Source organism: Plectrocnemia conspersa, unplaced genomic scaffold (assembly GCF_051122295.1).
Source record: "Plectrocnemia conspersa isolate PC_06_02 unplaced genomic scaffold, ASM5112229v1 ptg000011l, whole genome shotgun sequence".
Lineage (NCBI taxonomy): Eukaryota > Metazoa > Arthropoda > Insecta > Trichoptera > Polycentropodidae > Plectrocnemia > Plectrocnemia conspersa.
This window is the reverse complement of record NW_028277175.1, coordinates 9,436,792-9,508,880: the sequence shown is the minus strand read 5'-3', so window position 1 is coordinate 9,508,880 and position 72,089 is coordinate 9,436,792. Positions and strand designations below refer to the sequence as shown.

Genomic DNA, 72,089 nt, shown 5'->3' with positions numbered 1-72,089 from the left:
ATGTGTTTTTATATTTATATATAACTACCCTATCTAATTTTAAATAGATAACTGTAAAATATGCGATTTTTGTGAAATCCCAAAGTTTATTCTCACATTAATTTTCAAGGCTCAAAACATAAAAAAAATCGCGGAAAGGGCAATATCCACGATAAACATTTGTCAGCGCTAGTTCTAGCTTATTATATTTATATATAACCACTCTATCCAGTTTAAAATAGATAACGGTAAAATATGCGATTTTTGGAAATTCCAAAAGATTGTTCTCACAGTAATTTATTAGTCTCAAAACATAAAAAAATCTCGTAAAGGGTAAAATCCACGATAAACACTTATCAGCGCTAGTTCTGTGTTATTATATTTTTTATATACCTATCCTATCTAATTTAAAATAGATAACTGTAAAATATACGATTTTTGGAAATTCCAAAAGCTTGTTCTCACAGTAGTTTCCAAGGCTCAAAACATAAAAAAAATTCGCGTAAGGGCCCACTAAGAACATTTATCAGGTAGGTATTTATAATAAAATTACCGACTTAAGCCGTGTGCTTTAAGTGTTTTATGATATCGGGTAACTGTCTTAAATTCTTGAATGAAAAAAATCAAACTGTTTAAGTGATATTTTATGATTAAATAAGCACAAATGATAAGTAAATATATACATACTATATCTTATGTAGGTATATTATATTTTGTTTAGACCGAATAATGTTTTCATCTTTTAATTCTATTATAAAAAATATTACTTATATTTTCGTATGTACGTATATGTATATATATATTTTAATATGTATTAAATTATGTAAATTATTTAATTAATTATAGGATCATGATTTGCTACACATTTATTTGTAATGCATTATTATTGTATCGCCCAAAAGACCGTCGCCCAAAAGACCATCGCCCATTTGTCCGTCGCCCATTTTGAATCGCCCATTTGACCGTCGCCCAATCGCCGTCGCCCAATTGACCGTGTCCCCTCGTGCTTTATTTCCTGTTAAATTACACGGCAATAATACACATTGCTAAATCATGTAAAACAACACGTCGACACGTAGTAAGGCTACGGTTCGCGTGACGCTACGCAACGAACGTAATTGCGGCCGTTACACGGCTACGCGGAATCGTTAGCGCCGTTAGGGGCTATAGTCGCGATTTCGAACGACAAATCGCTAACGATTAATCACTTGATTAACCGATCTCTAAAACAGTTTGGAGTAGATTTTGATCATTGGTTAAGTATGGTCAACTTCATTTGTCATGGTATTAAATAGTAAATAGTCTAAATATTGAACAGATTTAACGTTTAAAATACTACGGCGTATATAATATATAAATAAGTGGCTTAAAAAAAACAGTGTACTACATCAATAGTTTTTGAAATCGAATAAGCACAAAAAAACTAAATAATATTGGTCCAGCACTAGTCTTATGTATTACAGTTTCCTAAAACCTATTTCTGCTAATTTTTATTTGAAAAAAGTACAGGATGTTTGCTGCTAGACATAAATATAGCATTTAAAACCGTATGGCACAATAGTTTAAAATATGTATAGTCCTTGATCATCATATACACATAATATGTTCACAAACAAAACGTAAAAGCTATGTTGTTTGTGGTAGAACTAACTTTTGTAAACTTTACATTTAAGGCGTATTTGGGAGTCACGCTCTGACGTTTGAGCTACTCGGTTTGGCTACGGATGATCCGTGTTGTTTCGGCTTCTTAGGTGGCTATTTAGCTCTTAGCGAGCTGATATCTGCTTTTGTTGACATCACCAGCAAGCACATATCTAAAAGCTAAGTCAAAATATCGCGTTTTGCATCTTTTGCACTTGCTCCGTGAAGCAGCGCGTTTCGCGGCCCTGCGGCTGCGCTTTTTTGCGTCTCCCTTGCGTGAATTTTTCTGCCAGGCTATTCGAACAGATATAATTCGAAGCAAGAGACTATCGCAAATTGATAGAGAACGGAATCTCCGCGATCCGTCTCTTTTAGGCCCGTAGTGACGTTTGTAAAAAACGTAAACAAGACTTTCGTTCAGCGCGGCGGCTCACAAAAACATCACCCACACTTTGCGTCCCTCTAGTGCCAATTTTGTTCCTCGGTTATCTGGGTGCACCTTAATCGAAGCATGAGACTCTCCTGAACATTTCGATACCCAGAATATCGCGATCCGCTGTTATTTGGTCTAGAAATCGCAATATTATAAAGTGCATTCCTTTATAAATTCGCCCGGCAACCCCCGCCCGCACCTGCGCACCGCACTTTGCCGCGCTTGCAATCAGCGCGTTTGCGAACACGCGAGTTCGAACCTTTCCGGCCAACAAATTTTAATAAATATAATTAAAAAATAACTAAATTATAGGAGGAAAAGAGGGGAAAATAATAATAAATGAATAAAGTACAAATTTAAAAAATAAAAGTAATCATTAATACGTCATCGGAGTGCTCATCGATATATCGGGGGCTTTCGACAACTAAGTAGCTGAAAAAAAGTGCCTTCTGACCTCTTTAAAGTCATAAGGTCTTACTTGAGCGACCGCCGAAATTGTAAATCCGCTTGTTTAAAATGCAACATTATTTTTTGAAAAACAGATTTATATGATTAATGATTGTTATATTTATATTAATAAGGTGTAATTTATTAAAAATATTTTATTTTAATTTTGGCCCGTTTAATATTTTTTTTTTATTTATATCAATTATAAATAGATTTATCTCTAGTACACATTTTTATTTCTACTTATGTTAAAAGTAACACAAATTAAATTTGAGTAAAAATTTTTTATGTAAATATTAGAGAATAAAAAATAAATAAATACTTCATAACCCTAACATATGCAATTTTTTTGTTTGAAAAAAACATTAATTTATATTTTTTTAAATAAATTATATTAGGTGTTTTAAAAATTTAAAACTATTTTTGTGTACTCTTAATAGTGTAAGGTAACAAATATTTAGTTTTTGCAACAATAAAAAAATAAAAAATATTTTTCATATTTATTATCCTGAAAAAATGGAAGATAAATCAAATTTGATGTAAAGAAACTCCCGTCAATATATTTGAATTAAAACCAATTTTAATTATATCGTCTTGTACAACTTTTATTAAGTTGATAACAGAAAAAAATAGTTTTGCACTTTTACTAATAAAAAATATTTAAAAAAAAAATACATATCGCAAAAACTTTTCAAATTCGTTTTTTATTTATATAATATTATTAAAATTTACTAGCATATTTCGTTGGGTATTGGGGTAATAATATTTCTAAATAAAGATCAAAATTAATAAAATAAAAATAGAAGGAATTTTGTGTATACGGTACCTGCTTTTGTTATACATTTCTCCAGCCATCCCTTTTATTTAAAAGCAGTCAATGGCGACGCGGTTTTTTCTATGTTACATTTCCAAATTACTGCAAACTGATAGGTATTGTTAGACTTTCTTATGATAAAGCAAATGTACTTTTTTATATTGACACGTCACCTTTAGCTCTTAACCCTTTAGTCGCTAAATTAATTTTTTATCTCTTTAAGCAAAAATCATAAAAAAATGCTTTTCAAGAAAAAACTGTGTTTTGTGAATAAAAATAAAATATCATGTTAAATAAATAAAAATTTAAAAATCAGATCATTTAAACACAGTATTAAGGTAAAATTTGCATTTAAAAAAAAAATTAAATATTATTTTAGATTAAGGCGTTCAAATGGTTAAGGGATCAAAAGAGATATTAATATTCTTATATTACATTTTACCCCGATAAAACAAAATTCACGAGGAACTTCAGTAATTTAACCAGCCCAGGTAAAATAGCTTGGAACTACTAAATATTTTTAGTGTAGTATATTGATAGAAGTATCACTGAGTAACTAATGAAATAAAATACTAGAAATTTTACCATCAAGTCATTTTAAATGGCTTATAAAAATAGAAAATATATTAGGCATGACATAGATGCCGTTGGACTGTAATGTTTAAACCCATTTTAGGCATGACATACATGACTTTGGGCTTGTAAAGGTTAATGTGTTACTTTTCTGCTTAGTATATTGAATAAAAAAATACAATTACCCACTCAGTTTTCATTCGATTTTACTGCATTTTTTGCTTGTGCAAATAACACAGCAAATGCTATTTTTAATTAAGGTTATTCTTGCCTAGAGTATTATTTGGCTTCTCCATAAAGCACGTCATCGTTTTGTGACAGGGCTTTGTACCCACCGGTGACCGCGGCCAGGTCAGCGCTGCCTGCGGTCGAAACCCCGCCCTCGAACACGCCACCGCGAGCGTTTTTCGTTCCCCCATCAAAATCATATTCGCTGTTTAACAACCGACATCGTTAACGTAATACGCACACGTGCGCTTCGTTTTGCTCCTTCGAAAATTGTTTCCAATTTGTTCGGAAGGTATGACTTTCATTTCCATTAAAATGCGAAGAGGGGACCGCGCGCGCTCGTCTCAGAAGTATTCTGGAAGAGAAGCCTCTTTCATTCGAGGAATTCATGGCTATTGTGCCATTAGACTTGAAAAGCCTTCGGAGAGGTTTTCACGTGACGTCGCATTACACGGAACGATTCAATTTTCTTTACAATTATTGACTAGCATGTGTATGTGAATGGGTATAAATGAAATATATAGATATACAGGTATTTTGAGCATAAAACTTATATTGAAGGCTGCAATTTATTTTAATCTCTTCCCTTGTGATAAACAATTTTTGATTAAAAATATTTTCTGAATAAATGTCAATAATCATATGATGCAAAATGCAAAATTGTCTATTTAGAAATTTAATAGTTATTATTTGCATTTTAAAATGAATGCATATGTATTTATTATCTATAAATTTAATTTCACAGTCAAGCAATAACATTATATTAAGGTAAATTTATTTTATTTTTGATGAACATTGATTATTATTGCAAAACGGTGCCAATTTTTTTTTGTTCATATATATACTATTTTATTTTATGTATTTTTCCTATATATTTTAATATTATTTTTTATGTTATTGTATAACATAACCAATTTTAAACAATGGAAATGATTATGAACTAGTATTGTGCATTTAATGTGTCTGTATGCCATTTTAATTATCTAAATTTTTTGAATTATCTCCGATTGATTGATAAATTTAAAAAAATATGATAATGATATTATTTTTTATATTTTTTTTCAAAATATAAACAGAAGTAATGATAAGCATATCGAACGTATATCCGCATCGTGTACTATAGAACTAATAGTAGGGGCTCTTTCTCTATTTCGTTCTCAATTATTAATAATGATGAAAAGGATAGCTCTTAAACTGACTGTGTTAACACGAATAGTGCTAGTCATTTATGACAAATAATCGTCGAATAAAATTAAGTATGATTTTATTTTTTCTCAAATATTTAATTAAATAAAAGAATTAGAAAATTAATGTTATTTTGATAATTATCTGTATTTATTTATTTTTATTCATTTTATTAAATTTCCGTTGTAACCTGACGGGCGTAAGCCTGATGCGTTACAATATGCTAAATCTGTACCAACTGAGTAAGTCAATAGAATACAATGAATACGTAGGTATTAACCACCAGACTGGTCTGGGAATCAGTGACATATATATTAATAATTATAAATTATTATATGTTATATATTTTTTATAACCAATATATGTTACTGCAGCTGAGGCGTTTTTTTTAATAATAGCGCATTTTTTTAAATACAAATATAAGTGCCGCTTCTGGGGTTTGAACCCGTAACCACAGAATTATTAGTCTGAGGCGTTACGGACTACGCTATTCCGTCCAATGTATATGTCTTTTATATAATTTAATGTTTTATTTATCATTTAATATTGATGACTTTCTAGAGAGCTTATTATTAACATATTTTGAGGACAGATCAATTAATCTAAAGAAATATAACTAAATGTTTTATATTTAGAAATGTTAATTGACAAAGAGGGATAAAAAAGTAAATTTTAAATATTTTACATTGAAACAACTCGAATAATATACAACTTAAGCTTTTGTTTAATATATAAATAAATAAAGATACTTAAAATATTATTTTTGCACTTTATAACTTTTGTTAATAAAGTTGATCAGATAACGATTTTTCATCAAACTGACTTTTTTACGATTTTTTGCTCGTCCATGGTCTTTTACGTTTTTTTTTTAATAATTTACGTCACTTCATTTTTAAAAAAGATTATGCCACTGTTCTATTTGTCAAAAAGTTATATTTATAAACAGAAGCAAATTTGCGCTGAAATTCGGTGGTAGTTGAAATTATCTTTCGCGCAAAAAGCAAAACATCAATATTATTTATCCAGCTTTGTATTAATATTATTTCTACATTTAAAATATGGTTCGTGTATTGTGGCTACGAATATTATAAACTCAAACAAATTATATAATGTACACCGTTAAAGTAATCAGATAAAAAGCTTATATATTGTATATACATTTAAAGAAAAGCAAGTGCATTACAAAGTGAACAGTTAACTGTTCATTATTCGAATAACTTTTAATATTCATTACGAGCTTTTAGTATATTTATTTAATATAATAAACTTGCTTTTTCGTGGCTAATTAAATGACATTGTTGACTGTGCTAGTTTTGCATCTTGAAAGCTACGGTTTGCGGTACAGAATATATTTAAATTATTTATAAATAAAAAGATTTAGGGTTTGGAGAATTAAATTTACAAGCTACAGTTTTTCTGCGAAGCTAAATCATTCACGACATCAATTTTCTGTTGACAAATATTTTTTTAAAATCTATTTGAGATTTTTAGAAATCATATGTATTGTGTTATTAACTAATTATTAAATATATCATTTATATTATTTTCTTATTTTTTTTATTAAAATTGTTTTTTTAATATCTTGCTATGCGGTCAACTAGTCGTTAAAATAACAAAAACTATATAATTTTATAAAATGAAAAATAAAATATTAAAAAGTAAATAATCTGATTTCTTAACGGTTTCATTACAAATGGCCCATGAATTTTTGACTCAACGACAAAAAGCCCACAACAGTTGGCTTAGGCGACAATTGACCTAGTCGACTTAACGCCCGCAGACAAAATGTTCAAAAGTTTTTTTTTGTAATAAAACGTTTAAGAGTTCGATAAAATGTGGAATATTTAAAATTTACAAATAGTTCTTTTGCATATTTATAATTATGAATAAACCAGATCAATTAATCATTACGATACCAAAAATGTGTTTTTTTTTTTGAGGATAAACATACATATTTTTATGTCTTATTTTAAATTTTATATGCACACTTAAAGTGTTAATTAATGAGTGTGATTTTTACAAACATTAAGTACATTTTTAAGAAAAATTAAAAATAATAAAGTATTTTTAAGTCAATATTCACTCCCTTTCAGCTTCAAACTCACAGGTTAGTTAGCTTTTCGTGTTCGTATATGATTATATATAAAGCGATTCTCCACGTAATTAAATGCACGCGCATAATTGTCGGGCATAATGAAATTCCTAAGGGCTATCTATAGCCCGAGACGAATTATTGGCCCTACATTTAACTCGTCCGCGGCGCGCGGTATAATTTAGTCGGGTTTCAACGCAAGAACACAAAACAAAATAAGGGCTAATTTATTTGCCTAGCAGGCGAGGGGCATTGAGTGTGGAAGCATTAAAGTTGACCCGGGAAGAGATTTATAGCCTCCGAATGGCCCTCCTAATGATGCCCGAAACGCTAGGCTCCATCACGACTCCGTTTACGTTTTACGTTTTATTCACGGGATATTTGTCATTCTGCGCTACACGAAAGAGGATAGATGGGGGCGTAACGAGGTGCTAAGACGATGAGCCAAAGGCTTCGAGGATAATTCGCACGTATGAGGTTTTGTAGTAATCTAGCAAAAAGTGTTGGGGTCAAAACAGATGCAGACATCGTATTACCTGCTATAAAGATATTTTGGGTACTATGAATGTAGTCTTTAAGACTTTTTTTAAGCATGTATTAAAACTTTTATTGTATTACTATAAACTAATTAGTTATAAACCACTAATGTTATAATCTCTAGTAAAATACGGCACTGTTGCGATAAATATTTCTTTTTAATTCTAATTTATTTTACATTTAGTGACTCATTTATTATTGCTTGATAATAATTGTTGAGGTAAAGGAATTTAGTCGTTTTACGATAGATATATAAAGCGAAATAACAAATCGTTAAGGATCAGTGCTTCTAAATAATTATCCGCCGTAACAAAAGCACAGTAAGGAAAACGGGCAAAAGCGCGCTGGATAAAAAGGCGTAAATAATAATAAAAAAAAACTTCAAATTAATTAAATTTCATTGTTTATTTTTTCAAGTTTCACTCTAAATAAAATTAAAATTATCTACAATTTTTTATACAAAATAAAAAGTAAAGTAAGAATAAAATTAAAAATACAATTATTTTATTATCAAGACCGGGCTAGTGCTACAATGTGTTTTAGAATTTAAAAAATATATTTTTTTTTTAGATTTTTCTAAATTTAAATACTTTGCGTTAAGCTATGTAAGGGCACAACTATTGTAGCCTATCTTAGCCTATCTCGAATTTGCACATAAACACATTTCCTAATTTTTTTGCGACTTCTTGCATCATTATATTTATAGCTCAAGCGCCCTGCATATTTTGCACTGATCTATTGACCGCCCCTATGAATATTTGAGTTTATAAAATTTATTAAATTTTTTTAAATATTTTTTAATACAAATATAATAAATTTGGCTAGATTATAATATAAATCTCGCAGCCTTATTTAGCCTTAATTAAATTTGCACGTAAACACCTTTTACTATTTTTTGCGACCCCTTGTATAATTATAATTGTAGCCCAAGTGTCTTGCATATTTTTCACTGCTCTTGTGACTGTTTATAAGTACTTGAATTTATAAAATTTATTTAAATTTTTTTTATTTTACATATTTAATAATTTAAATATTTTATGTAAGACAAAGTTAAGGCATAAATATTGTAGCTTAACTAAGCTTTAATCGAATCTGTACATAAAGAATTTTTTCTAATTAATATTTTGGCAATACTTGTTTTATTACATTTGTAGCCCAAATGCCTTGCATAGTTTTCACTGCTCCATTGACCGCCCTTATTGGTACTTAAATTTATAAAATTAATTTTAATATTTTTTTACATATATCATAATTAAAATATTTTGAGTTAGGCTAAGTTAGGGTATAAATATCGTAGCCTAACTTAGACTAACTTGAGTTTGTACATAAATACATTTTTTTGCCACTTCTTGTATTATTATAATTATAGCCCAAGTACCTTTCATATTTTTCACTGCTCTATTGACCGCCTCTAAGTACTTAAATATATAAAATCAATAAGAATAAATATTTTTTTGCATATTTCTAAATTAAAATATATTGAGTTAGGTTAGAGTGTTTTTTTTTTTGTGAGGAAAAGAAATCTTTGGAAGACACTACTAGCTTCCAGTTTAATAGTGATTGTGCCGGATTTCGCTACTAACAGCGACTTACCGGCTAAAACCTCTCCCCTGCCCTCTGCTGTCAAGCGGGTACTTTATATCTTTCAGATATTATACTTCGGCCCGTCCAGCTTAGAGACTGTCCTGTTAGGGCCGCTTTCCTGCACTGTCTTTAAGCGTCTTATTTACGTCTGAGCACTTCTGACGCGTATTCTGTCCAATCCCTCGAGTTTTTTCGGCATTCCAGCATGGAATGAACCATAGTGTCTGCTGATGCAGGCCTTGCTATGATTTTTTCAGCGCTGTCATTTTTGTCATCCTAGCTGCACACTTAAAGGATACCTCTTCAATGGCCTAGCAAACGTGCCTTCATTAAGGTACGTGTTGTAAACCGCAATGGGCTATTATTTGCAGCTATTCTGCTTACAACGGTGTTGAACACGCCGTCAAGACCCGGAGCTTTTCTCGCACTGAGACTCTATTCTGCAGCGATAAGCTCCTTTAAAGTGAATAGCGAAAGGGAGCTATTGTCTGTGTCGTTATTCTTGATGCATTCTTGATGCGGAAAGAGGCCGTCGATTATCTCTTTCATCTTGCTTGATTCTTCTTGGTACGGGTCGACGGTTGCTCTGCGCAGCATTTTTTTTACTAGCAAGTAAGGTCTGCCCCAAGGATCCGCGGTCAGTGTGTCGCATAACTCTACTTAACATCAGAATTGCTCGTGCTAATTTCGATACTAAGGGTTTTCCGGGCTCTTTTGAACTCCTTTTTCAGTATATAGTCTCGGTATCTGGGTATCTCTGGTACATATATTTCGTAGCCTAGCTTATCCTAACTGTAATTTGCACATACACACATTTTCCCATTTTTTTGTCACTCCTTGTATTATTATATTAGTAGCCTAAGTGCTTTGATCACTTCTCAATGCTCTATTAACTGCCTCTATGAGTACTTCAATATATATAATCAATTAAAATAATTGTTTTCCTACATATTTCTTAATTATAATATTTTAAGTTAGAATAGGTTAGAATATATAAATCGTAGCCTAACATAGCCTAACTTGAAATTGCACATACACATTTTCCTTTTTTTTGCCATTCCTTGTATTATTGTGTTTGTAACCCAAATGCCTTGCATATTGTTAACTGCATTATTGACCGACTTTGTGAGTACTTGAATTTATAAAATTAAGTATCTTTTTTACAGATTTCTTAATGCAAATATTTTGAATTAGGCTACGTTACGTTTACATTAATTTATAAAATAAATTCAAGTAATTTTTTTACATATTAATGGGTTTATGGACCTAGGGGTGGTTGACCTTGTGGCCAATGAGACTGGTGTGAATCTAATAAAACTTTTATTTTTATATTTACATGAGTGCAACGGACGATTATCGGCGAGACGTTTTGAACGTAAACCTATCTATGTGTGGTCGCTAAATATATTTCTTAAATAAAATATATTTAGTTAGGCTAGGTTAGGGTAAAAATATCTTAGTTTAACATAGCCTATTTGTGTTAAAAAGGTTAGTAACTATTTGTGTTAAAAAATGTAAGACATTTAAAAATTTAACTTAGTTTCGTAGTATACTGTTTATTTTTTTTATACTGAGTCTTGTCACATTTAAAATATTAAAATTGTTATTAAAATATATTTTTTATATACCACTCAGCATTGAAATAATATTTAAATTATTAGTTTTATAATTTTATATTTTCTTTACTTTTTTATATGTTGATTGTAATATTTAAATACATAAAAGTAACATAATAATAATCTAACATAATTGCTACATAAAAGACATGAATTCTGGATAAAAAAATATGACAAATTTTGTGATACTTAAAATGTGGTTTATTTTTTGCTGTAGTATCACTTAAATATTATGTTACTTGATATATAGTAAATATTTTACATAAAAAAAATTAAATTTATTATCAATAACTTAAGGTTATAGAAATATTTTGATGTCTCAAAGTACGACTTTAAAAATTGTTGTGAGATATATAGATAATTTAAAAAAAAGTAACCAATAATTTTTGTTTATTAGTACAACTTTTAATGAAATAATATGTGATTTATTTTGTTTATATAAAAAAAATTACAATTAGTTTATAAATATATTTTTAAATTAACCAAGCTCAGAAATTAGCACATAAAACATTATAAAATAGCACTCTAGCATTACTTTTTAATCTAAAAATGTAAATTTAATATAAATTGTAACGTTAACATGGTATGATACTGTGATTTAAAAGCACATTGCAACACGAAATTACAATAAAATAAGTGGAATATGGTTTTGTGGGTTAACATGCACGCTCAATCCAAACACATCGAATACAATCAGTAAAATACACCCAATGCTGTCACGCGAAAAAATCACCCGAAAGAATCGATCCCTATTTTATGGGAATCGTTTTTTGTATTTTTTTCCAGACAATTTTTAATAAGCGATAAGATCGACCGGTCCGAGAGAACTTATCGGCTTTCGTTTGCTTTGAAGCTGTACATACTTGCCCCTAGCTCCCGAAGGATCGTCGGTAATTGCACGTGCAAGTCACGTGGCACCAGATCGCGAGCTCGGTGATTGAATTTCAATGGCCAATACAAGAATCATCCATTTTAGTCTCGTTATCAGCGAAAAGCTCCGCCGGCAATCACTTTGTTATCGTTAGGTATTTCGCTGGGGGAATTTTAATTTTCGGCCTGCGGATGGCAACACCGTTGAGAGATGAAACGAGCGATCCGCCATTTTGCAATTCATTATTTTGGCGGCGCATACACACGTAGTGTCTCGTTGTTGCCTTTTTTGTTTGTGAGATTGTTTAGAAGTATAAAAAACAAGTATATCGACCAAATAACATTTTTGCTTATACATATTGCTATGTTAAACAAGTTGAAACTTACAGGACATATTACTATTTTTTGTATTACTGAATTTGACAGTGTTAAAGGTTAAGACTAATATTTATGAAACTTTTCTACATTTTAACTTACTTTTAAAAAAGTAAATATTTTAACAAACCTGAATCGTAGATGATAAAATGTATTTCATACTTGAACGCGGGCGATTGCAAATGAAATTAAGAGCGACTGGTTATTTGTGGTCGATGCTTGAGCCACTCCTGAATTATTAATTATTAACATAAATATGGCTATTACAAATTTCTCAATTTTTTTAATGCTGATGATTAAAAATAGTTGAAATTAATTTGTTCTATTACAGACTCCTTTTTTTTGCTGAGATGGATTTTTGTTAACCGTCTGTTCATCCTTTTAGGTGATTGCCATATAATGTAATTATTCTTATTTCATCTACCATCAGAATATTTCTACAATTTTAGTGAAAACCATTTATCTAAAGAAACTTTCATAAAAGTTTTTTTTCTAACGAGTAAATGTTTTTTTCTACTCGTAATCTTTCAAGAAGCTTCGATTTGATATGAAAAACGTATTTTATCTTGACGACACGTCAGTTATTAGTGTCCTTTTTGACACTTTTCTTGCAGCTCTTTGATTTTGGTAATTTGTAGTTTAAGAATAACAAAACACTTTTACATAATCGAAGCAATTTAGTCAAGGATATTAAAAAACCTTTATAGGATGATATTTGGTTATTATTAGTTCTTCTATCCCAAGGCCTTTCTTTCAGAAGTATTGAGATACAGTTTTCGCAAACAATTTTAGGTTGCTAAATATTTTTAAAAAATAGTGAAGGGTCCCATTTATAATCTCAATTTTATCGAAAAAATATAGTTTAAGGTCATCTAGCATCCTCTTCTATCTGTTAGAACCAAGAAGTCCGCACTATCCGATTCGCCTATAGTTATCTCCATCCAGCTCTTTATTACACTGACATTGCACTTTGACCTATTTAATAACAGTTACAAGAAGCTAGTCCAGTTTATAAAATTTAATTTGGATGCTAAAGCTTTTTTTATTCTTATTTACTATATATTATTTTTGACCATTATGACGCATTAAAGTAGCCTGTAAGGATATGATGGTTTTATTCAATAAAATCCATTTTTCTAGACGATCGGTTGCCTAAATGCATCTAAGGGCACAAACTTTAATCTTTAATATATATTGTTTTAAATTAGGTCTGTCAAATTAGAAAACTTTGAGAATATATTGTTGTCACAATAAAATTGTTTTTGGTAAAAACATAATGAAGAATTTTGTTTTGAATTTTTTCAAGTTATCATCTGGTATCATTGTTTTAATGATCGAAACTGTTTTATTTGGTAGTTCTGTCTCACCACCTTTATCATTGTAGAAAATTATAACGTGGTTTTCTTTAGACATGTATTAGTTACGTATTATATATTATTTTGAAATATTGTAAATTGTAATATTATTAACATTATTAAAGCGAAACACCTTCTTCATTATTTTTTTTTTTCAACTATCTCATATATATTTATATTATAATGGCTAAATTCCTACAATATCCATCTGGATAGTAAAACCAACCGCATCACGTAGTTTTTCTTTAATGGCGTCACGTAATTCACACTGTGCGCTTTAATACTATTACGTACTTTAAAATCGATCAGTGGGATATCTTCGAAATATAAAGTGCTTATACCCTAATATTATTTCTATTATAGTGATTATATTTTACAGAAAATTGACTATATTCGTATTAAAACGTACATACATATGGCTCTTATAAATAACCTATGAGTTTATTCGATCAAATTTATAAATAAATATGTAAATTTTATAGCTATATTTAGAACTTTCATTTCCTCCTGCGATTAAAATACGCGCACATGAATATACCACACATACAATACATATATCAGGGGATCATTATCAGTGTAGGTATTCAAACCGAGGAATAACATTAGCTCGACCCTGTGTTAAATAATTTTCTGAAGGGATGAAAAGTGATGAGGGTTTTAAGCCATATCACCACTAGAAACAAAACTGCACTAATTATTCATGGATACGTGAATAAATCACTTAATTTAAGAACAATGTAGACCGCAGGCAACCGGCGTTTGTTTGTTGTACATCTTCACGGTTGAAACGTTCAACGACAAATTTGTTTTTGAGCACCATCCTCTTGCCACAAATGGGTATATAATTAAGATTTAATTTTAAAAACGTTTGAAATAGCAACAACAAAAAAAAATTTCATTCACCTTTATTCTGCGTTAAATAGGAACACTGTAACTAAATATATGAGCCGTTGATTTTGAAAGTAGGGCAAGTCCGTTTGGTTAAATAAAAGAGTTTTTTTTATTAAACAGAAATTTTATCATAAAATTTATGTTTATAATCAATCATATCTCTAAATAACAGTTTAAATTTACTTAGGTCAATGTTTGTTGATTTAAAAAGTAAAGCAAATTCCCTCAAAATAAAATAATTTTAATGAAAATGGAAAGCGTGCTATGTTAGTTAATTTTCATAGTTACGAGTCTTACGGACTAATAATTTTACACAGAAGTGTGCTAAGAGACGAATGCAACTGATAAATTACAAGGAACGCAAAGGACTTGCAGTTTTAAATATTATTTAGATACCAAAGAAGCAAAAGATTTTTTAGACAAATTTAAAAATCTAAATAAAGAGCGGACCATGCTCCCAATGCAACAAAATTTTGGAGAAAATTTTCATGGTACAACATTAAATTTAAATAGTCCAAAAAAATTATGTTTGTTCGAAAAAAAAAATTCAGATTCGATTATAAATTACGAACTTATTTATAGAAGCTGCCTTGCTTAAATTTATGTTGTATTATAAATTTGTTTTATGATATAATATCGAATTATTTTATTATCAAAAAGAAAAAAATATCTTAGAAAGAATTTCATTTAGTATAGTAGAAAATGATCTGAAACTCAGTAACAATGAGAATATTACATGAGTTACTGTGAGAGCAATGGAAACAAAAGATAATACGTCAATCAGATGACGAAATAATGCAAAGATGCTAAGAGAGATAGAGAATCGAACACAGAGAGAATAATCAAAAGATAAAATGATGCAAAGCCGAGTGCTGCTGTGTGATCCAACCATGTGACACAATGGAGTAATGAAATTATTATTGTCAATCATTAATATTCTGTTTTAACGTATGACTACAATAGTTTTATTATAATTAAAATCTGCTTACCAGGCACTTACTTTCCGCATACAGATAAAAGCCAAGTTAGCTTAATTTACAAATGTTTTTGAAAACTAAGATTTGTTAAAATATATTTTTGCGTATTTTATTTTAATTAAAAGTGTTGCAAAAAGTTTTTAAAAACATAATTGATATGAATTAAAAAAATATAAAGTACTCGTATTAGTTATTTTATTTTCAAGTAAAAAATATTACGGAAAAGTATTTAGTATAAAGAGAAGTTAAAGTGTAGACTCGTGGTATTTTATATGTATATTTAATATATTCCAGTCAATTTTACTACGGCAAAAATCTCAGTATACCTCTGTATGTAAATTATGAAAATTACTCTAAGGTAAGAGATAACAACACGAGAGTAATTTGAATTCGGTGCGAAGACGCTGTCAATTCTGACTTTTAAACATGTAATTAATATTGTAAAATATTGAAATTATTCTCGGCAAAGGTCCTTGGAAAATTTGATGGAAATTCAGTATTTAAAATCGGTAACCGTTTGACTATACGACCATTATGTATAATCTACTTTTTATTTATGACCATCGGGACCGGCGCGTAATATCACTGGTAAAATTTTGATCCTCTCTCCCAAGGACGCCCTAAAATGGTAGTCTCGATAAAATATTTTATCGCTTAATCATATACATAGTAGCTTCTTCCTTTACATAATCCGGGAACAGATTCGGGACCCTATTCTGCTACCTTCACCTATTTATAGTGCCACGGTGAGATCCAATTATTATTTCACGCTGCTGTGAGAGCGTTTCGATTAGCAAATGGTGTTATTGTTTTCTAATATGTACGAAGAGTATTTGGGAAGTAAATAAACAAGTCCTGGAAATAATTATACAGAATTTTACTTTGAGATTAATGCATTTTGTGATATTGATTGTAAAAATTAGTTTCTCTTTTCGCATAAAACCAATAATTGTTCGGCGATTTAAATACTACAGAAACATCGTTGCTGCGATTAAGGTCTAATTAATTATATCACATCAAACGAAGTCATTAAACCATTTAAATAATATCTCTGATGGTTACTAAGCTAGTATCTTCATTTTCTATTTATATCACGTATGTATTGTATGTACAATGTATCAGTCGGTTTAATTGCTCTCTGGGTTTCGATTTATAGATATACTTTTTGTTCCCACCCACCTTTTGCCCTTTTAACGGTTCATTTCAACCGGTGGAAAAATCGACAAAATCGAAATTCTGCGAGTGCAATTATTCCACCCCTGTCTAAATTAAACCCCGTTCATTAATCTTTAATGTATTGCAATACAAAACGAATATGATAATATATTTATTTTTGCACGCTTCAAAGCGATTTATTAATGAGTTTTATCGTGTCGCTTTCAATGTTCAATTGCTATTTTTATTGTCATTTGAATTTATAGCTGGTTTTTGCGAGACGAATCTTTAAAATTATCGCGCAGATTATAAATCAAACGAAATTTAATAAAATATTAATTGAATGTATTATTTTACATTAAATATACGTGCATATATTATTTTAGATTAAAAATTATTAAAATAATTTTAATCTAAGATAATACATGCACGGATTATTTGTGCTAGATTATATATTAAAATTATATAACCACACAATGTTTTACGGAGAATATAGTCACAGTATAATATTATAAAATATTTCAGACCTGACGTAATCAGTGATAATTTTTGTTTGAACGACAAGTCTAGAAGTAGGACACTAAAAATCATCGATGACTATTATCGATGATTTATTTGAATTTCTACACGCACTAAGCGACGAGAACAAGGCAACGCGCCAGCCTCATACTGCGAAAATCACGCAAAAAAATTGTTCTCGGATGAAAAACTATTGCTCACCCTTCGTATTCTGCCAATAAAGCACCATCAGATTACCATTTATTGAAGTCTATACAACATAATTTAGATAGTAGAAAATTAGATAGTGTTAGTGAAATTAAAATATTTTTTTCTGAATATTTCAACTCAGAGCCAGTCAGTTTTTACAAATATGGGTTTAAAAACTAGTCTGATCGACGGGAAAAGGTTGTATCTGGAATTATTTTGTATGAAAATATTGTAAAATAATTTTGTAATGAGAAGAATACTTTTCTTTAAAAAAAACGTACATTCTTCAGCGTAAAATAAATAATATTCTCAATGAGCTAAAATAGTTTATAAAAAATTGATTTTTAAACCCAATATTTAATTTGAATTATTCTTTCAGACATTTTTTTGTGAGATTAGCAAAATCGAGGAAAAGTTTTTCAATGATGACTGATAGAAAGTATAATCATATAATTATCACTAATGCTGATTTCCCAGACTCGATGCAAATTGATAAACACAAAGGTTTATATGGCATTCATACTCAAGTCTTTCGAGTATTAGTTACTGACTATACCATTGGTCTATTGTGCTGGCTAAAATAAGTACTGGTATTTTTTAAGGAAAAAGTAATATTGATACAAATATATTTAATTTTGAAAAATGATGAGATAAGTGAAATCTCTTTGGATTTATTTAATACCACAAATAAACATTTATTGAGGAACATTAAACTTTAGTAGCTAATCGATTATTTTTTTTTAATATGCGTTGTATATTTTGACTAATATTTTTTTATATCTAATATAATAAAAGTATTATGTATCCCCTGTTACATGTAGAAAGGCTAATATATAAAAAATAATATATAAAGGCATACCATTTTGTCAACAATTTACGAAATACGTTACAAATAAATTTTCTAAACATTTTTATATAATCAATACTAATTTTTGGTTTGAAAAATCTACGAAATATTGGGTTATCAGTATTCGATATACTGCTTTTATTTTTTTAATATTAATGTAATTTTGGTTAAAATTGTATACAATTGTTAATATCAAATGTATAGCTATAATGTTAAAGTGACGAAAAATAAAGTTTAAGTTAAACGTATTACCATATAAATATAATATATTCCAAAGTTTTCAAATTCTTTTACAATATAAATTGCATAGATTACAGTTGCAAACACAAGTTTAAGCTTTTGCTTGTATCTTTTTATTTTAAAACACATTTAACAGCATTGACGTATCTATATTTTATATATATATAAAGTTTTCCTTGTGAAAAATGTTTATAACATTTTATATTTCAATTCAAAGAAGCAATTTTTTAAATATATATATTAAACAATTAAATTTATTATTTTTTAATCTGCCTTTGATTGCATGGCGCTGCGTCAAATTCGTGTCTATAAAAAATAATATTAATAGTTAATTGCATATCAATAATTTGTGTTAATTTAATCACATATTGACACCAAAATCGCGACACTTATCATTAGCCAGCATATATCAAGTGCAGTTTGACGTGGTGTAATTCGTTTTGTGCATACCTTTATATAAGATCTGTAACAATGACTCACTTAACAAGTACATACTAAGCCACGCAGCGGCAGTCACTGATGACGAATGTTTAAAGATATTTTTCATACCATACATTATCGCATTAGGGTCACTTAATTTAAATAAATAAAAATGATTTATTAATCCCATTTCTTCATAATGACAATTAACCAGTACATACTACAGCTCTATGTACACAATTATGGAAGAATATTTATATGCAGGAATAAAAACCTAAGAAAACATCATATATGACGATCAATCAGAATTTTAATTTTATAATAATCAATAATTTCTGTCTTCCACACACGATAGAAATAAAAGAACATTAAGGTCTATATGGGATTCGAACCCTATGTCTTTCAGATATTAGTCACCGATGATATTACTGCTTGTGGTATAAAATTCTAAGAGCTAATTAAAAGTAAATAATGTTTAATATTAAAAAAACATAAAAATTTAAACTTTTAGCACCACCCATTATATAGTGTTGTCGTCATAATGTTAATGCGAAGAGTCACACACCTTCCATGAAACGTGCCTCCTTATCAATCAGGACAATCTGGCCCCCAAATGTTATCGGATCATCTCCTCGGAAGGTCCTGGGCACTTTTGTCGCCCTTTAAGCACTTCATATTTCAATTAACCGACCTTAATTGACCGTCACGTACCCGTCGCGGGTCAGACGCCCATCCTCGGAGTTCCTTCGGGATTTTCTCTCCCCGCCCACCTCCAGACCTTGGTGCCCTTCATTAGTTTGCATTAGCCACCGCCAGAGGGCCAGACTTTGCGGCGCTAATGTGCCGCTCTTTAGTAATTTATTAACGCCAGAAAAAGGACGACGCGAGTCCGACGCCTGCCAGAGTACGTGCTGAATAATTTCACACGTTTGCCCAGGGCACGCGTATTCGTATGTACATTTATATACATATGTATACGAGTCTGCCATTTTGTAATACCTTCCTTAAAAATACGCTTAGAACTTTATGAAAATATTATGTGCTAAGCTAATTTATTACCAGAAGCGCGAGGATACGCCACGCTGGACTGTATTCGAAATTAAGGCAATGCGATTTTGTCAGTCTGTTGAGAAATCAACGAGTTTCTACTAGATATGTAAATATTTTTTCAAATTTAGTATCTGTCTTATATAATTTAATATATGGATTATTTTGTCGACTCTTTAAAATCCGTCTCTAATATTATTATAAGCATGGTTAATATTAAATTTTATTTATACAATCAAATCAAATAAATTAAATCAACGATTACAAACCATTTGTAGTTTATTGTAAATAAATATAATAATTAGCTCCTGAAACTCTAGCGTACAGCGCGTGCGGTGATAAGGACAGGTCGCTTGTCTTTATCAATATTGTGCAAAAATATATTTTGCTATACTATTTTTATTAAAATAGTAAAATTAAATTTTGGAGATCAATGCAATCTTAATTGAATTATCTGTAATAAAAAAATTATCATAATTAAAAATATTTTTATTCGTTATTTCTTATAATAAGGCTTTTAAAATCCCAATTATATTAAAGATATATAAAAGTAAAAAATGTTTTATTTAATAAGAATAAAATGAACAACAAAAGTTTTATTTTAATATTTAACTATTTATAATTATTATATCACGTTGAATTTATTTAACATTATTTAAAAATAAGACCTTAGTTATACTTTACGAAAATAAAATTTATAAATCTAATAAACTACTTTTTTTTTTCCACGGTACTACAACAAAAAGTAAAATCCTCCACCCTTTTCGATACATTCCCTCCCTTTTATGCCCAGCGTCTAGGGCATCCAAATTACCGGCTAAATTTATTACCCAGTTATCGGGTATTTTTCCATAAATTACCAGGGTACGAGGTACTATTCCGGATATTTTTTTACATATACGCGTAGCGTAGTCCGTAACGTCTCAGACCAGTAACTTTGTGGTTACGGGTTCGAGCCCTGGCAGCGGCACTCGAATTTTTAGTTATTAAAAAAATGAGCTATTATAAAAAAAAACGCCCACAGCTGCAATTATATTTATAGGTTATAAATTATATTACACATTTTAAATTATATTTAATAATATAGATGTCACCGATTCTCAGACTTTCAGTCTGATGATTAATACTTACTTGTGGGTATTCATTATATCTGATTGACTTACAAGTTAGTACAGATTTACACTGTTATAATGCCTTGCGCTTACACCTGTCAGGTTACAACGAAAGATTTAATCAAACAAATAAAATATAAATAAAATACAGTACATGCATAAGAAATTCCAAAGTAAAATTAGTTAAAAAGGTATTACTTCATTGTTGTTATTTTTTTCTAAAAAGTAATATATCAAAAATATCAAAGCTTCTAGCGTTTAATATTTTATAAAACTTTGTTTTTTGTTTAAAAAATTCTTAGTAACGGAAAATACGCGTTTACTTGCCGTTGAATTAGATTTAATAGATAGCAAGCAATTAAAAAGCTTTCATAGAATTGAACTCTTTTTTTGTCAAATCCCACGAATCCATTTCATTTGCTTTAGTAACGTTCGTAACCTAAATAATGTTATTTTTCATTTCTTGAATTAAAGATTCGGTGTCTAATGTTTTTTTACCAATATTTTTTCCTGTATTATTTTCCATAAAGTCATATCAATATCGTTATCTCGTGAATATCGTCACTTTATAATACTAATTGCATATGATATAATATTATATTTATAACAATAAAAAATTATGTTTGGATGCGAAATATCCGATGAACCTAATGCAATCTTTATAGAGTTGTATCTAAGAAAGATTTAATTTTAGTCGTAATATATAACGAGTCAAGATTTAATTTTATCATTTAACCAATATAAGATAGCAAAGATGTCAAAAAATTCATAACCACTCTTGTTTCGCTTTTTGTCTATGAACGTAGGACAATTAAAGTATACATATTTGCTTATTGTAAAAACACGCAAAACGGCTCACCCATCCCAATATATTGTTAACAGCAAATATGTGTTATTACTATGAGTCAAATTTTTAACACAAACTTTATGAAGTGCCGACCATTGTCAACACGTGCGAATTATAAACTATAAAGCATCATAAAGTTTTGAATAAAAATTTTTTAATCTTCTATTTAAGAATCATTTTATTGTACATACAGAATTTGCTCTTTTCATATTTGCAAAAGTAAAGAATAATTTTTCTACCATTTCTTTACATATACTTCCTTATCTAGTTTGCCATTTTAGTCTCCTAGAATAAATAGTGCATCATGTTTGGGAATCTTTTCACGCTGATTTTGAAGTTCGTCATAAAATCTATTTTAATTTCATCATCTGCCTCTTCTATCAGAGCATATTCATTGACGAAAGTTACGTTAAATAAAGTCCCAAGGGTTTATTTTGATAATTGGATTGTTTTACTAGTGATTATGAACCCTTGATTGACCCACTGTAGTGAAGGGTGTAATTCCTTTGGTTTCTTTGTCTTGCTTCCTTCTATTTCATTTCTTGCAGGGTTACTAGATCTATCTTGATTTTAGTATTTCTTTCGCTATTATTTTCATCTGTTCTGGTTGTAACATTGCACATGTCGGGCTTGGGACTGGCAAGACTGCAGACTATGTCCACAATCCAGGCAAATGTAAATATGATAATTACGTAGTTAAAAGCCATTAACTGTATTTGCCTTAACCTTGTCAAATATAAAAATGGAAATTTATTTTTCATATTTTGCTCTTGGAATATTGTAAATTCATTGTACAAAAATATCTGAACGTCCTAATTTAAATGGCGTAGGCGCTATGTTACGACCTCCGAGAAGTGAGAGTTTACCAAAGCATATTTAAAGAAAAATACTTAATTCTCAGAAGTCAATATTTTGCTTTAATTTGAATAAATAGCAAATGATTTTGTCGGAACATAAATACAGACAAATGGGTAAAAAGTCGAATAGTTGTTTCTATTGGAGAGTTGTCTAATACTCTTGCTCTTGTATGCTGAACTTGCAAGCTTTGAAAATTATCTTGCATACAAAAATAAGGGTTTTCCGGAATTTCTGCATTGTAAATATATTTAGTTGAAAACTATGAGAAGTACTTTTTTATGAAATTTTATTTCACCATACCTTGTAGGAATTATTTAAAATATAAAAATAAATAATATTGATAGTCCTTTTTGTACAGATATCTGAAAAATAATTTTTAGACTTTTTTGCTATAAATGGGTCGGTGGAATTATTTGAATAGCATGAATCGAGTTCCTAAATGATACGCGTACCGTAATACAATTTCCAACATCTTGCTATATTGCATATGTTTTCTATATGCTTATAAAATTTGTATTCGTCTTAAAATGACACTGAAATCGGTTTTTACTTTTGTGCTTAAAAATTACGTGTCGAAATATGTTATCCAAACAGTAGGAGAAAAAAATCAAAAATTGCTTACGGATTACTCGCCAGTTAATCATCAAGTAAAGTTCAACTACTTCGTAGGAGTTTCAGATCAAGGTCCACGTGTTTGCCACAATATATCAGCACTAATCAAGTAAATAAAACATACCATTTGATCCGCCTACTCGGTTTTACCCTACTCTCCCTATGGATTATACATTATTACATTGTTTCTGAACTGTTTCCAAATAAGCTCACTCCACAGAGAGAGTAATAATGTAGTCACAATGGGCATTATTTTAAATATAATTATTTACAAAAATATTAAATTTATATCAACGCATACTATTTTTTTCTATTTATTTATATGATTACTTGTATAAGATTTTTTCTAATCAACTCTATTTTTGCTTTCTTGGGATATATACTATACGAGGTAAGCCTTATCCGCACGGACAATCCGTTATCGGCTGTTGAAAACTATTAGTGGTCTAATCAATAATCCGCCAGATGATTTTTCCGCTCGGCTCGTCCTGAATCGATTTCGTCACCCTTCGATATCATTAAATAAGCCCGGGTCGTTTCTTTTCAACCGTGTAATCCCGTTAAACTTCGCAAGTGTCTTAAGCGATCGGCGGCGAACGTTGTTCTAATCGTAACAGTAATTAGGGCCCCAAGTTTCCTGGGTCCCCAAACTTTGCCACCGCGGATTTCAAGACCTCACGATAAACAAGGTTCAATACGGTACGCCGCTTGTCAATCTTACATTTGATAAATAAACAATATACAATTTTTAATTAGCTTTATTATGATAATATTCAATTAAAAAGTGGTTATTGTTATTTAAGTAATACTAATTAAAAAGCATATCGTAAGAAACTAGATTTTATTAGAGATACAAGTTGTTTCTCAACAATTAATTGATTATTTATTTTTAATAATAGACAACAAAATGAACTTGAAATTAAGGTTTGCGTATTTTCAAAGATAGAATTGTTTAATGTTGAAAAGTTCTCTGTAACGATATCATGGGACATTCTAAACTAAAAGTTCATTTAGAAAATGTGCATCTTGGGAATGCTGAAAATGCTGATGCTAAAGAAAACTGGATTTCACACATTGAATATGCTTACTTAGTTTGTTTTGTTTAATACATGTGGTTCTTCACAGAGTACTTATTAATGACATAGCTCAAATAACGACATCAATTCTAAAAAATAAATATTTTAAAGTGTTCTTTTATAAAAAGATTAATTAAAAAGTTTAAAATTGTTTTTATTCGGTGAAATTTTAAGATCCTGAAAGCTTTATTGAGCTTCATCGACTTTTATCTATATCATAAAAAAATAGTTAAATATATTTTTTTTCAATGAACAGACCCTCGATGACGTGACACCTCAAAATGATATCAATGGTAAAGCCACTTAAGCGCTAGTCCTTTGTTGTTATAGTCTGCTAAAAAGCCCGACGAGCTTAGAGGTGAAAATGTAGGCCCTCTTTAAATTTCGTGATTTTTTCTTGGCGACGATTCAAAATCTACTGACGTGGCGCAGCTCAAAACCATTGATATTCCTGGCGCCTGACATAGGAAAAGGTTTTTCAAAAGTATGATTACCGACATCCATATAAAAAATTACACTTTCTAGCTTTCTTATCTGGTTCAGTAAAGCAGTGTAATCAGCTTTTCTGTGGCTAACAGTCGCCATACAGCCAACATTAGATCTTCAGATGAGCGCATATACAAACCGATAGCACTATATGTGTGATATGCGCTGGACAGTTGTTTATGGACGATGGCACAGCATGTGTGCCATGTTTCCGGCAAAAGTTACTATCCGGTGACACAACCCTTGTGCCACGTTTTCGAAGGGCATTATTATTCGATGGCACAACTAATTTATTCTTTTTTTTATAAGAATGCGAAGATCCTCAACCTTTTTTTACAAAAAAATTATGCAACTTTTTTTTTCAAATATATTTTTAATAGCTGGTAAAAGAATTTAATTTTTGGATGGACTGTCTGGAATACGAATTTTGGGCTTCTTACACAATCAGGTTTGGATGATTTAATGAACTTCATCATTATGCAAAAATTTATAATAATTATTTCTTACTAATACTTACATAAGTTACGATCGCTAATATTTATATAAAAGGAGCCTCTTACGTAAACAAGACTTACCCTGATTAGTGATATATAAATAAGAAAAATATTCGTAGGTGAAGTATGTATTGTACACATACATATATGGGCTAAGAAATAAGAAACGTTTTTTTATTAAAATTAGCCATAAAACGATTAAAGTGGGAACGTTTATTAAAAGACAGAAATGCTAATATATAACTGAAGATAAAGTTCAGGATATAAGAAATAATTTTTAATCATAATTACTTATTCATATGAAAGGAATCCAAAAAAATTGTAACCAGCCTGTATTTTTAACGAAGCGTGTTGTTTTATATTGTAGCTTTAGAAGAATAAAGATATTTATATACGAATAAATTTTCTTGGATTGTATGCATATTTATTTAGACTTGAAAACAAGAGAGAAGTAAAAAATAGTGATGAATAATATGTAGATTCGCGTTCTGTTTTATAAGCACAAATTATTACTCGTGTACTTTTCTTTAGCACGTGCGAATTTAAATTGTAAAGACGTGAAACTTATAATAATAATATTAACATCGTACTTGTTTTAAAGATTAATAATTTTTATCACTAAAATTTTAAAATAATATCAAACGTAATGTACACTTCTTCGTTTATATTTATTTAGATTAAAATTAAATTATATTTCTAGTGACTTTATTAAAGTTTTAAATTAGATTTACATTTAGTAATTTTATATTATGAAATAAGTTTTCACTGCATTTATACAATACTAAATAGATTTAGAAATATACCAAAATTTATAATACAATATCATATATGTTGTGCTCAAGACATTGGGTGAGTCATAATTTATCAAAGTAATTATAAAAGTCTTTCTATTATTATTTCGTACTATTTAATGTAATTTGAATTCAATCAGACCAACAGTCGCGTATATACTTTTTAATAAAATTGGATCAGGCACTGCTTTTGAGAAATTTAGTGAGTAGGAAAATTAAACTTAAGACAAGGAGAGTACATTGTCCAGGTGGCCATGGCCTAGATACAGGCTTAAAAGTTAGTACCTAATTATAAACAAATTAAGATAATATAAGTAGTGTTACTAATTTCATTTATAAACAGTTTTTTATTGTATAATTTATATTATTACTATATACGTAGTTTATAAAATTTATTCGATGTAGTTATCGAAATTATTTGGTTCTGAATAATGCATGAATAGCAAACACAAATTATTTTGTTTTGTAGATATCGCGTTCGTAATAAAACAATATGAAAATTTTAACATTCTGTGTATAACGTAAAGCGGCTAAATCAAAACGAGATAAGTCAATATCAACTTTTAAATTACATTTCGCGAAAACGTTGCTGGCAAGGTTGATGTTGGGGCTCGAAGCATTTGCAAATTTGTAATAAAAATCAATAAACGCTTTTAAAAGTAACTTGTTTTCGTGTTATTAGGATAGCTTAAAATAAAATATAAATAGACAAGAAATTATTAAAGTAAACATTTTTATATTATAATTACAATTTTAATATTATTATGACCTTTGAAGACATAGACTCTAAAAATACCTTGTTTTTTTTACTTTTTTAAGTGAGAATAATTAAAATTTATATTAGGCAGAAATATTTTTTTAATACATTTTATCATATGTAGTATATAACATATGATTTTACTGTAATTTATTGCAATTAAAATAAATTGTTTCGAAAATAAAAAGAGCAAAGAGTCTCAAAAAAAACGAAAGAAAAATGTGAGGCCCCTCGAAACAATGGTAAAAATATTACATGAACATGATTTTAATAAATTCTTAAGCAAATATTTATTATTTCAACATTATTAAACATACATTTATTTTGTATTTCTTATTATATCTTTATTTTCTTAGAATACATAAAAATTCGGGGAAAATACCGAAATCCTGATGTATGTAAAAATAGTTTATATTCAATATAAAATATGTTACTGATTAACAGGCTTTGATGTTATTATAATGATTTATAAGTGACTAAATAGTTAGTAATTGTATTTAACCTATCATGCTGCAACGGAAAATTAACAATAAATAAAAAATATATCTTAGTGTGAACTTTTTTCTTAAAGCTATTTCTTGGGCCATATTTTAAGTTGTATTGTGATGGTTGTTTCACCAAAACCGTTTTACTAGGGTAACTTTGTAGAGGCTGTTTTGCCTAAACCATATGTTGACTTCAATGTATGTGTTATAGTAAATTTGCCATTTTTACCTAATACATTAATTTGTATATTTATACTGATGATCAGAAAAAATACAATTATAAAAATGCGCATATATAAAAATATCTACGTATTTAATTTATATAAAAATTTAATGATTTTATTGATTTTTATATACATTAAATTAATTTAATGTATATAAAAATCAATAAAAAATATTTTTGGCTTAACGTTTTTATATTTTAGATTTAATAATTAATCTTATAAACCTTTGTACTTGAAAGTTAAATATTAAAATTATTTGTAAACGCATAAGGGCATTTTATCCACTGTTTAAAAAAAATATAAGCTCTAATTTAAATGATCAGAATGATAATTGCTAAAATAAATATTACATTAAATATTTTGTACAGCGTAAATTCCTTTGATATTTATACTATATTATTAAAGAATCTACCCGTTCCTGCTTTCCAGTGCTTTTATTTTGGAAGCGCTGGATACGTTTCGTTATCAACTTACTGAAATCGGTGCTCGATCAGCTTCAAAAGTGGGCTCTGTAAGGTGGTTATAGTTCTCGATCGCGTCCACTGTTCTTTCATGTGAAGTCTAAAACTGGAACATTTGCCAACTCTTCTCTGGCAAAGGCCGTTTTGTGCACATATAGGGATTTGGTTCAGTTCGTATGGGACAATGCGCACCTGTTGAGGTGATTTGTGTCTGTCTTTCTATCTTGTTTTCATGTTTTTAATTTAATGTGTATATGTATGCGTGTGTACGTAAATGTATTTGTATGTATGTATACGTATTAAATTTTAATATATGTTATGCTTTTGGCCAACGTGACGCATTACCTTAACTCATGAGGACACGATGGTCTTATTTTTAATAAATAAATAAAATAAACAATATTTGTATTGTTGTAAAAAAAATTAAAAAATAGTTCTGATGATAAGAAAAGTCAATAGCTGCATAAAATTGTCTTGGAAATATGAGTAATTTCTAAAATTTCGGCTACAACAACGTGGCTTTTTAAATGTTGTGTTTATCAACTATTAGTTTGTATGTCCGTTGCTGTTATAAATACCATAGAAATACAAATAGCTTAAAAACGGATGAATATATTCAGTGTTTGAATATTCGAACTATGCGTAGTAATATCATTTGATTGTACTCAAACATATTTATAGTTAATAAAATATATGTCACTGATTCACTTAAATTTCAATCTGATGTCCCACTACTTACTAAATAGATGTTAATACTGTTTATCCCGTTGTAATACGCTAGAATAATTACTGTCATATTTTAACGAAAGATTTACAATAAATAAAAATATATTGATATGTTCATGAGAGTTAAGCTAATTAATATTTAATTAGAATAACGTTTATTAGTATAATAAATTTATACAATTTGGCATAAAAAATCATTATAACTCTACCTCTACCTTTAAATTATGTGTTAATAAAAATATGAAACATTTTATTTATTTACTTTATTTTCCACACAGATTTATTTATAAATCACTTTATAGCAGTCCTATCATTTCACTTCCAATATCTCATATAAAAAAGCATTGAATTCGTTGAAATGTTATACTACGTATTTTTTGTATGGCTTAATATATAAAATTTGTGTTTCTGATTGCTTTAATGTTAAACAAATAATTCAACTGAAATTTAAAAAGCTTAAATGGTAAATCTAATGCATTATTTATAAATTTTTATATTCAGAATATTCTTATTTGGTAGTAATAATTAGCATACAATCAAACATAAAAATATACTTATAGTCTAAAAAACTTTATATTTAATAATAAAACTATTAGTGCTCAACTTATCATTCAAAATTTGATATGTGTGTTTAATTTCAATTTTTTGCTCATGTTATTACATATAACATTGTCTGTGCAGCATTACATAATTTACACCAAATCATAATTAAGTCGTATCCAAAGGTACTCTTCAACATGCTGCTATCGTTTTATGGAGTTATTGAGGAAGGTATCACTGTCGGTCCTCCTTAATACATTATATTGCGATTCTCAATAAAAATTCCTTTCACACCATATGGCCCGAAAAGGCCGAGATGATCGATGGGTGATCAGTATTAATTAAGGTAAATCCTGTAGTCCCGGTGTAACCTGGACGGCGCATGCGTCCAGCTTGCGTACCACGTTCCTTGGTCCCTTACGAACGAGGACCTCAGTACCCGGCAAGTGGCCGAACGAACCGCTTTCCACGGACCACTGTACCAAAAATTCACCAGTTTTGCCACTAGACTACGATGCGTGGCGCTAAATTCGACTTTCTCAAACAACGACAAGGGAAAAATTTCAAGTAAGTGATTTTTTGTATGCAAATGTGTGTTTCGCCACTGAAACCTGACGAGCACGTGACAGGGGACACGTGGGTGTAGTAATTAGCGACGTGCATACGTATACATGCATATACAGGGTGGTGAAAAAGTTTGTGTTGTTTAAGTGACTTTAACATGTATGTTTTACTAACTTATAATATTGTATTAGCATTTTATATAAAGATTCAATGTCAGTTATTTTCATAAAATAAAAAAAAACATTCGCGATTATTAAATAAATTGTTACTTTAGCACCCTTTTTTGTGTATTGTAATAATACAATATATTGCTTTTTTATCATTGTAATACATTGGTAAAAAAGCTCAATATGGTCCTAATTGAATTTTAATTATTAAAAATAAAATATTTATTTTACACTTATTATATTTAACTATAAAATAATTATAATATAAACACGATTATGACCCAAATTTTATTTATTAGTTGAAATTATATTATTTATTGTATTATAAATAAAAAAACATGAGTATCTTAGAACTACATCTGTCTACGTGTTATTTATATAAATTATGCTGAATTTAATAAAAAATATTTACAGTATTTTACATTTTCAAAAATATTTTTCAGATATAAAATAGATTTTATAAAATGTTTTTTAATGTTGCGTATTTTAAAGTTTTTAACTAGAAAGCATTAAATATGAATATAATAATACGGTATATAATATGATAAAAAGATAAACCGCAAATTCTGAAAAAAATAGTATATAAAATATATATATTTTTTAACATTTAAATGAAAAAATAGTGCAACCAAAATAATATTATTTAAATATTTATTTACTATAAATACTAAACATCAATAAATATTACGGTACATACCAAAGTTTTTTAGAATTAATTATTTTAGTAATTATAAAGCAATTATAATTTTTTAGCTTAAGACAAACATGACTGTATTTTTTAAAATTTATTTTAATAACTAAACATTTTTTTTTTTTAATCAATTCTTAAATAGAACAGCGCGTTAAGTTAATACTCATCAAATGATAATTTGTTAGTTCGAATTTCACAAGCACTCAGACTTTTTCTATCGTGTGTAATTAATATTATTACAACTATTCCGATCAATCATTTTATATACTAACAATTTCATAGATTTTTAATTTCATGATTTGTTAATGACTAGTAGTTATATATTATTTATGATTAACGAAATCTTTTATAATAAATACATTCTGTAAAATGTCACAAGAATCAAAGTTAAATCGACTGCTAATTCTGTAGTTTATAAGAAAAACTAATAATTTGGATAAATGCATACATTAATAAAAATACCGTTTCTTTATATCTATAATAGTATGGATCAGCTTTTGTGTCTGTAACATATCATAAAAACTAGATCTCACAAGATTTCCTAATGATCTTTATTAGATTATTTAAAAAAAAAAATTTTCATAATATATTTTTCATACAATATTATATTTATTAATTTATTTTTCAATAATAATAAGATTCTAATTATCTGGATAATTTTGTTTTGAATAGCCAAAAAAGTTTTTGAGCTCACTGAATACCTAATAAATTGTGTATTTAATTAAATATTTATTTTAGAAACTGAAGTGCATTACGCATTTGATTTATATATGACTAATATTTATTAAAATAAAATTATATTTACTTCTCATTTGGCTTTTGAATAAAATGTCATTAAAAATATTTTGTTGTAAATTTTTATGTATAAAAATAATATTTATATATTAATATACCAAAAATAAATTTAGCTCAAAGGCAACGAAAATAACTAGAATTCGGCCGTTTTTCCTCGGAAAATATAAGTGTAGAAAAATCTGATCCAAATAAAGCAGCCACACGTTATATTAAGAGCATAAGTTTCCTTCACACATCGCCATATAGAAACGATAAAAGGGTACCGTTCGGTTAAACGAAAAATAAACACACAATACGCGCACAGAAAGAGAAAATCCATCAAATGTGGATTGTGCAATTTTTCCAAAGGTATTGTTCGTAACCACGCTCTAATGAACGATTCGATAAGGGAATCGAAATCGAATGAAAATATATTCCACCGGCGCACAAAGGACCTAAATAAATGATTTTCTTACCAGTCATACATATTTATCATACGCGAAAACCTTTAGAACAAGCTGGCACTACTGGCACAATTGGCAGGAAGCACCGTTGCGATTTAAATGTTATATTATGTAATATGCGGATTATTGCTGTGTGCTTCACTAATTTATTGTCGAAATAGTGTTCAGGCGGCGAGAGAAGCGTTTAAAGTGTAATATTACATTGTTTACACCTGAGTCTCTACTCATTAATTAGCCAAAATTTGCCTAAAGCTATAATAGTTTGTATGAATTGCTTTTGCCGTGTTATATATGATTAATGATGCACATTATTATAATAGTATACAGGGTATTGTGTAAAGATCGAATTGGATTAAGAAATAATTATTTCAACAGTTTCAGTAATATTTTATTTTAATGTAAATATATTATGCAGTCGGATATATAATTATAAGAATTATCAGCATTAAATATCAATCAAATGCTATGTTTTGTGAGTTCAAAACTAAATTAAACAATAAATTTTACTACTTGAATAAATATAGTTAATTGTAAAATATATTTATAATACATAGGTGTATGGTATTGATAGATATACCATTTAAGAATATATAGAATTATATCTCATAAACCGTTTATACTTTGAAATTCAAAGTTACTTGATTTTCAAGTTGTGTTATACTAAAGTCCTTTTTTATTAAATTTGGGCACTAGTTTATTGTATCTAATGTTATATAAGTCTTCTCTCTTATTCTGCACTCCATAAAAAAATATGTTTTTCTTATTATTTTAATGAGTGCATTAGTAAAAAATGATGGCATTTTTCTCTCTTCTTTATCACTTTATATTTACGTTTATTTTGCCTGTTCATAATATACTAACTTTTTTTGTATTGAATAATGGATCAATAAGTGAACCTCACAATTGACAGAGTTACTAATCAGCACGTCCATTTTAGTCACACGCTGAAAGAACAACTTTTAATGATATTGTATCAACATAAGGATATCCTTTGCATTTTAAAAATATTTGAATAAGGGTAAGCTAATTTAAGCTTTTACTATCAATATATGAAGTTAGGGTTATTGTTATTATTTTGAAGAAAGGTAAAGTTTAGAATTATTTTGTGTCACACTAAAAACAATATATTTTTAAATAACAATATAAAAATTAAGAAAATATGCTTTTTTATATTTATAAATAAAACTACGAAGAACGTATATATATTTTATTATTAACAATTTTTTAATAGGGCCAAATTAACAAAATTTATTTTTAAAATAAAGAGGCAGTTTCTAGAAAAATAAATATAACAGGTTTTGTGTTTAAATGAATTAATGTTATTTTAAAATAAATGGAAGAGAATTTAAAAAAAAACTTTTCGCTGCTTTGTTAAAGAAACCCGAAGGTTTATCTAAATAAAGCTGTAACGAAAATGTTTTATTTAAGTAATGAAGCAGTTTTTGTAACAAAACATATTTTTCGCTGTGCTTAATAAACTTTATTTAATAATTGAAATCAGCTACGATCTGTTTATATTAATTGTAGAAACACGCTTTTATATTAAATATAAAACCTTCTAGAGTTCTTAAGTCTAGAAAAAAGCGACAATTAAATATAGGGGCTTTGCTAAAAAAAATTATAACACAAGATATATTGTCATTTTGAGTGAAACCAATGATTTATACTGTCGGGCTTATTATAATAATTAAATGCTCTTTTTATTTACTATTAATAGGACCACTAATAATTATAAAAAGCTCAGTTCAGCTTATGTTAAAAGCAATTTAACCGTTTTAATAAAAAATGGGCTTTTTCGTCAAAATATGACATAACCGTGAGAAACCTTTTACCAGCTTAAGTCACAAGGTACGCGCAATGAGTCAGAAAGGATTTAAATATCCATCGCTTTAAAAATATATATACGTGCATATTCAGGTTTGTCATAAAAACGACATATTATCGGACAACAGCAATTTAATTTAAAAAACTCGCCACTATTCTGTACTTTATTATTTCACTGAAAAGAGGGGGACAAAAAAATCTCACTGGATTTAAATACGGGAAAGCGAAAAACCAAGAATCACCTTCTCTATTCACTTTGAAGTATAGTATCCGAGCTTCAAGCGCCCATTACCTTGGAGTGCAATAAAAAAAATGAGTAAATTGCAGAAGCCTCCGCTTCTCTCTTCGCATTTATTGGTTCATCTCCACTTTAAAATGCAAAACAAATCTACTTTAGAGTCGCCTGCAGCAACATATTGAATATATAAACACAAAACTTAGTCCCAGCAAAAAACTTATTGCTAAGGTTAATTTTCGAATATCGTTAATTAGCGTTATAATGACTATTTAGTCGCACTAATCACCTCTATTTATTTAAAGATCTTAAATAAAACGTATAAAATATTTTTCACTTGCTTACCAGAAGAGTACCATTTAATTAAATTCATAAGACACTAAAACATATAAAACTAGCAGAAATTAGAAACTATGACATACCACTTACTAACTTCATCACTAAAATTACGATATTATTATACTTTTTGATCAACTTCGACGCCCGATACTAATACCTCAATTTAAACGCCTGATAATAATACCTTAAAACAATATGAAGGAACACTTCCGACACTAAATAAAGTTATTAACATATTTTTGTAGCGTCTCTTGATATATGTATAAACTAGTTAAAATACATGCGAAGTCCTTCGAGCGATGTTTGCAATTGATCCCCAGCAACTTACGTGGTGGGGATATGGCGGATCTTCACGATCATATATTTAACGTAGTATTAAAACCAGACCCTAAGCACTTAATTCTATAAAACCTTGAAGCATAGTCATCTACTTACTTTCAAGTAGTTCTTTGAGCACGGACTTAGGCTTCACCTTTTATTATGCATAACCTACAGGAAAAGCACTATAAATATCGACAATTTCAAACAATAATTTTGTTTTTATTTACAAAGTGAAATTTAAATAGCAAAATTATCGTGATTTATTTGCTAGTATACTTTTTATATAATAATATATTAGTGTGAAATTATCACAATAAATACACTATATATTATATTTAAACCCAAAAACCCACTTCAGCGGTTTTGCGAAGAATAGTGGTTAAAAAGTTTATTTTCTTCGCAAAATTATAAAAAAACTTTAGAATTTTTCGATGATATTTAAGATGAAGTTGTATTTGTGTTAACAAAATTCATTGTTTTTAAAATTGTACACTTTTTTAATTTGTTATTACAAACGTAACATAATATACAATAAAATAATTTAAAACTCCATTTTAAGCACTACATACCATTTTTTGGTATAAAAGTCGCCACAAATATACTAATTACCTAATTACGCTTAATTCTATTTTTTGTCACAAATATTTTATATTCAAATTTTTATGTAAAATTATGCGCTGATTTTAAATTAGCTCAAATTTAGTTACATGTCCTGAGCATTTAAGCCTTTGAGCTATAGCGTCGTCAAAATGTCGTCAGACATATGTATATGTACATTATTTAATGTTTTCTTGTGTATTCATCAACATAACATATTATATAATTCTAGAGCGTATAAAATAATACTTTGTTTTAAATCATATTTATTTTAAAAGAACATTTAAAAGTATTAAATCATCAATGATTACATATATCAAATTTTAATTCCTTGCACTTTCGAATTACTAGTTTCTTACCAATTTCAATTTGGTGTGTAAAATAATCTTACGTACTTTTATCAGATTTATCAGATTTATCCGTTTTGACGTCGGAAACAAGTCAACCAAAACTGTGTGTGAAAGAGAGAGATACATAAAGAGGAGAGGCCTTGCCAATCGCTGCGTGAAATTCGAATGATAATCATGCAACCGAAGGACATTTGAATATTTTTGATTGACTCGACGAATAATGTCGACGTCAAAGGGACGTGTAACGTCTGAAAAGCTGAAACTGAGCATTATTCATATTTGAATGCGAAATTAGATTAAAAGGAGAAGGAGGAAAAGAGAGAGAGAGAATGGCGCGGATCACGACGCGCCATTATCATCAAAGACAAGGCAATCTGGCCAAAGAGAAGAAAATCTCGAGATATACAAATGCCGACGAGCTTATCTAATGAATATGTAATGAAAAGCTCCCGGACCGACGCCCGAAACTTACAAAAGGTGATGAAGCAAAGGATCAACGCTTTCGGACTTTGCGGCGCCCCCTTTTGGTGCTCCTCTGAGCGGAATGCCAAATTTACTGCTTCGGAACCCGGCCGTGTATCACTATGTATCCCCCTGTATGTGCGCGTAAGTTCGTTTGCATATTTCATTAATAGATAAATAAAATTATCTGGACACACCAGCTTCAGAAGTAGCATTTTTTACGATATTGGCGTATCTTAAGTAACTTTAATAATCGCTAAAAAAAATATTCTTTAGCCTTGCCAAAAAATAATATGTATTTTTATTCTGAATGATCGATACCATGTTAAACAAAAAAGTTAAAAAGCACCTAATTGTAAACAGAATCAACTATGATTTAAAAATTTAAATCTGGGATTTTTTTATTGAAAGATAAAATATGATAATAAAACTGAATACTTTTTACGATAAAATGTGATTTAAAATAAAGAACTTAAACTTATTTAAAAAAATGTTTAATTATTCTTTGCAACATTTTTATTGTATTAATATAGTTTATTTCGGTTATTAATTTTTTAACATGATTTTTTTTTGCCAGAATTTATTTCTAGCATTTAATTTTGATCATCTGTGCATATGAAAGCTAATATTGTATTTCAGTAAAGATCGTTACTTCTAGAAGCAAAATATAGTTAGAGCACATCAGTATTTTATTCTAAATATTATTCAAAACTTTTATAAGTTTATTTAAATACGTTTTTTGTACATACGTTTGAATACTGTGATTTTTATATATTATAGTGTCTATTATTACGTTTGCTTCTCATTTGAAAAAGTTGTTGTTTTTTTTATATCCTTCTTTTTAGTTAATAAATTTTTGGCAATTCTTACGTAATATGAAAAAAATGTGTGGTCCTCTAATGGTTATAACAAATAAAAATCGGAATAGACAGCAGTAATGCTATAAGCAACATATGTTTATTTAGGCAATTCGCATAGAAAATATATCAGAAGGTCTGTTTTTAAGCAACCAGCATCTTTATTAATCCGAGAGTAAAATTTCACTACTTGTATAAAAGCAATGAATCAGTACATAGTGATTTTTTAAATATCAATATAATACTTAATTATGGATCGAATAATAAAATAAGAACATTTTTCGCAATTATATATGAGTTTTTTGTAATTCACTCAAATACAACTTAATAAAAGTGACTCACAAATTTACAAGTACATTTTTTCTTGCGAATTAATAACACATCAGTATGAAACACTTTACATATTTAAATTAATATTATTATTTTTATTTGTACTTTGTAGTTTTTGCTATTTTTGTCTTATATAAATACAAATATTGTAAGTTTAAGGGCAACTTATGTAATCTGAATTTTTCCATACTCCTGAAGAGTTAACCACACAAATTCAGAACCTCTGTATTAAGTGGTTTCATATATGGTACACAAGAAACCTCACAACATGAATCGCCTAGCGTTTGGTAAAATATAATATTACACACTCCTGGAATCCATTAAAATATTTTTGCTTGGAGTTATCGAAAGTAAACATATATAATATAGAAAACAGCCACTTATAAACAAAAAGCAGAAAGAGTGTTGCCTTAACCACAATAATAATTAAAATAATCTGCTTGTAATGTTTTAATTACATATAATAAAATATAAAATATTATGAAAATCCATAGTAAGATTATGTTTTAAACAAAAAGTAATACTTTAATTAAAACAAATATTAAATATATTTTATTAAATTATTCGTCTTATAAAATTTAATATATAATGAAATATTAACATTACAATTATGAGTTTTTATATATATTTACCAAAATGCAAATTATTTTTTTTTCGTTATTATTGAACTATTTCAGTCGAAGTTTTACTGAGTAGATTTAAGCTCGTTTATATATTTAACGTTTGTTCTTAATTTTATGTATTTTTAATAGGTAAGGCAAAGGATGCTTGATTTTATTTTGTATCTCAGTATTTTTTTTATTTAAATATCAAGAATTATTAAAATTCTACAGAGATATTTTTTCAACCCGTTAATTAACCTGTATATAATTTTAAAATGACTTGTAGTATTAAATACAATTAAAATTATGAATGAGCGTTTCTGAATAATTTCTATTGTTATTTAAAGCTTCATAATTAAATAATAAACTATTGTGCCATATTGTATAATGGTCGATTTTTAAACCTTTGTTCTTTTTCATAACACAATTAGTTAAAATAGTGAATGAAGTTTATTCTTATAAAATGAAATAAAAATATTACTCGTACCACATTATAAATAAAAGCAGAAAAATAAACTACAAAATCATAATTAACTAAATGATTCAAGTCGCTTTGACGGCTAAATGCTAGGTGGTGCACGCCGACAGAAAGACCAAGGGAGTCAATCTCGGAGATTGCTCTCCTTTATCTGACGTTCCGCAGAGCAAAGCTGTGGCAATTGGAGAAATGGAATTTTCACCGGAGTCTACCTAGCTGCGACTAAACAATTCAATATTTACTCGTCGAAGAAGATGCGCCACGTGGAAAATTTCCAAAGTCGGGTACTGGAAATTTTCCGCCAGGAAATCTTCACGAAACAAATTTCACTACCGGAAAAGGTGACTGGCTGCCGGCGACGGAACGAAGGAACGACTCTTGGGTTAAATCGAATCGTCAATTTAGACATTGATAAGATTAGGCGAATAGGCAGTGATGTATATATAATTAAGAAAACAAATAAAAGTATTTATGAATTTATTTTGTAACTATACAAATAAATAATATCAGATATCATATTTAAACAATTACTATTTTTGATCTATAAATAAAGATTTGAAAAGTGGTTTTCTACAAATATTAGCAGACTTTTTTCTCTTATTTAAAGCGAAAATGTATAACCATCTTATTAAAACAGTTTTTACATATTTACCGACATTTCAAATTGCAAGGGTCGGTAAACTTTTTTGTGAAGGATCGGATCGAAAATATCTGAAGCTCGGTGGGGCAAAAAATAAAATTTAAGTGAGCTTCAAAAAAAGGAAGAAAACGTAATCATCTCGAAGGTTTTAAATTTAAGCATCTATTCGCATATTTCATCAATTCAAATATACTCAAAATACGTGTTAATAATATTGAGGTGTACTTTGATTCGAATATATTATGAAAATATTGTAATTGCTTTTTTCAGATAACATTTCATCAAATTGGGGTTTGAAGTTCCTCACTTCATATCGTCAAATTGTATTGAAAATGATTATCTGTTATTGCTGGCCTGAAATTGTGATTTTATGGACTTCATCTTTAAAAGTTTTTTAACATAGGTGCTGTCAAATACTAATTAAAATATACAAGCACATGATCTTAATTAATCAAATTTATCACCTGTAAGACAAATTTAAAAAATCTGTTCTTGTAATTTACCTTTGAAAATCTTTCAATAATATTTCTTAATTGTACAGTCAAATTGAAATGTATTTTGCATATGCATTAAGATTGAAAATATCTGCCTAAACTGCAGTTCGGTGTAAAAAATAAATCTGCTGCAAATTTTAATTATAATTACTTTTGACACTGTAAAATACATTAAGCAGTTAAACGTGAATTTTTACCAAATTTTTAATGCTAGTTGTTGAAATTATTTTACTGTAGTGTAAGTTTCATATATGAGCACGATTTTTCATTATAGCTTTAAATTAAATTCGTATATGATATTGGTGGCAAAGGCTGATTTATAAAGCCATTTAGTATACGATAATAGTAACATATGGCAGCTTTTTTCGTAAAAAAAACATTCAATAGCTTCTTTGAGTTAAATTCTAATGAAACATTGTCATGACTGAGTCATCAAACTGTTTATGGTAGTAAATCAGGACTACAAAATTGGTTCCGCTATTTATAGTTGTTCCATATAATTTATTCATAAAAGCTAATTTTTCAGTCACTTCAAAGAAAACATTGACTCATTCAATAAACAGCAGCAACTAAACAATGTCTTGGGGTGTCTCAGTTTTTTTACAGAGGCACTGACTTTACATTTTTTTTATAAACTTTTAATTTATATTTTTAATTTAATGTGCTGCAAAACAGTTTTTCACTTAGTTATTAACTGCTTACATATGCTTCTAAAATCGCAATTTATTGTAACTATTTATACCAAACTCTTTATTTATACGAAGTATACGCTACAAGATAAAGCCAAGGAAAACCTTTCGAAACTATTTGTTTTGCTATTAAATTGCCTATTGATGTTACTCACAATGTGTTTAACACTTCTAGCCTGATACTAAAATAACGATTTTATTAATTTTCCTTTATTTAAATAGTTAATAAAGGAGCTATTCACTTGTGAATATAGTTGTAGTCTTATTTTTGCGGAAAAAAATCCGTCTTAAGCTTTCTTCATATTTACTCGTTTGTAAATTGTTGATTACAATCATTTAATTGTCGCCTAATTCGATAACAAAATAATTTACACTCCACAATGTTCTTTTCTGGTTTTGGCAGGACAAATATTCACAGCCAATAAAATGAGAACAAGATATTGCAAAAATCGATATACGGAGTACAAAAGTCGCTGTCTAATTATAATTGCATCTCGTCACAGCGCAATGCAAAGCAATAGGAACACCACTCGCAATTATTTAACTCGATGGTTCGCTGTTTCGTTATAGCACATACTATAAAATGCTAAACAATATATTCCTAGCTCACGGGCTTTATTAAAATAGGTAGCGGTCTGTAGTTTGTCGACCCCTGCATTAAAGCAATACCAAAATTTAATTGCCACAAATCGTATGTATGTTCTGAAATAATCAATAATGATTTTTTATAATTTAAGAAACACAAAACTGTATATATAAAAATGTTATAACATTATACTATTTATTTATTTGCAGTGTTTTGTATTTGTAAATAATATTCTAAATATTTATTTTAATTGATAAAATCCAAAAATAATGTTTTTTAATATTTACTCGAGGGCATAAAAATAATAAAATAATTAACGTTGTATATTTTTATTAACAAAATTTGTATATTTTCGTTATTGGATTTTTATTACTAGATATAGTAATAATAATGCTTTATTTTGGTAAAAAATTGTACACATTTATGCTTTTAAGCATTATTTATGTGTTAGTAAGAATCGTATTGTGATAACTATTTCTATTATCAAACTTTATTGAATGAATAAGACACTTTTCATTGTTTTTTATGGCTATTCTTTGTCACTGACAAATAATAGTAATAATGAAAATTGCTTAATGCATTACAACTAAGAAAAATTGTGTTGGTATATAAATTATTAAGAGGCTTTCGTGCCGAGACAACTTTTGAATTATTAAATAAATCATGTCTTCTTTTTTGTTCGGTGTCTCCCTTCGACCGGGAGCGAAATAAAGAGCAAAAGTTGAAGAAAGTCTCGACAAAGCAAATATACGCGCGAGTTGATGTTAAACGTCCAAAAAACGACTCTTTGTCAACTCTAAAAATATTATATCGTCGTCGGCTTTAAGCTCTTTGCGCCAATCTGACTTTTTGGCAAGTAAACAAAGGCTTCGCAAATACTTTTATTAAGTACTTTTCCAAATGTAAAACGAGCCTTAGTAGCCGTCAAAAGAACCTTGACTGGTGTTTCGACTTCTCCACGAAACAGATTACATTAATTTTTTAATAAAGTTTTCGTCGGCCGGAGATTTGCTTGAAAAATGTCATATATATTATAATATTTTTATTACAAAGTATCACAATTCATCAAATTTTATAAGAAGATAATTTATTTATATACTTTTATATCTTATAATTAGAATCATATCTTGCTACTATTTAATATATATTTATGTTTTTCAATTATTTTACAACTTTTAGACGACATTTAGAACTACTTACTTTAGTTGTCTAAAAGTCATAGTCTATTATTTAATTGGGGATTTTCTTTTATAAGTTACTTTTTCACTAATTGATACTCAAGTTTAAACAAATTTGAAATGTCGCTGACACCTTTCAAATAAAAGTACGTAATTAGAATATTTAATTATGTATTACCCTAAGTTATTATCTTACAAACTTTGCTTTCAAATTCACAAGAATTTTATTTACTTTATAATTAAATTTTGTTTGAAAAACTTTTTTTAAGAAATATAATAAAACGCATTGCAATTGTGAGAGGCTAAAGTAAAGCATAGATTTGAATGTAGGTTGTTATAAAATATGCTTCAATATAAAAAATCTTACTTTTTTAAAATAAAGGTTGTATTGTATTATTAAAATTATATAAAACTACTATAAACTAACAGATTACTTAAACGTATATTTACAATACAGAATTTATATTTCTATAGACATTATTGAGTTTAAAGTCATAGTTTCGAATCATACATCAACCTATGACGTTTTTACACTATTGGGTTTCAATATCATACTTATTAATGATTAGTTGTTTATCACTAGACTAGCAAGACTAGATGAAATTCAATTTTATTTGCACATTATTTAAAAATTTCTATACATAGAGTTAACGTACGTATAACCTACATATATTAAATATAATTTATTTTATAAACATAATTCAATAAAAAAATATTTATCCAATTTTTTAACACACAGTTTAAAGTAGACCCAATCAGCATTAAATTATTAAATTATATTTATGTATGCATATACACTAGAACAATATTTTTTTTTATGTCAAACAAATTAAACAAATTTCAAGGAAAGGCAAGATTAGGGATGACTCATTAATGAAATATTCAACGAGTGATTTATATCTTAGAATCTTATTCGAAGGTAACGATTTCGAGACAATACTTTTTCGATTGATCACATCAGATAAAATTTTATTAGATATTTTTATAAAATAAAAAAAGAATAATTTGTAAATGTCTAAATATATAAAAAATGATTTTTTAAGTTGCTTTGGGATCTTAAAATATTAAACGTTTCAAATGCTTTTGAATAAATAATAAATACGATATTATTGAATAATAAATACTAATTTTTAATAAAGCAAAAATTCGTTTGCAAACTAATAAAAATTAATTTCGAAAAGGTGTTTTTTAACAGTGACGTTATTTTATTATATATTCGATTTTTAGCTTCACTAATACTAGATATGATGCTAAAGCAGTGTAATGACTTTACATACACTCTATAAGTTTTCTTTTTCCTATAAAATAATTTTCCTGTCATTAAAAAAATAACCAGAAATTTTCTCAGATTATATAGAGAATGATATATTATATTAGGCAAGATCTTACATCAAGAATACAAGCAAATATTTCTATTTATTTTTTGACATAACTACTGTTACTTAAAAAATTATATCTGTACTAATTTCTCAAAATAATATTTAACATATTATTTTTAATTTACCCTAATTATTCTTAAAATGATAATTGCAATATAAAATATAACAAACTATATCAATAATAATATAAAAATTATAAAATACATTTTTGCAAATAATCACAAATAAATAATATCTTACTTTTATGTGACTTACAATTCATGTCAATGTGAAAAATATAGGAAAATCCTTTTATTATAATCTATTCTCTTGTATTTTCAAGATATTCGGCGGATACAAGCCTTGACACTTCTACTTATCCATCCTGAAAAGATTCAGTCAACTCAAACGCAGGGTCAGATCGTAAACCGTCACCCGTTCACTTGTTTCATTGTTACACATCTATTGACATGAGAATCTGTTATGGGGCTTACACGTGACTGGCGTGATGGGATTTCGCGATAAAACTTCTATGGGGAAATGGAGAGAGAGAGAAAGAGAGCTTATAAATATTTACATATTTATCGTGTCCCACATTTGCGGAGGCGGCCACGGGATCAAAGAGCGAAACGATTTCCCGCATAGGACACCCGATGGGGTGGTAATAGGGGTGGCCGTAGGGTGTCAGACCCGATCGAGTGACCAAACTTTGATTTGGCGCATGGGAAACAGGACGGCCGTGTTATTGGATGATCAAGTTGGTAATCGAGTTGTATATTGTATATACGAGGTCACTAAAGGCTCGATTTGTTCCCTTTGATGTACAAACATGGAAATATAGTCTAGTGAAAAAGGTTACTTCTAAAACTATATCATACACATTTATATGGTCTCTATTACGTATTTATTCAACGGTTTCGGTTGCGTAAATAATTATTTGAGGCGAGTATATGTAATGACTAAAAACAACATTACAAATCATAACTATGCGTTTAAATGAACATAATAAAATAGTTCAATTAACACTAATTTTATCTGCGTATATAAACTCCTAGAATGGTTTATGGATTAGTGCGATTTGATATATTTTTATAAAAAAAATATTTTAAAGTTGTAATTATATTATAAACTATTTTTCTATGAACATAATGAAAGACATTGTGCTGTGAAAATACGCGTATATAAATATACCCAATGATAACTTTGCCGTGTTTAGTTTTGTTAGTTGACAAAGTTGATATTACTTTTTCTTTTTATAAACTTGGATTGACTATTGACGCATGAAACTTTTCACATACGATTCGGAAAGTTTAAAAATATGTCTCACTACTTGTAAAGCTTACAATAAGTACTATAATAACTCGTTATGAATATGGTACAAATATTAATGTTTTCTTTCAAGTTTAATACATTACAGATAAAAGTCAGTATGGTTGACATCTTAACAATATATTATTAAATTAAATTTCACGATTGTTTCTGAGATATTTGTATCAATCTAATTAAATTACATTGATTTTAAAGTTATATGATTATAGGCTGATTCTATTATATTCATGCCACGTTGTCGGATTTTCTTTTAAATTTAATTTCAAGATTTAAAATACAAAATGGCCGACAAACGGCGTCCTCTCTCAGCTTTTTTATATATATAAATAGGCGGTAATAAGCGTCGGGATTACGCATAACATATCGCCGCGGCCCAAAATAAAAATGCGACGGCAGCGTTAGAAAAGTGCAAAATTACAGCTGAAGCAGTTATGCAAAATGAGAGAAATAAAAAGGCAGATAGGGGCATTAGTGGCCTGCAACGGTGGATAGATTTGGTAATGTTTGAAAGGCAAAAATTGGCAAAGGCAGAATAAAGAACGGAATCACTAAGACTCAAAAGTAAGCATTAGAGACTCGTCTAAAAAGATTCGAAGGCATGTTAGGAATGGAGATTATTTAAATTTTGTCAGAAACCATCCGATCTAATGAAGATTATGGTATTGTTGGTATTCAAGAATATGTCAAGCAATTTAGATGATCGCGAACTTGGCGGAAAATATTATTTTAGATGCATTATGCCTAGATTAATTACTACACTGTAATATTTAATTTCTTTTCGAGGAAAATAACCGTTTTAAATTTTATTTTTTAAGAATGTAATTATTATTTTTAAATATTTTTAAAACAATGTTGTTGAAAACATATTTGGATAAGGAAATGAAAATTATACTTGTGTAAAATAGAAAAAAAAATACACACACATTTAGAAGCTGGTACTTTTAATTTATTACATTTTTTTTCTTTTAAATACTTATTTGAATAAGTATTTGAAAAAATATTATAGCTATTTTTCTTTCAAATAGTTAAGTAATAGTTAAAAGGAGCCGATTTGGATAAATATGCAGGATGATTTATCAACCAAGGTTTATCCCTAGTCAATATAGCAGTGTGTTGTTATGTTAAAGAATATTTTTTGCTTATTCATTAAGATGGGTTCATTTCACTAATGCAATACTCAATTAAATTAAAAGTTTACTATACACTTCTGTCACTAATGTTTTCCCTTATTTTAAAATTTTAAAATAAATTCCTTTAGAATCCCAGCATACACAAAGAAAATCATTTTTAAGATGCAATTGATTGCAATTGCTCTTTTTAAGTCAGACAGTTACTTTTTTCTTTGTCGCGTTTGAATGAAGCAATTTGATTTTAAAGAAATTAATTTAATTGTTATTTTTTCACAAAACAGTACATGTGTTGATCCTCGTTGTTCTGTAGTGATTGAACAATTCATAGTGAACCCAAACATTCTCTTTTCAGTTCTTGCCAATATTTTTTAAAGTAATTATTTGATGATTACCGTTAGATAAGCTTTAATTTGAGCTCATATGAAAATTTCATTACGTAAGTTGTGTGGTCCACTTCAAAACTCATCTATAAAAAAACAGATTTATTTCTTAAACCATCTCGATCATTTTCTGACATCAAAAATGTTGCTATAAATTGCACAAATATATTTTGTAGCTTGTTGCAATTCATACAATATGCAGCTCCGTAAATAAAATTAACTTAAATGTGACACTAAAAATGTTATATAATTAAATCGTCAGTAACAAAAAAACTGCACGTGCTAAAAATTATGTTTCTTATTTCAGCCCCTTATTTTATATTTTGTATTAAAAAAATGTTATATAATTACATATATAATTGTTAAACAATGTGTGATTAAAATATGAAAAAATATATCTAGCGTCTTCTTAATAAAGAGTTTCTATGGGGCGGTGTCGACAACCCGTAAATGCTCGGTGACTTTCGGCTCCGAGCTTGAGTGCCTAAAGTCGCGATTGCATCTATTGTTCTTGCCTGCGGCGGCCAGTTTAATTTATTAGCTATTGTTTGTATTATGTCCATCATGTTAAGTCTTATTTTTATTTGTAATCTCTGTCGTTCCTGTAAACTATACATTTATAGAATAAATTTACATAAATTTGACTTTCGTGTTATTCGTTTATTTCACACAAAAGTAATGTTAAAGACTTTTAAATAAAAAAATCACGTGAGTCAAAGATTTATTGTGTTTTGAGTAATTTAAATTTACACGGCCCTAATCAACCGCAAGCAATACAAAACAAACTTGAGCGTTAAAGTAATTAATTGATTACACAATATCAAGTAACTTTGCAGGGTTTTGCGGGCACAACGGTTTATTTGTATAATTTGTCTTGCGGCTTTATCATTATCATTTGTATATAAATACCGAAAGAGACATATTTATTTTTAAATCTTAAAGCGATAGCAAATCTTTTCCCTTTGTGCTCAGAGTGATCTTTTCAGGGGCCGACAAAAGCTCTCGAGATTTTTTTATATGCGCCACTTCTTTTCGGGCCTTGTCCCCCCCCGCGCCCTTCACACCCTCTGATCGCTCCTCTTTTCTATTCAAGCGAAGATTTAGTTGAAGCCCTTGAGCCTTGAGAAGGGCCTCCACCCTCGCACCTCGTCTGGAACATCCGATAGGCCGATGCTGAATAAATTGACTAATTTACACTTTGGCTCTTTTATGGATGCCGTTACCGGGAGATTGGCAAGAGAAGGGGAGAAAGAGAGAAAAAACTCAATCATTAAAACCAATTTACCTTGCCAAATTAGGATTGCTCTTATTTGCTCTTTGCGATGCAAAAATAGTGCGAAGGTGCCAATCGATTTTTGGACGGATTTAGATTTGATAGGTAAATGAATTGGTATTGTATAAAAATTTATTGTTAAGTATTATTACATTTTAATATTTGTTTATATCAAATCTAAGCAAGCTTTTTAATGCGTCAATATAGTGATAATACAAAAAAAAATATAGAATTAAACGATTAAACCTAAAATATATTAGCACCATTCCACATATTTTTAGCCCCTATTTATATTTATCGAAACGAGCTTACCTCGTTGGGAAGGTGGATGGCTTGTGTTTGAGAAGCGTTCTCAAGCGCTGACGTTTCGGCCGCAACGGGAGGGATTAAGGGATGCGATCGCGTCTCTCCAGAGCTGGGGTGGCCAAACTTGGAGTGGCAACTGCATGCGACCCGCCTTGAACATTTTTCCGGTTTGCAAGATCCATCACACTTTCACAAAATATTTTTATTTTATAATCGCCAATACACCATAGACAATTTTTCACTCCAAAAAAACTAATATGGAGATATATAATTGTATATATGGCCCGCGGAGATTCTAAAGTGGCTCGCAAGATCACGCCTGCTCTAGGGCAATCTAAAACTCGAAACCAAAAGTCACTATAAATTGGCGGGTAATACATCCCTTTATCAAATTTAAAAGTGCTTATTGGAATAAGCGCTACGCTATTCAAAGAATTGTGTCGCAACGCTCCTAGCAAAAAAGCACTAGAACACAAATATGGATATGACCTTTACTCCCTCTTGTAGTAATATCTCAAAAATTTTCTTTGAACTCTTTTCAAGAACAATGAAAACTTAGTTTTACTCGAATTCCAGACATAAAAGTCATATTCGAAGACGCTACAAAACTTGTATGTTTATTTTGTTGTGCCAACTTATGTGTTTAAAATCTTAACATTTCAAGTATTTTAAACACGTTTTTATCATATTTTCAGAAGCTATTCTTGCGGCTTTGTAGCTTTTAATCTCTCAAACCGTCTATGTATAATACTTGATCTGATTAAGTCAAACTTTAAATGATGTCATTAGTCTTACACGAGCGTTAAAACGAAAAGAAGGGCCATAAATCTTTCCTAATTCGATGCAAATACGCCTTTAACCTCCCATTCGACGCGGATTCCGCTCGGACAACCGAAATGATTTATGAAGTGGCCATGTAGAAAAGGGTTGAAACACAAGACGCCGCTGCGGGAGCCCCGCGAAGGGCCCCGGGTCGGCTAGACTTGTCCCCGGGGGCTCTTGGGACCCGAGTCACGGCGCGACCCCGCACGCTTAAATATAAATAAAGCCCAGCCCCGGATCCTTAAAGCAATCGTTGGAAAATAAAGGTGAGAAAATACAATAATATATGTTCGGAAAATGGAAAAATCCACCGACACAATGGTGGTGGGTAGACGTTGGGTACATACATCTAGTCTAATATACAAACAGGGGCGTATTTACATGAATCATGGCACGACTTTTCGCCCGCGGCCCGTTTTCAATCTCGCGCCGTGTTTGGATTGAGAAATTGGGTTCGACGAGTGTATTAATTGTTTGTGCACGTGTAAGAGTAGGAAATCAGAGATTCAGGTTTTATACCTTTATATTGTGAAACATAACTGTAATGGATTTAGTTTTGTGGAGCCAAATAAACACATTTGTTGTATTGATACACAATAATATTGACATTTGATGTACCTTTACTAATAGTATTTATTAATATTTCCTTAATAGTTATATTTTACCTGTAAAAATATTGAATAGTTCTGTGAGGTTTTTAACCATCTGTACAATTAATTTAGAAGTTATTTTAACAATCATTCAGAGCAAATAAAAATAAAAACAATGAAAGAGAAATCAGGAAGAAATTGCGTTAATAATTGTTAATATTTCACGGACTTTATTAGCATGTCCGTCCTGAGGCGATAAACCCTTCCATTTACAAATTAAATCAAGGTAAAAAACTGCATATATCATAATTTTTCATTAAATTTTATTGATGTAGCGCTTTTAGATAATATTTAGACAAATATACAAAGAGTATTTAATTATATGTATGGAATTATAAATTAAATACAAAGCAGATATATTATTTATTATTTTAAAAATAAAATTTACATATGTAATATTATTATAAGCATTATTTTTAAATATAAAAATAAACAGTTTCTGTCATTTTGTAAACAAAGATGACCTTAACGTTTATTAATTTGATATAGCTTTTAGGAATATGTCCAAGTGGTATACATTTTCCCAATACATATGAATCCTTGTGAATTTTAAATCTTCCTTCATAATGGGAAAATCGAATAATTTTCTTATCTCCTGTGCATCATAAGTTGTGAAATTCATATCTCCCTCTTGTATGGCATATATATTTGTATTGAATACATTTTTTTTATTAATTATATTATTAAAATACTAATAATAATAATAAAGTGATTCATTATTAGAATCACCATTTGATGATAAAAGTTATATTGCTTTCTCCAGTTGATGTCACATTTTAGAGTAATTTTTATATGCAGATGTGTGTCGACATTATTTTCAATAGCAAAATCAAATAAAATTTCATCCCTTTCTTCTTCATCACGGCAGATATTAGGATCAATATTTACATCGCCTATTCTTATGAGCAAAGTTGGAGTGTTTATATCAATCTAATATTCTATATCAGCTTCAGATTATTATTTTTAATCTGAACTAGTAAAGACAATATATCATCATTGATTGGGCTATCAAGTCTTTGGTAAACTAGAAAATAACAATTATGATACAGACCGATTTTTACGCAAGGCCATAAATGTGAATCACATAATGTTATAAGAATTTCAATCACCTTCAAAATTTATTATATTTTAAAGGTCATTCTAACAACCATTTGATCAAACGAAAAGAGAGAGCAAAAGTCTCGAAATTTGGGCAGCACAGAGGATATTCGACGTGACGTGACAAAACAATTGCATTAATAATTCGAAACATGCTACTATAGCATCTTTGTTTTCAAACCTTTATTTACCGATCACTGTAGTGGCCATCTGGACATTTTTATTCTAAGGCGTGAACACATTTTGTGGGTGTGTCCAAGAAGCGATGCAATTTTGTTACAAACAACCTGATCTATACACTAGAATTGTCTTGAACTAGATTGAAAAAACATTACAAAAGAAGACTCAGCAAGAGATACGAAGAGAGACGCAGAAGAGAGACGACACGGAAACACAGCAGCAAAGAAAAGCCAGGAGATTGCATCGACACTAAAGACATTAGCTGATTGTCCAGAAAACATTATAAGAATACATCATGACAAATCCTAGCTGCTCCACAAAAATCACAGCCGACAATAATACAACTTAACATGCCAACGAAGACTTTCCGACCAAAATTTTCCATTTCACTTCTACTGCCTGATTACTACATCTACATTTTATTATATGTAGAGTGTTTTAAATATGTTTATATGTAAACTTATACGCAGTCAAACTTTTCTTGCGTCTAGTTTGTCTGCAGTCAAGTCACACACCAATAGCCTTAAAACCCAAAAATGTATAGTAAATATTTAATAAATTTTGATATATTTTTTCATCATCATTCAATGAAACAATAACAACATTAAAAATGTGTTCTAAATTTGAAAAACTACAAAAGCGATCCGGCTCAATCTGTTATAGTTCTTTTTAAGTATACTTTTTTGCATTGGATGCTTTATTTTTAATGTATATCAATGATTATTTTATTTTCATCCATTGTAAAATGTAAATCAGTAAATATTTATTAATAATAATATATTTATTAGCTATAAATAAAAAATACACAATTGATTTCTGATGTTAAAGCATATACACATCTAAACCTATTTTTAAAAATGTAAATAAAAATATCTTAACGTCAAATTTATTATACCTTATTATATACACAAGTATATTTCTAAGCATATTAAATATTATTTGAAGATTTAATTGTATACGTTAGATAAGATTCTTTAACATATTTTACATATTATGTCGTCAGCTTTGTACTATAAAGCTATATTTTTAAATATATTTTTATGATTAGCTTAGCTACTTTTCATATTTCATTGAGTCATTTTATAATTCTTATACTTTTTTCAACTTTGATAAAATGTGAGTGCGGTGTCTGGCACAAAATTTATTTATCACTTTTCGAATTGAAAAAATAAAGCGAAAACTTGAAAGGTTTTCTTTTCGGTTTTTAATAAAGAAAGCTTACGTTATGTGCGGAAGAAAAATGCGCTTATAATTTAATAAATTGTTTTTTTCCTACTTCATAGCCAAATTTCAAAGTGTATATCGAGTTTCGCTTATACGTATGTATATCATAATATATCACAAGTTATTCGAGAGTGTTTGTGTATCGAGCGAAGAAGAGTTCCAATAAGAAAATATCTATATCGGCGCGAGGCATTCACTTCAAAAGATTGCTTCTTAATAAGTTGCCGCCGAAGAATTTCCATAGCTTTAAAAAGTTGTCCGTAGCTTTTCCAAGTTTGTGAATTTTATTTTTCGAGAGGGGCTCCGCGGGGTTCTTATATTATTTTTTTATTTTATTTTTCTTGCGCGCCGTACAAAAGATTGAAATACACCGAGTGTTTATCAAACTCGTTGAAATTCAGATGGCATCTGAGACGGTTAACATTTTATATGGCAACATTAGCCAGCGCAGAACCTCCCTCAACTACCTCAACTCCCTTGCCTCCTCCATTCTCGATATGTTCTTCGAAACGCAATTTACGACACTCAATAAGGGGGTATTCGAAAATTATTAACGAGTCGTCAAAACAGCTAATTCGATTAAAATGTCTGTGCTTGTTTAATTACCATTGACGCAAATTGTAATTAATATATTAAGTTTAAGATGGATAAGGTAATCATTAACGATAGATGTCTTCCATCTAAATTATGAAATGTAAATTAAATTATATTTACTATGATCACTGTAATAAAAATTTAACTTTATATTTCCTTATTTTTATTTTTCCTTGACAACTAAGCACATCTTTGATGTTATTCTTGAGTCTGTATCCATTATTGGAGTGTCGTCGGAAAATATAGAAATTATTGTTAAATTCATCTAATCGTGTATAACAAATACAGCATCTACCCAAGAGCGCTGCTCTGAGGTACACATAATATTATTTGGTACAGCTTTGTGTTTATTTCTCCGTTATTAATATAGAAGTTTTTATCATTTTATATTAAGAATTTTTTAATATAATATTATATTGTAAACTGAATTTCAAAGGGTTATAAAAACACGATACAAATTTGTAAGCCTCTCTGTAAGCGACCTAACCGCAATTTTATTATGAAATTTTCACTCTTAAACGTCAGTAAATAGATCAAGATGTCAGTTGGCTCTAGAGTTTTCCCATTCGCGGCGAAAGGGAGGAATTCGATGAAAAATAGGATAAATCCTTTTCCGTTGACGTGTTAAGGAAGATATATTGAAACTATCTGTAGGCGTCGGAGAAACGATTGAAACGTCTTCTTTTCCTCGTCCGGGCTATCGCTACATACAACACGCCGAGGGAGAGATAGAGAGATACAGAACTGAGACGACTATACGCAAAAGCCCGACGGAGGGGAAAGCCATTGAGAAAATGCGAAAATTATGTCGATGACACTCTTATTAGCAAATTTCGCCATTCGCGCTGCGTTGTCTCTCGCAAATTACCGACGCGTGATTGAAAACTTCCAGGCGCGAGTGTACTCCCACGAGGCCATCAGTTTGGCGGCGAACAAATTATGAGGGTTATACGAATGGTTGCCATTGGAGATAGTTAGGTGTTCAGGGATCAATTTACTTACAGTATAAAACAATACAGCTTCCAAGATTCTAGATATTCTACTTAAATAAGCACCACTGTTTGTATACTATGAACAACTATACTGTGAAAATAATTAAATTGCACTTAACTGCTAAAAAATAATAAGAGCACATACAAAATATACAAGTGGCATTTATAATCATCTTAAAAGTATACATAATAATTATCTGTTCAACATAGGGAGAAATAAAAGATCAGCGTAAAAGGAATTAAAGATGCTTCGTAAAATTCCAGTTGAAGTCACTCAGAATAATTTTTTGGAACCATCTTATTTGTTATACTAATGACATTTTTATTAAAAAAAATGTTTATTAAATAACGACACAGCTGTTGTAACTAGTTCCTATGGTCTTCTAGAAATTAAGTTACATATAACTCACAAATAATAATTTTTAATGAAAAATTTAAATCAACTGGGGAAAAAACTACCGCAATAATTGTTTTTAGCATGCGTTATATAATTATTGTGAATTCACTAATCATATCGCAGAATTTGGATCCAAAATACTCGCTGGCATTGCGGTCCTTAAAACAGTATTAAAATAAAAATCGCGTTACCAAGAAAAAATATTAGCAACATGTTTATGTTGTTAATTTTTTCTTGGTAACGCGATTTTTATTTTAAATACCGTTTTAAGTAAAAATACAAAAAGCTGTAATAATAATACAAAAATTTCAAGAACCTTTTTTAGCTCCTTTGGATTAAGATGGACTATTTAGTTACTTGAAGGTTAAGAATTAATAATTCAGTTTTAAGAATGCTGCGAACCAAAATATTACAAAAATATAGATAGAACTTCTACATGCTTTTAAAAGTAATTTCGAGATTTTTAATTGAAGTTTCTTAAGAAACTTAAAATATTTTTTTTTATAATTTTAGTGTTGCCTCAAGGCAACACTAAAATTATATATACTATTTTGATGAGGAATGAGAGCTAAAAAAAACTTTGTAACGCATTGGACTTGTGCCTATTATATTACATTATATAAAGAAGATTTACAATAAATAAATAAATATACATATGTAAGTACAACTTATTATATTGCTGATCAATTAAACCAATATTTTTTTTATTTATTAAAAATACAGATTTATTTGAGCTTTTTAATAAATAGTTTAAAAATCAATTGGTTAAATAATATGTAATGATTTATTGACTAATAAATTTTGTAGTAATATCAGAAAAAAACATTTCAAATACAATAGTAATTGTATTATTTTTTTTGTATCTTAGCTGTGTTAGGTTGTTTCTTTGTAGAATTATTAAAATATATAAAACTTTTTATACCCTAATGTCTCGTCTAGACGCAATATAAACACCATATTTTCTTGGAAAAGCGTATATTACTTTCATATAAAGTGATAAGTAAATTCAAAAGTCACATTATATACACCCATTATCAGTGTTTGATGTATGATTTATTATAATATGACTTTTAAGACACTTATATTTATTTAAAAAAACTAAAAAAATAATTCAATCTTTTTGTATATTTAATTATCATATTTTGCACTTTATTTATTAATTCAAATTAAATTTAGTTTAACACAATGCATCTCGATTCTTAATAAATACGTAATATATAAATATCAAAGTAATCTACTGTACAGCTAGAAAAAAAGGGAATCCTTTGAAACACTTGAAAGTCGTCTACGTACAAAAATAAGTCGGAGTTCTCGATGGAAAATGTTTGATTAAAAACTTTTTTTAATAAATACAATGCCATAAACTTCATATTTTTCTTTGCATCGACATACCTGATTTACGATCGAATATATTTATTTATTTTATTATTTACGGAAGCACTCAAAATACCCGATTTTAATATGTAATATAAAGAATGGCATGTTGACGTTTATTTATTTACGCATTTACCGTAATGTATGTGTATGTAAGTGGGTGAGTATACATACTGTGTATACGTGCATATGTATATTTTTAATAAAAGTTAACTTTTCCGTTAAGTCACTGTACAAAACGGGGTTAACTCGGTTAACGGGCCATATTTCACTTAGTCATTCCGGCGAGAGGAATTTATGAAACGGCCCGCTTCATTTTCGTACAAAGTGTTAATTAATTTTAATTTAATTTTATAACCGTTTCGCTACATACACACACGTCACGCGTGTTACGTTTAATAAATGCGCATTCATAATAAATTAGTGTAAAAAATGTTTCAGGTCATTAAAAGCTGTTTTATGGGCCTTTAAAGCTATGACTTTGTATATAAATGATAAATAAGAAATGTAAAGGTCTTACTTAAAACTATAGTATTCTAAGCAAAAAAATTACATAATATTTTTTAATATCACTGCATAACAATATAATATACAAATATTTGTGTTGCATTTTTATATATGATTGTAATGAAATATTTTATATAATATACATTGAAATATTATGTGGGGAGCGATATATTTAGCTACAAGCTGGAAACACTGACGTGGCGGTGACAAGAGTAACACTTTACGTTCCTCTAGCAACCACGATGGGAGACAAAGACCGCAGCAATATTATAATAGTTTTTATATAAATTTAAATAAATTGATTTTTCACACAATATTTTTTTGTTTAAAGAAAGAATTATGATTGAGTAGGTAAAATATTTTTCTTGTTAAAGTTTCTGGTTTGTGTTTTTCTAATAATGATTAATTTGAGAGCTGCATTATTATTATTATTTTTTATACATATTTTTTGTCAGTCAAATTATTTAAATTTAGAGTTACGTTGCCTTAAAATCTTACCGTATTCTAATATATATGTATGTTAAAAAAATCTACAAAAGTCAATTAAAAAAAATAATATTTTCTTACAAAATTTCAAAAACTTTATTTAATATGTAGATTTATTATTAATAAGCATTTTTTACCATAAATATTTGTTAAACTTTTATTTTTATAAACTCAGTTATTTTTTTAAGATTCTCTTTATTTTAGTGGACTCGTTTTGTGTAGTATATTTTTTTTAGATATTCCTATAAAAAATAACTACATTTTTTAAGTTAAACTTTTCGATTTTATGGTGATGCTATAAATTCCTAGAAATGCTTTAATATCTTTATAAATTCAGTGTTCTGAAAATATTTTTAGAGTTTTTTTTTTCTTCTTTTGATAACAGGTGAAATACCATATTTTTATAAAAGGATAAATTAAATTTAAAACAAAATTTAGTGACATTTTTTTTTATTATTAAAAGAAGCGCAAAAATATTTTAAAATTGTTTTTAAATCTTCGTTTGCTATGATATTTTAAAATTTATATTTTTTTATATAAACATCCATAATAAGAAAACATAAGAACGGGATTTTATTATTACCAAAATCACACATAATTTGGTTAATTTCTTATAATTTATCTAATGCCTTAAAACAATTAATTAATATTTTACTTTCAATCTAAAAATATACAAAAATAACTAAATACTAATCTAGACCTTCAGACCGACACCATTATAGTCCGGAGAAAAACAGAATTTCCACTTCGATTGTGAAATTTGATCTAAATGCTTTGAATCGCCAGTAGTTATCTCGAGCTTTTAGATGACCTGGATCCACAGCACAAATAATCCATTTCGTATATTTATAAATCCAAATCAAAATGTCTATTTATTGCAAAATTTGTAAGACTATTTACTATTGTAAATTAAAAATCATTTGTAGTTTTTGTGTTTGTGTTTACTAAACTAGAATGTAAGGTATAGATTATGACGAAATTATTATTTTGAATATATAAGTTTGAAGCAAAAAAATATTAAGTGCAAATAATTAGCATTATCATAATTACTAGTGACTTGAAATTAAATATGTATATATAAAGTCTTTGATATATAATTATATAAATAAAGTTCAGGTTAATTATACTATAATTAGGTGGTTCATATTTATTGGCAAACTTTTTTTCTTAACATCTAAATTAATAAAATTTTGCATCACGTGCCGCTTGATTTTTCTTTCAACGTCAAAGTATTTATTACTTTCCCCTGCAAATTACACGTCTGGCGCAACTTTTGTATGTTTGTCAAGAATAAAAATCGCAAATTATATTTTCATAATGAATTCGGTCATGTCACACTTTCGCATAAACGAATTGTAATTTTTGCTTTGGTAACAACACCCGGCTGCGTGATCAAAACTTTTGACAAACGAACAACAAGATCGTAAATTAATTTATGACGTTGTTTCACCAGCTTTTCTACAATCGAACGTATGTGACGTTATTTTTATTGGCAATATTATTTTTTGCACCGGCAACTTTCTTCATTTTATGCGAGAAAAGACCCGGACGAAATCTTTGAATCGGCGATGTTAATTTTGCGTTAAAAAGTTTCCCAAACTCAGTGCTGATTTATGACCTAGATTATTAGGTGTGTTAACATAGGAGAAGAAAGCGGAAAAGTTGAAAATTTGGCCGAAGACTTAAAGCCTTATTTTGGTGTTCATAAAATTTTCACTCGTTTTTATTCCCTTGGTGGAATTTTAAAATTATGAAATTTAGACTGCTGGAAAGAGAAGGGGAGAGATACTATGCTACTGTATTTTTTTATCTCGAACGTTACGAAGAATTTATAAGAGTTAAGGTAAATGATAAAATTCTTCTTGGAGCGGCGCGAGCTTTTAGCGAGTTCTTAGGCGATTGTGCTTTTAAAATATTTAATTAAATATCACAATGCATTTAAAGAGTTAACCATTCATAATGAAATGTTAATTATCTGCGTGTTTATAATAAGCTATATTTTAAGCATTACAAAGCTACGCGGAGCTTCCGCATGAGCTTTATAGACCGTGACATTATTCGTTGTGCGAGGGTAGAAAACACGGTGTTCAGTTTACACAGCCCAAATAGAAAAGTAAATTCACCGGAGGAGCTTTAACAGGGTGGGTGTAAATCAATTCACAAACAATGGAGCAAAGCTGGCACCTGCGAGAGGGAGTTCCTTAAAGCCAAAGCTCTCGTCCTGCGTGAGGGAAAATATTCCCTAAGAGCATACAATTAAAACGGTACAATTTTTATTTATGTAAATAATGTGGCGCTTATGTACAGTCGTAAGAGATATTAATTAACATTTTTATAGGAGGAGTATATATAATATAACATCCTTTTGTTAAAAGTAATGTATAAAAAGCTTGCGTTGTTGAAGATTTATTTTTAAAAAACTATCGGTGTATTGGCTAGTAAATTTAACATGCTCAAATGTATATTTTTTAATCATTTATAATATATATTATTTATTTATTCGTTTCAGAGAGTGACGGGATGTGGTTGTTGGTGACAATCAGTCTGCTGAACGCTGTAGCCAGCATCCCACAGAACACCACAACGACTCAAACCTGTCCAGAGCAGTGCATCTGTTTATCTCAAACTCAGGTTAGTCTTAGATCATTACTTTATATTTTCAATCATTACAAACAAATAAACAATTGCAGGTTTTGTGCAATAATGGAGGCCTCGTCGACATACCGATAAAATCCCTACCTGTCACTGTGGAACATCTATCACTGTCTAAAAATCACTTTCCAGTGATCAGGAGCGAAGCCTTTGCAGGTCTAAGATCTCTAAAAAGATTATCAATGGACAGCAATAGCATAATGAGTCTAAAACCGTTTGCATTCAGAGGATTGCCTAGATTGCAAGAATTATCTATACAGCACACGAATTTAGATTGCATTGGACAATTTACTTTTGCGGGTCTTCAAAATATATCAAGTATACATTTGAGTCACAATAGGATTAAGAAGATTGAAGGTTATGCATTTGCTGGTACTTCTAATATAAGACATTTGAGATTGAATAATAATCCAATGAATACGATAGAGACAAATGCCTTCTCTGGTTTGACTAATGTGGATCATCTAATTTTTCCTTCTGGTATTAAGCATATTGAAATCGACGCTTTTTCTGGTTTGACTTTTATACATACTATCAAATTGGCTTTTATGGATTTGTCGATGGTTAAGCGGTACACCTTTAGGGGTATGTTACATGTGAATGTGCTTTCGATTCAAGAGTCAGATTTGGGCATCGTCGATTACGGGGCGTTCGAGGGAATGAGCTACATAGGCTTGCTGAACATAATCAACAATAAAATAGACTCGATAAGAGAATTCAATATAAGTTTTAACAATAGCGTAAAGGCGATAAGGTTCCACGGGAACCATCTGCTGGAAAATCCGGATCCGGAAGCCGTGATAATAGAAGGAGTTACGCGTTTGGCGGTCACCTCGAACTATTTTCCCTGCGACTGCAAAGCTAGAGCGATGGCTGATGGTCCTTTGGGCAATGCCACATCGGGGGATTTTCTCGAAAGAAATTTTTGCATCTCTCCCCCAGACGAGAGAGGCAAGAAGATGAGAGAGGTTGAAAGGAAATTTTCCGCTGGATGCGAATCAAAAGTCAGAAGCAATCAAGATCCAGGAGAGCTGGCCTCGAACTCTTCCGCAAAAAACATACAATCAATCTTGAACATCTTGTTATTGTTACTGATAGTTAGCTGATTGCAAATTTAAAATCAAGACAAATAAACTTTGTATAATACTGTGTGTGTGTGCTTCGTACCTGTTGTTTGTAAATATGTCCATATAATCCCGCATATCGCTATTAAAAAAAGCTGTGTTCAAAGTATAAAAAAAAACAAACATATACGATTGTGTTATTAACATAAAACAGTGTCCGCTCAATGTAAATACATTTTAAGAAAAATAAATTTATTGCTTTAAAGCTCAAATATATAATATTATATAATTGCTTTTAAAGTACGTTATTATATTAACTATGAAACAATACAAAAAAAAACAATAACTCCGTCATGATATGAGCTTAATTTTTATAAATTATTGCTATAATATATGTATATTTTAAATTGAAACGTTAGCGGACACTTATATTGTAAATATATATTTGTTAAAAAAATATTATAAAATACTGTGTATTCTTAAGACGTTTAAATTTTAATCGAAGACTGAATTCTTCAGACTGAATCTGTCATCATTTGTATTATGATTTGATAAATTGTCACAGTTTTCATATGTGAATATGCGTTGTTAATGATTGTAATTTTTGTTGCATCGTATTGTTTTTATTATTAAATTATCTTGAATATTATTATTATTAGTATAATACTGTTGTTTTTTTATAATGAAAATATATTATGTGATAATTAATGACTTTTATTTAATTGAATTTTCTTTGAAGAGAAGACCAGTAAGTAAATTAATAATATTAACTTAAACATATACAAGGTTTCTAATAAATATTAATTAATAACTGTTCCATAGTTCTTATTATTTTTACAAGGATTTATAGTAAATTATATTTCATCATGCAAAGAATACTATCATGCAATTAAAATATAACCTGTATATAAGCTATAAAAATATTATATATTATTACACAATCAACACATACATACATAAAAATCAATAATTGTGTCTTAGTTTTCAATTTAGTATTTGCTTTTAAAACCAAAATGTATTATATCATATTAATAAAAATATCGATTTACGTAAGTATACAAAAATATATAATAGATATAATACGTAGAAAACACAAACAATTTAAGGGACTGTTTGACTGCTATAAAAATAAAAAGAATTACAATAAAAAGTAATAAATCTAAAAAATGCTAATAAAACTTTGGAAATCTATCAAATATAAATTTACTTAGAACATCTTAAAGTGAATTATCAAAAACTTGGCGAAGAATTCATTTCAAGACTAAATATTTAGTATTTGAGATATTCTTTGAGTTATATTTTAAAAGGTTAATAAATAAATTGAGCAAATGTGTATATTAAAAATAAAAAAAAATAGTTAAAATGAACTAAAATTTTATATATTATCTTTAGTACAAAAAATATTAATAAAAATGAAACATTGCAATTATATTAAATTAAAATAATAATTATTCATCTTTCTGTAACACTTTTGTATAAATATGATTTTTTTTATGATTACAGCATAAGAATAATAATACAGTAAATAATCGAATTTAAATTAAAATAAAGTAGCAGATAATGTATTTGAGAGGCAATTTGTCTAAAGAGCTGCGAATAAATATTTAAATCGATTTAAATCAATTAAAATAAACTAAAAATAAAAAATATAAACGTTTTTCAAATTATTTTAAAATCATATTTTCAAGGATTTGACCGGAAAAATGTTTCAAAATACATGTTATTTATTGAAGAAGTTCTTAAGTCATAAACACAGATTTTTTTTAATCGATCTTGAAAGGTTAGATTTTCTTAAAATTTCCTACACTTGCAGAAAAATATTGTTATTATTTTTTTAATAAAATCAAGCTATGTCGTGTATATTGTTATTCTTTAATGTATGCTGTAATAATAAATAAATTGACTGATTTCAGTCTGGTGTTTTACTATTTATTTATAGATTTTGATTGTATCTATTCTATTGTATTATTCGCGCAGAGGTTAAATTCAAAAACACTATCTATTTTTTATTGACAATTATTAACCATTAAGTTAAACAATATTTTGCGTATATCCTTACTTAGAAATCTCAGTAATTAATTACCTATAAAAGTATATGATTTTATTAAAAATATATATTATGAAACCGTAAATAAATTTATTATTGATAAATATTATATTTAATTGGCAGAAATTTATTTTCAACTTGTATCTACGCCTACACCTTTTTAGTAGATTTACACGTGATTCAAGAATACATGCTATATGTGAGGTAACAGAATTTACTCGAAATATCCGGAACTTTTCCGACGCACCTCTAATCCGGAAGAGGCCGATGTTTGGGATTGCGTATGCCGTCCCTAGTTGGCAAACATTGACTTTGTAATTTCCTCTTGAACTGCGACACTCGTGAAAACATGTCAGAATTCCCAAAACACTTTTGTTTCATCCAATCACCGCTTCTGTGCGATATAGCGGACATACCCTGGCCGTTTTTCGCAAACTAATTTATTTAATATACATATTTATCCTTTGAACCACACGCGCAATATTTTATTCATAGATGCTGGGTTTTAGGTTTTTAAATATTAACTTTTTGTTCATTGGTTATAATGTAGTCATAGTGTTGACATTGTTTTACAAATTGGTAATTGTACTATATTCAAGGCGTCCTAATGAATACAGTAAAATATATAGAAATTTAGCAATACGAGGCTATCTATACAAACACATTTTTAAAATGGTAGTTTAAATATTTATAAATAATGTATCTCTTTAAACATATTTTTCGGCCTTCGTGTCTCGCAGTGGGAGCTGTCAGTTTTCTATACCAATAGCCGGGCGGGTTTAAAATCTCTCGCACACTTTACATCTCGAGTTCTAAATTCAAGGAATATAGGAAGTATGTTTTTTTATAATTTTATGAGGTTGAAAAGTGAATTTATCATATATATTCGTCACCAAAATTCCATTTAAATTCAATAAAATTTTAGCAGAAGTATTTAATTTAATAAAATTAATTATTATCATACCAGCGACAAATGCTTCTGTAGAAAGATAATTTTCTACAATAACAAGAATAAATACATTCACTAAAAATAGTAAAAGTGAGAATAGATTGTCAGCTCTTGCATTAATATCAATAAAAAAAAACTTTAAGACAAATTAATGAAAGACAATATATTATATAATGCGTTTATTGCTGACTTTTGTAAAAAGGAGCGTCGAATAAAATTAATTTAAAAAAAATTAATACTTTATTAATAATAATTTAATAAAATTAAAAAAAAATTAATTATAGTTTTTGTTTCCCCCCTACCCCCTGAACGCATCCCCTGTTTAAAAAGCCACCGCATGCCACTGATTGTTAATGAATGGTTTTATTATAAAATAAGTCAATAATTTATATTTTATTATTTTTAATAATATATTTAGCAAATAATTAATGGCATCTTTTTTAATTTTTTTTAAATTTTCACACATAATATATTTACACAATAATTAAATTAAGGCAATAAATTACTATTATAGTTAACATATTCTTTATCCTAAAAAATATACTACAATTCTTGTAGTGCAATTTTGTGTTTATTATCATTTAAATTATTTACGTTATAAAAATATGAATAAAAATATTTATACTAATAGTTTTTATAATTATTAATCATATTTTAAGTTTTATTGGTATTTAAAACTATCATACCCAAGGCCCTTTACTGTACAATTATAATGTCATATTACAAAGCAACGCAACTAGATACTCACTATTAACCGAATAGACATGTTCTATATCTTCAAAACAGTTTAACCTGAATTTAATATAAAAACTATTAAAAATATAGTAACATTATATAGTATTCAAATATATGTCTTAACTATCTAAATGTACTAAACCTCTAGAAACTAATAAGGTAAATGCTTTTATAAAAACCTCGTAACATAGTATTGTAGCGTGATTAAAAAACAATTATGATAACCTTTTTTCTTATGATTCAATTTTTTTTTAATTGGTAAAGATCAAACGTTTTACGCCTTTCACTACTCTATTCTTGCACGCTTTAACCCTAGGACTAACTTTTTTATCTTATAAAAAAAATATTTGAAAATTAAAACTGTTTCAAAGCCTTAAAAAACGTGAAGAGTAAATAAAATAGTTAATCTTGTTATGCTGATGCGTGGCTGTGTAAATGTTTTGGTAACTTACTTTATCGATATAAAAGCGCAATTTTTATCAAAATAAAAAGCGCATTTTTATCGAAATAAAAAGCACATTTTTGTATTTTTTTTAAGAATTTCCTAATGTGATATAAATTAATGTTTTAAAGTGAAAAAATCTTTATTAATGCACATACATTGGTAAATCTCACAAATAAATAAACAAATGGATTAGTACTATTAATCAATTAAAGTACCAAGAGCAAATTTTATCATAAACGTTGCTGATTTATAAGGTAAATTATGAAGAGAAAACAATACTTATAGTAATAACAAACATTGGTAAGTTAATGAAAAATATAAAGACCATAATATATATATATATATATATATATATATATATATATATATATATATATATATATATATATATATATATAATAATAACTTCTTAAAATTATTAGGCTCAAGAGTATTTATAACTAATACAATAATCACTTAACGGAGAACTGAAGAAAAATTAAATAAATAACTAAATCAAGATGAGTTTAAATTTATTTAATTATGTTTTTCTTTAATTGATTTCTTATTTAATTTACCATTGCAAATCTTGCATATAAAATAGCACGATAGAGCAGTGGTATTTTCAGTGAATAATGTTGAAACTGTTATTTTAATTTCTATCGTATCTAGAAGATCTGAAATAATGATTATTATTTGTTTATAATTCCAATAAATCATTCCAGAATTAGTTTTCCAAGCTTTTCCTAATCTCACGGATGAATATCGTATTGAATAACTTAAATACAATTTAGGTAAATCGTTCATAGCGACATCTATTGATTTTAAGCTTTAATAATAGTTTATAATTAATAAAATATATATAATTAATTTACAGATCTCTCATTACTAACTTAATATTTGCTGGTTGCATATAATGCATTAGACTAATAATTGTCTTATTAAAACGAAAGATTCACAATAAATAAAGACATATAAATCAATAAACAGATGTGTAAAAAGTAACTTACACATTTTTTTAAATATTCACATAATAAAAACCCTTTTGTTACGCTTCTTAGAAAATATTAAAGCTATTCATTAATAAATCAAGTTTAAACCTATTCTGAAGCAATATATTATAAAAGTAATTATGAATTATTATATCTTTAAATTTCACTTACATAATTCTAACATAGTAGTTTAAGTTCAACTTAACAAGTGGCTTCCCACAAGGTTCGTCATATTTTGGTACACCTTCAATTATGTCCCTCGATTATTACTTTCAAAGTAGTTATACATATAGTTATAGTTTGACGGAGGTTTGAACCCTCGCGGTGCATTCGTGTTTACCTCATTGGTGTTTCTCTCGGTGTGTATACCACAGCAATACTTACTCGCATACCACGCCTTGGAAATTCCACCATGGCGTATGGGCCACCATACAAAGGCTCCTATTTTGGTTTCATTACCCAAATGGATGTTTACAATGTCTCGGCGAGGTGATATCGCACAGAGGAGCCACATCTTGTGCCACCATTGTTTGCCGACCCGTACTCTAACTCATCACGATATTGTTTTATGCATACGTGTCGTAAAAAATTACGTGCCAGTCTCGGGGACGAGTCACTTTTCCACGTACACGTAGGACATGTGAGTCGCGAGATTAGAAAAAAGAAGACGTCACGGGAAGGTCACACACTTTGTCCTTAAAATATGACCGACGGCGGCGCGAGGGTAACGATGATAAATTATATCCACGCGGTTTTGGGGGATTGTGGTGAGTATGCACGAATGACGTCAAATTTGGCAACGAGCGCCTTCAAAGTGACAATGTATTGCTTTGATGTGTTATAATATATAACACTCACTTAGGTATGGGGGGTATTTTATACGTTTCAAATTATTAAGTAAGTATATTATTATACACACATACATACATATCATAACGTCTTTAATTACTTTAATAATCGAGATTTAATAACTCATTAGATTATATTACAATATTGTTTTTAATTAAAATATGTATACAATAGTACTCAATATATATTTTTAATAGAATAATGATCTTAGTCTAAATTTAAATATGCAAAAAACGTATATAGAAATCGGCTTACTGATTAGTGATCTCACTTTGACGATGTATTAAGAGTTGCCTGTACCAATCAGGAACATTATTGCTAAATGCTCGTTTGTCTTAACGTCAAAAATTACGCTAATTTAAAAAAAATGAATACATAAATAATTTTGAATATTTTGATTCATTTGTATTTTTTTGTATTAATATTAATATATTTTTTGTTTGTTTCAAATGTGTATGTTTATATATACATATTCAATATTTATGTGTATTTGAAACAAAAATAAGATACAATAAAGTAATTATTATTTGACATCATTATACAATATTATGCTATTTTATATTATAGCTATTTTAAATATAATTATTTGGATGAATAAAAATAAGCATATTTTATTGTTTAGCTTGAAGAGCATAACTCAATTATCGATGATTAAGTATTATTGTTAAATCTATAAAAAAAACTTTCATATAAATAATATTATATTTTACTGTATATAAAAAATATATTTTTATTGATAAATGTATAATAATGCAGAAATTTTTAAAACAACTCAGACTCAGACTAGAAATAAGATGAATTTTAGAAGAAAAATTAAATTAAAATGACTTTTATTATTTTTTTATTTTCTAGCTCATAAAATATCAATAGAATTATTGCAGGTTTCGTTCAGCCATGCATGCAAAATTTAATTAATTCCTCTAAATTTTCATTACATAATCACGAACGTTTCGCGTGGTCTGTCTCCGTGGAGCTCGTCGTTGTGCGCAATTTTCAACCGTAACTATTTTTACTCAAACATTTAGTTTTTGAAATGAAACATTATATGATTTTGAATATGCGACTTTCTAGACAAAGTTTATATTCTAATACTATAACTGATTTAATGGTATCACTCTTTAACGATCCCAACTTCTATCGTAAGGCAATAAAATAAAAATACATAAAAAATATCGCAACGCCGCGATCCGATAAGTTAAATCGAACGTCAAAGTTCCAGCGTCCCGGAAGCCGTGCAAAAAAATAAATCCAGGGCCCGATCGAATTTATCAACGAAATCCCGTGACGTCGGGAATTCGTTAAAACATCAGTGAAATATGTTTCCCGAAAATATTTCCACGGGTCAGGGCACGGGTTCGGTTGTGCGGTCTGCCCCGTAAATGTCTGCAGTGACCACATGAATGTCGCAGCTGCTCTACCGGGATTGTTCCTTAGACGCTCCGAATTTGCGGTCTTGAGCTCACGGAGTACACAAATCCGGGGACATTTGTTATAATAAACGCTAATTAGGGCCGCCCGATGGGGGCAAAAAGTTACAGCGGATTGAATGCGGTGCGTTAAGGCTAGATACCGCTCGGACGAATGGAATAGATTATTACGTCGGTTCTCAAACACATAACCTGGTATAATATTTTATAATTTTAATGTAATTTAAATAAATAAATAAATATAATGTAATATTAATAATAAAATATAAAATAAAGCATTGGTGGCTATAAATTAAGGGAAAAACTAAAATAACATGGACAAATTAAGGGGAAAAAATATGGGAAGAAAGTATATTATAAAAAAAAAAAAAAATTTGAGTATCACTAAAAATCGAAACTATTGATATGTTGTCTTAAGCTTTAAAAGCAATATGTGCTTTGGCATTATGTGTTTGTTTATAAATTTAAGGTTGTTTTTATTGTAATACGATACACGATACACGATAAGTGGGTTAGGATGGGTATGCGAAATATTTTTATAGTATGAAAATGACAGTGTTCCTAATTGTTGATATTTAATAGCTAATATGCATGTTTTTAAGATTTGTATAAAAAATTGTATTATATAATATTTTTATAGCTGTATTTTGAATGACTTGCAATTAAGAAAAAAATAGTATTACTGGTGACACTCTACACCAGGTAGCTATATGTTAAGATGGGTGTGATTTTTCGTTTATAGAATAATATTGATAAAATAATAATTTTATTGATTGTATAATAATATTAATATTATTTATTGAATTATAAATAATATTTATAGAATAATATTTTTTCGCAAACCGAGACAATTTTGGAACGTTGTTTAAAACAGATTGTAAAGTATCCTAGTTTACGTACTTATGATTAAAAAGGATAAATTAAAGAGTTGTTAAGAAAAACAATAATCACGTAGTAATAATTTTTATTTACTTTTAACTGAACATAACTTACCATTAAAGAGTATTAATATATTCATTACTAGCTTGAACTTTCTTCAAAAATATTTATTTATATTTATTCGCGCCGAAAAAATATTATAATTTAGTTCACTATTAAGTTTGCAGCGCAATGAAGCTTTTACTGTTAATTTGCTTTTCTACCTTTTTCTTCAGACCATATTATATTAACAGGTGCAGATATGTCTGACAGGCTGAAAATTTATTTTATAATTCAGATAAGATTTGGAAAAAAATTGTTTCTTTTTTTAAAATGTCTGAATAGAGTGAATAGTGTCCATTTTCTTTCGTAACTTGTATTTTTCTTGTACTTGTACTTCATCAAACAGTTCGTCCATATTTATTACATTATTTTTTACACTTATTAATAATACTTTCTTTATTTTCTAGTAATTTAAGAAGGTTTTTTGCATGTTGAGGTATAAATTCAGTATCACGCCTTTGCTAAAGATTAATTTTTAATTTCATAATTTCATTGACAAAATATGTAAGTTGCAAAATGTGTATATTAAATTTATACTTGTATTTATTTGACATTATTGGCAAAGTTTGTCTACATTTTGTGAAAATGATTGCTTCTGTTTTAATTCGGTTGATTTTAATTTTCTATGTCTCAAAGTATTTATTTGGGATTTCAAAATTTTTTTTGATTTATTCGCGATAGGTTTAAGACTGTAAGCGCTAGTTAAAATAGCTGTATCGCAAGCAAATATTTTATTTTTTGGGATATTGGGATAAAGAAGAACAGCCGAGCAAACTTCTCTGAGGAACCCCAGCTGGAATTTTACGCGGAATCGAGTGTTTATTATTTAGTGAAACGACATAGCTTCTACTTTATAGGTATGAGCGTATTAAGTGTAGCAACTAGCTTTGTATTTGTATAGTTTATGAATCAAACTCTCATTATATACCGTGTTGAAAGCTTTTTCTATATCTAACATTAAAAGGCCTATATAGTGCATATATACCCCGCCAAAATAATAATTTAGTATGTGATTTTAGCTAAGACAGTTGTTCGTAATTAATTTTATTCCTTAAAAATTATTTTAAATGTAAAAGGATTTTTTTTTTAATTTTTCTAAATAACGGTAATAATTATTAATATAAATCGTAATTCAGCGAATATTATTATTAGATATGAAGCAACAATGACAATAAACCCTTTTAATCAAAATACTTTAATACTAATTAAAATAATGTTTCAAAAATCACTTGACACGATGTCGAGGAGTGTCAATCTTTCTGTCTTGTTAATTAAAAATGCAGTGCAAAACACTGTTACTTGCAAAGTTGCAAATTTATTTATGAGGAAAAGTTTTTGACTTGTTTGTGACGTATTTCAAATAGAAAGCTATTTATGTACACGTTTTGTTCAAGAAAATTATTATTCTAATAAATTTATATCAAATTATTGATCGATCACAAAAAATAACATTTCAGTCAACCCCACGTAAGACAAACCACCCACCACGTACACCCACCCTTTATGACTGATTACGTTAATCGCCTTTGCCCCGATAACTTTCCATGCAAAAACACACAGCAAGAAATCGTCAATGTTTGTAAATCGCACTGAATGATGGACGACATGGCGGGGCGAGCAAATGAAGCAAAAAATACCAGCGGCAACACGCATGCACATGTATCCGCGCAGTGGACGGGGCGAAACAAATCGCTGTCACGTCGTACGTGTGTGCGTCGACGAGAGTCAAGTGCTGCTTGTCGCTCGCAAATCAAGATGGGGGCCCACCCCCGGGGGGCCCTCCGTCAAAGGGGGCCTAAATGGATAAACACGCCGTTTTGTCACTCGAGTGTCCCGTAAGAGTGCTTCCGTGCTTTTTTTAACGCGTCGCGAAAATAATGACCGTGAGCGCATTAATACTGATAAGATTTCAATTGAGATTCGTGTTTCCACAATACTAGTATTTAATATTTTAAATGATGTCTTTAACTTAAAGTCAAAAAAATATTTTTATATTTTTAAAATAAATAGTATTTATTAAATTAAGTAAAATAGCTAGATCTAGACCACAATGCTAACATCAACTGTGAGTACCGTTGAAAACATATCAAATATATACTCGAGAGCTATATAATACTTCCGTTCTTGGAAACTTGAGAACGCAAGCGCTGGTAATCAGGTGACACTTGACAATGTAGTTCTCTTCTAGAATCTACGGGTAGCGTAAAATCCTTACTAGTAGCTTAAAGAAGTGCTTTTCTGTGTATATACGCCGACGCGACTCTATAGATCGTATCCCATCATGCGTCGTAGAAATTTCGTAACAAATGTAGTCTGGTTTACTTACACGTGTGCTACTTTATAATTAAGTGACCCAAATGAGACGCCCTCTTGCAAGTGGTATGTATATATTACTATAGTATATAATCATAAAAAGTTTACTAGCTAATATACATATATCTCGTTCAAGGGATCGTAAAAGTGAATTGTTTCAGGTCGCAGATCAAATCGGCTGGCGGAAAATAATTATGTACGCCAACCGATCGAAATCTAACGTAAAGTTGGAAATCCGCTAAATAACTTTTGGAGCATTGGGATGAGATTTTTTACATTCGTCTTTAAATACTCTGATTGTGCAATACCATCTCATTTTATTTATAAATTATGCAATTTAATGTTAGCTACAGTCTAGTTAATTTTGTGGTGTTTAGCTAGAGCAGATTACTATTAAAATTTTTGATTGTTTTTTTGTGTTCATTTTCTTGATGTGCGATGCATCTATTAGACTGTCCAATGTAATTTTATTTATCTTTTAATTGATATTTTGAAGCATTAAACTAATTTTGCTTTAAGATTGGAAAATAGGTCGGAAATCGTGCTTCATTAGCGCTCTTCCGATCTTTTCCGTCACCCCTCGGATGTATGGTAGAAGTGCATGTCCTATGCATTTTTTTCTATTCTTTTTGGTTTATTTCTGTTGTCTTTAAATTTTCTTTTTTAAAAAACAAAAAAAAAGAAGATTAAATTTTTTGTAGTAAAAATGTTATGCTAACGTAGTTTTTTTCTAAATTAAAATCAAATAAAAGTTATCTAAGATCATTGATGAGCCAAGACTGATTAACATATATCGCAATTCTTTCTATAGAAAGCGAAAGAGCAAACTCAATGAGTTTTAACAATGTTATTAAAGATTTTTCTGCGATAAAAGCTAGGAAATTTTCAATCTAAATATTCATATTATTTTTTAGTTTTTGCTTTTGAATAAAGTAGTTTTAAGTATATAGAACATTTTTAATGCATATAATCAGTCTTTTTAATTATTTTAATGTTAAATAAAACTTGGTCCTAATTGATTTGTGTACTGGGGTAGATTTTTATGTAAATATAATTTTATCTGGATTTTTTTGTAACTGAAACATATTTAAAGTTACTTAAATAATCTTTTGCTCAACTTAACCACCGTACAATTTTTTTACTTATAATAATAAGCCACTGTACTGATTTTTTTTTAATGTTATGATGTTAAAATGTAATGCACGTTAAGGTTATGATTATAAAATAGCCACAAATGTATGTATATAATGAAATATAAATAAATTTTACGGTTAGAAAATGGTTGTAGTATATTTTTTTCATACCAGCAAAAGCTCTGTCAAAAGTTTTGGCCCTGTATTCATTATGTCTGATTGCCTTATCCAGACAGATTTACCCTTTGTACTTAAATTGGATTTTTGTACAAAAATATAAATACGACTGAAAAATATA

At 28.8% G+C, this 72,089-nt stretch overlaps 1 protein-coding gene across 1 annotated transcript; it reads left to right on the top strand.

The window, feature by feature from the left end:
• The first annotated feature begins 29,924 nt into the window (after window positions 1-29,924).
• LOC148229398 (uncharacterized) lies at window positions 29,925-60,192 on the top strand. Its single transcript, XM_088197384.1, has 3 exons — window positions 29,925-30,050; window positions 58,735-58,856; window positions 58,916-60,192. Exons 2-3 carry the CDS (start codon window positions 58,746-58,748, stop codon window positions 59,981-59,983), a joined length of 1,179 nt encoding a protein of 392 aa, XP_088053510.1. The 5' UTR covers window positions 29,925-30,050; window positions 58,735-58,745; the 3' UTR covers window positions 59,984-60,192.
• Window positions 60,193-72,089: the final 11,897 nt, after the last annotated feature.

What these genes read in the sequence shown, in the direction of transcription:
- LOC148229398 (XM_088197384.1), top strand. Translation starts at nt 58,746, where the DNA reads ATGTGGTTGTTGGTGACAATCAGTCTGCTGAACGCTGTAGCCAGCATC. An exon ending in TCTGTTTATCTCAAACTCAG is followed by an intron (nt 58,857 to 58,915) that starts GTTAGTCTTAGA and finishes AAACAATTGCAG; the next exon opens with GTTTTGTGCAATAATGGAGG.